The sequence below is a fragment of the Scyliorhinus torazame genome, chromosome 25 (assembly GCF_047496885.1).
Source record: "Scyliorhinus torazame isolate Kashiwa2021f chromosome 25, sScyTor2.1, whole genome shotgun sequence".
NCBI lineage: Eukaryota > Metazoa > Chordata > Chondrichthyes > Carcharhiniformes > Scyliorhinidae > Scyliorhinus > Scyliorhinus torazame.
This window is the reverse complement of record NC_092731.1, coordinates 11,553,000-11,619,703: the sequence shown is the minus strand read 5'-3', so window position 1 is coordinate 11,619,703 and position 66,704 is coordinate 11,553,000. Positions and strand designations below refer to the sequence as shown.

General features: G+C 48.6%; 1 protein-coding gene across 6 annotated transcripts; it reads right to left on the bottom strand.

Annotated features, from left to right (window-relative positions):
• Positions 1-7,539: 7,539 nt before the first annotated feature.
• Positions 7,540-50,791, bottom strand: c25h19orf47 (chromosome 25 C19orf47 homolog). 6 transcript variants are annotated; one of them, XM_072489996.1, is made up of 8 exons: positions 50,704-50,791; positions 35,489-35,576; positions 30,980-31,094; positions 25,428-25,509; positions 23,982-24,110; positions 21,608-21,754; positions 21,192-21,262; positions 7,540-11,155 (listed from the first exon to the last, which is right to left on the bottom strand). In XM_072489996.1, the coding sequence occupies exons 1-8, from the start codon at positions 50,720-50,722 to the stop codon at positions 10,610-10,612; spliced, it is 1,197 nt and encodes a 398-aa protein (XP_072346097.1). In that variant the 5' UTR covers positions 50,723-50,791; the 3' UTR covers positions 7,540-10,609. The 6 variants fall into 6 exon arrangements, with proteins under 6 accessions (XP_072346097.1, XP_072346100.1, XP_072346094.1 ...); XM_072489999.1 differs by having other exon boundaries at positions 21,683-21,754; positions 50,704-50,789; XM_072489993.1 differs by lacking the exon at positions 50,704-50,791 and adding an exon at positions 42,021-42,222.
• Between the last annotated feature and the right edge of the window lie 15,913 nt (positions 50,792-66,704).

Genomic DNA, 66,704 nt, shown 5'->3' with positions numbered 1-66,704 from the left:
CGTGCTCATATATGCCCCGGCATCGGGCCCCTCCACTCCTTCAGGGGGACCCAGAATCCGAAGATTCTTCCTCCTCGACCTATTCTCCAGGTCCTCAAATTTTTCCGCCCACCTCTTGTGCAGCGCCTCGTGCGCCTCCACCTTCACCGCCAGGCACAAGATTTTGTCCTCGTTCTCCAAGGCTTTTTGCCGCACCCCCTGGATCGCCGCCCCTTGGGCCTTCTGGGTCTCCACAAGCTTCTCAATCGCCGCCTTCATTGGCGCCAGCATTTCTGTCCTCAGCTCCGCAAAGCAGCGTTTAAGAAACTCCTGCTGCTCCTGCGCCCACTGCGCCCACGCTGCTTGGTCTCCACCCGCCGCCATCTTGCTTTTCCTCCCTCGCACTTTCCGCTGCACCAGGATCACTTTTTTAACCGCTCCACTCCTGGTCCAATCCATATAGTGTCGGGGGAACCTTGCTGTCACCTTCCCACACTGGGAGCCGTCGAACAATTGCTGTTGGGGCCCCTCTAAAGAGCCCAAAAGTCCGTTCCCGGCGGTTGCTGCCGAACATGCGACCTACCTAGGCATAGCCGCAACCGGAAGTCAAATTAAGAGTTAATTTCAATTGTGTTGCAACTGCAAGTGGGGCTGGAATTGACTGCGCACTAGCCCAGGGTGTCGTAACAGTAAATACAGTTCTTTGAACAGCAGTGATGCAGAATTATTCATCACCGGCAGGCAGCCTAATCGTTGAAGGCCTGGGATTTTCATATTTCTATATTTTTTCCACGTGATGTGGTATTCGCTGGTCAGGCCTGCATTTCCCACCCATCCCTAGTTGGTTGGTGAGCCACCTTCTTGAACAACTGAAGTCCATGTGGTGTAGGAACACCCACAGTGCTGTTAGGGAGTTTCAGGATTTTGACCCCGCGACAGTGAAGTACTGATGTTCATTTAGAATGGTCGAACTTGAATAATTATACATTCAATATTACTATACTTTACTGTTATCTTGTTTTTAATGGTATCTGTGGTTGCATTCATTTTCAAGTGTTAAAATTGGGTTATATAGGAAAGTGCTGTATCAAAGCTCTTGTATATTAGACTGCACAGCATTTTCAGAGTTTCTTCAATAATACAGAGGAAGCGGAGTGGTGGTTTGCACTTGACTTGCAATCCAGAGTCCCGGGGTTCAAATCCCACCATGGCAGATGGTGAAATTTGAAACCATTTTGTCCTAAAAACCTACCTTGTTCACAACTGTCTTTAAAGGAAGGAAATCTGCCATCCTTACCTGGTCTGGCCTACATGTGACTCCAGACCCACAGCAACCTGCCCTAGCAATCCACTAAGGTCAAGGTTAATTAGGTATGAGCACTAAATGCCCGCACCCCATGAAGAAAAAAAGAAATTCAAGAATGTGCCCCCACTATTTTGGCAGATTTACTCTGCAATCTATCTTCTTGCTGATGATTCATTTGTATTAAACTGTTTTAAAATCAATTTTGGAATCTGGGCAAAGCTGCCATTCATTGCCCATTCCCAAGTTTCCTTTTGGAACACTTACAAACAATTTATCATGGCCAATCCACCTAACCTGCACATCTTTGGATTGTGGGAGGAAACCGGAGCGCCCGGAGGAAACCCACGCAGACACAGGGAGAAAGTGCAAACTCCACACAGTCGCCCAAGGCTGGAATTGAACCTGGGGCCCTGGAGCTGTGAGGCAGCAGTGCTAACCAATGTGCCAACCCTTCCACCAATGGGATCAGTTACTCTCTTATCTACTTCATTTGGACCCCCTCATGGTTTTGAGCACCGCTCACAAAATTCCTCGTCATCTCCTCTGCTCGATGGAGAGAAACCCCAGTTTCTCCAACCTATCCAGGTAACTGAAGTTCTTCATCCTCGCAAATCTTTTACCCACCTTTTCCATTCTTGCTAACATGAATTGGACACATCACTCCAGTTGAGGCTCAATAACCTCCTGGCTTTTGTACTCTATGCCACTATAGATAACGCCCAGGATCTCAAATGCCTTTTTAACTGCTTTCTCAACCTGCCCTGGTGCTTTCAGTGATTTGTGCACCAGTGAAAAGCATCAAAGTATGTACAACTCAAAATGCTAGCTGGAGAAGGTTGCCAGAATCTGATGGGCTTTCAATGGAGAAATGAAAAGAGAGATCATGATCTAAAAGCCTGAAACACAACATGGACCAGGTCAGCTATAAACTGTGATTACAAATTATCTGCCCTAGCGAGAATCCTTGTTTGTTTGAAAGTGAATATTCAGTTACTCCAGTGGTCTTTGTGATATTGTTACACCTGATTTCCTGTGCCACTGATTACAGGGTTTAAGGAGGGAGGAATTAGAGGTCATGTAGACATAATTCAAGCTCATTTTAAACCTACATTCTGTCTGTGTCTCGAGTCCCATTATATAAATTTCAATGGTGACATTGGAGGTAAACTGCACACCATTCTGACAGTATTAGCACTGCAGCATCTCTGCTGGATTGGGACGGGGACTGATGGATGAATTTAGATGGGCAGTTTCCATAATAAATATGGAAACAAGAATTTACAGACTCAAGATTCAAACCTATAGTATACACTCATCGTATGACCAGTGGATGATTCCTCAATGCCGCATTGGTACACGAGTGTGGTCTTCACAGTACATATAAACCTTGCCGGTGAATCAAACAGGTTTTAATTAGGCAGGTTTTAATTGAAAAGTCTTTCCTTAACATTGATATTTCCAATATTATCCAAATAGAGTTTTTAGAAACTTCCTAGTCCCTTTTGAAAGCCACGATTGAGTCTCCTTGCTCCACATTCTCAGGCAGTGTATCCGAGATCTGATAACCACTGGTGATGTCGAATTTTGTTTGGGTGGATCACACGATGGCCTAGAGTATGGTCAGGTTACCTACTTTCCCAACTTCCTCAGCAGACAGCGGAGAGGGGAATTCGATTAAATATAGAATTCCCAAGCAGAATAAAACTGCTGCATCTTCCTGATCATTTACTCACAAATAGCAAAAATACTTTTTTAGCGAGTTAATAACAAAAGTGGCAACTATATATAAATAAATCTCAAGAGCCCATCTCCCTTACCATTGCTGGTATAGTCTGTTTAGCAGTAATGTTCAGCAACCAATCTGTGCCATCTCAAAAGCTTAGTTAGGTAATCCCTGTGGCAATGATGTTCACTTCTTTTCAAAATGAATTTATTTTCTTCAATGTGAGGATCGTAATGAGGTACGGCTGTCCAAACAGGAAAGCTAAACGCAGCCCGGTCTCAATGAGGAAATATTTGAATTGTTTCTGTGTGTCCCCTGGGTAATCTTGAGTCCGGAATGAAGGTGAGCAGTCTGCTCCCAGGCCACTAATCCCACACACCTTCCCACTGGAAATGCAATCGTCGAACGGAGAGGCCCGTTCTTCTCCACCACGAGGAGACACATTAGCCTCAAATTGACACCTTCGTAGAATTTACAGTGCAGAAGGAGGCCATTCGGCCCATTAAATCTGTTCCGGCCCTTGAAAAGAGCACCCACCTTAAGCCCACGCCTTCAACCTATCCCCGTAACCCCACCTAACCTTTTGGACACTAAGGGCAATTTAGCGTGGCCAATCCACCTAATGTGCACATCTTTGGACTGTAGGAGGAAACCGGAGCACCCGGAAGAAACCCACGCAGACAAGGGAAGTGCAAACTGCACACAGACAGTCACCCAAGGGCGGAATTGAACCTGGAACCCTGGAGCTGTGCTAACCACTGTGCTGCCTATGTCCCATCAGTGCAGATGTAGGGGATATTGACCTGGTATTCCCTCACATTGATTTAATAGAATCCCTACAGTGCAGAAGGCCATTTGGACTATCAAGTCTGCACCAACCCTCTAAAAAAGCACCCTAACATAAGACCACTCACCCAACTCTATCCCCGTAATCCCACCTAACCTGCACAGCTTTGGACTGTGGGAGGAAACCCACGCAGACATTGGGACAAGGTGCAAACTCCACACAGTCACCCAAGGCCGGAATTGAAATGCTACCCGGGTTCCTGGCACTGTGAGGCAGCCGTGCTAACCACTGTGATTGTTCCCTATTCTGGTCCAGTAACGGATTCATTAATCAATGGATGCTGGCAATCTATCCGAGGAACTGACTGTTCAGAATCACTGCGCCTAACAGCAAAGGAGGTGAACACAAGCATATGTAGCAAAACCATTTACATGACCCCATCTTGAGTTATAGGGTTTTATATCTGCCAGCATTCCACAATGTCAACAGCACCACAAAAATAACACTGAGGGGAGGCAAGGGAGTAAGAGAACAGTTACACAATGCATCGCTGCTTCTTGATGTACAATTTAAATCCATTTAGTCTGGCTTAAATGGGAGAGTTATAATTCAAAGCCATTAGATTCTAATGAAGGAAACCACCATTTTGTACTGGGTACAGACATCTATCCTTTCCGACTTAAACACAGAGTCTTCCTTTCACTCAAAATAATTTGAACTGGACAAGGTTTAACTTGTGACCAATACATGCTCCGTAGGCCCATCCAAATGAAAATGTTGTAAATGGTGGTCAAAGTTAGTTCAGATACTCTCCTATGGAACCCAGGGCCGATACGAAAGCTCCAATTTCTCTCTCTCCTGCCGGTTTTGCAAATTTCTTTCCCCTTTAACATATACGGGATGCCACAGCACTTCTTGGAATACAACAATGTGCACCAGGGATCGCTCAAGTCAAGGCCATCGTCTCCATCTCGCATTTCAATTAAGAATGGCACCTGCACCCAAATGGAATATAGTGGCCGTTTTGTCCAGTTGGCTAGATCGTGGTCCCGAATAATGACAACAGGGCAGATTTTGGTTCCCGTTCTGGCTGAGGTAGAGTTGGGACGTGCCTTCCAGGGCTTGACCCTGGGAGTGGAAGGCAGTGACAAACCACCACTGACCAAAAACAAAACAGCCAAGAAAACTGCTCAGGATGAAGCATCAGCAGACACGGAGCCCAGGACTTCCCTTTGGGCACAGCACACGTTACAAGTGTATTGTGTCTCGGGTTCACCAGCCTGGCTTTACTGGAGTCTATTACCATTTTATTAGCACAACTGGCCTCTCGCAGAATGTTGTATTTGGAACTCATACAACTTTCCATTGACAATGTCCCTCATGGCAGACTGGTACAAAAGGTGAAGTCACACAGGATCAGGGGTGAGCTGGCAAGAGATACAGAACTGGCTAGGTCATAGAAGGCAGAGAGTAACAATGGAAGGATGCTTTTCTGATTGGAGGGCTGTGACTAGTGGTGTTCTGCAGGGATCAGTGCTGGGATCTTTGCTGTTCGTAGTATATATAAATGATTTGGAGGAAAATGTAACTGGTCTGATTAGTAAGTTTGCAGACGACACAAAGGTTGGTGGAATTGCGGATAGCGATGAGGACTGTCAGAGGATACAGCGGGATTTAGATTGTTTGGAGACTTGGGCAGAGAAATGGCAGATGGAGTTTAATCCGGACAAATGTGAGGTAATGCATTTTGGAAGGTCTAATGCAGGTAGGGAATATACAGTGAATGGTAGAACCCTCAAGAGTATTGAGTCAGAGATCTAGGTGTACAGGTCCACAGGTCACTGAAAGGGGCAACACAGGTGGAGAAGGTAGTCAAGAAGGCATACGGCATGTTTGCCTTCATTGGCTGGGGCATTGAGTATAAGAATTGGCAAGTCATGTTGCAGCTGTATAGAACCTTAGTTAGGCCACACGTGAGAGTATAGTGTTCAATTCTGGTCGCCACACTACCAGAAGGAGGTGGAGGCTTTAGAGAGGGTGCAGAAGAGATTTACCAAGATGTTGCCTGGTATGGAGGGCATTAGCTATGAGGAGCGGTTGAATAAACTCGGTTTGTAATCACTGGAACGACGGAGGTTGAGGGACGACCTGATAGAGGTCTACAAAATTATGAGGGGCATAGAGTGGATAGTCAGAGGCATTTTCCCAGGGTAGAGGGGTCAATTACTAAGGGGCATAGGTTTAAGATGCGAGGGGCAAAGTTTAGAGATGTACGAGGCAAATATTTTACACAGAGGGTAGTGGGTGCCTGGAGGCTGCCGGAGGAGGTGGTGGAAGCAGGGACGATAGTGACATTTAAGGGGCATCTTGACAAATACATGAATAGGATGGGAATAGAGGGATATGGACCCTCAGTAAAGCGTTTGATAAGGTTCCCCACGGTAGGCTACTGCAGAAAATACAGAGGCATAGGATTCAGGGTGATTTAGCAGTTTGGATCAGAAAGTGGCTAGCTGGAAGAAGACAAAGGGTGGTGGTTGATGGGAAATGTTCAGACTGGAGTCCAGTTACTAGTGGTGTACCACAAGGATCTGTTTTGGGGCCACTGCTGTTTGTCATTTTTATAAATGACCTGGAGGACGGCGTGGAAGGATGGGTGAGTAAATTTGCAGATGACACTAAAGTCGGTGGAGTTGTGGACAGTGCGGAAGGATGTTACAAGTTACAGAGGGACATAGATAAGCTGCAGCGCTGGGCTGAGAGGTGGCAAATGGAGTTTAATGCAGAAAAGTGTGAGGTGATTCATTTTGGAAGGAATAACAGGAAGACTGGGCTAATGGTAAGATTCTTGGCAGTGTGGATGAGCAGAGAGATCTCGGTGTCCATGTACATAGATCCCAGAAAGTTGCCACCCAGGTTGAGAGGGTTGTTAAGAAGGTGTACGGTGTGTTAGCTTTTATTGGTAGAGGGATTGAGTTTCGGAGCCATGAGGTCATGTTGCAGCTGTACAAAACTCTGGTGCGGCCGCATTTGGAGTATTGCGTGCAATTCTGGTCGTCGCATTATAGGAAGGATGTGGAAGCATTGGAAAGGGTGCAGAGGAGATTTACCAGAATGTTGCCTGGTATGGAGGGAAGATCTTATGAGGAAAGGCTGAGGGGCTTGAGGCTGTTTTCGTTAGAGAGAAGGTTAAGAGGTGACTTAATTGAGATATACAAGATGATCAGATGATTGGATAGGGTGGACAGTGAGAGCCTTTTTCCTCGGATGGTGATGTCTAGCATGAGGGGACATAGCTTTAAATTGAGGGGAGATAGATATAAGACAGATGTCAGAGGTAGGTTCTTTATTCAGAGTAGTAAGGGCGTGGAATGCCCTGCCTGCAACAGTAGTGGACTCGCCAACACTAAGGGCATTCAAATGGTCATTGGATAGACATATGGACGATAAGGGAATAGTGTAGATGGACTTTGGAGTGGTTTTACAGGTCGGCGCAACATCGAGGGCCGAAGGGTCTGTACTGCGCTGTAATGTTCTATGACCCAGGAAGTGTAGAAGATTTTAGTTTAGACGGTCAGCACAGGCTTGGAGTTCCTGTGCTGTACTTTTCTTTGTTCTTTGAGCTGACTCCTTGCTCCAGTAAGAATTTCCTGCCTAAAACCCTTGGCTCACTTGACGTTCCAGCGACGAGCAGTGGACGCCACCCCACAAACACCATTCCAGGCTAATTCAACCCCGAAGGAATTAAAATTTCACACATCAGATTTTAATTTTCACTTAAAATTAAATCATGGACAATGCAACATTACACATTCAATAAAATAAAAACTTCAATCTGTAGTTTATGGTCATCCATCTGTCGGCCAAGGGCAGACACGCAATCTTTCACTGCCTTTCCCACTGATATCAAGTTTTCAAAAAGGGTGTCAAAGGTGGGAACAGGCTATGCTTAAGCGAGAGAAAAAAAATCAGCGCTCCGAAGCTTCTCTTCAATCACTAAGAGTTTGCCAACTTATATAGCTGCATGTTTAAGCAAAAGGGAAATTTGCAGCAAAGATGTAACTTGGTTGTCTTTAACTAAAATTGTGCGCAATTAACAAAATGAGTAATGCAACATGTTAACGAAAATTATTTGGCATCAGTGCCTGAGCCTTTGGTTGCTCCTACGCCTCACGCTCTGTGACTCCCTCCTCTCTTCCTTTAAGATTCTCTTTAGAGTCTGCCTGTTTGACACGCATTTTGTATCTGTTCTCAAAGCTAATGTGACTCACGGGCAGCACGGCGGCACAGTGGTTAGCACAGCTGCCTCGCGGCGCTGAGGACCCGGGTTCGATCACGGCTCTGGGTCACTGTCTGTGTGGAGTTTGCACATTCTCCCCGTGTCTGCGTGGGTCGCACCCCCACAACCCAAAGATGTGCAGGGTAGGTGGATTGGCCACGCTACAAATTGCCCCTTAATTGGAAAAAATGAGTTGGGCACTCTAAATTTGAAAAAGAATTAATGTCCTTGACCCGCAGACATGGGGCATCATTTCACAGTTTGCAGGTGACAAAGGTTTGAAAATGTGGTAAACAATAAGGGAAATAGTAACTGGGGGGGACGGCGGCTCATGGTATTACCACTATAATCTGGAGACCCAGACTGTTTGCTCTGGGGGACACGGGTTCAAATCCCACCTCGGCAGCTCGTGGAATTTAAACTTCACTGTGTGGAGTTTGCACATTCTCCCCGTGTCTGCGTGGGCTTCGCCCCCACAACCCCAAAGATGTGCAGGGTAGGTGGATTGGCCACGCAAAATTGACCCTTAATTGGAATAATTAATTGGGTATTCGAAATTTAAGAAAAAAAAAGCTGATGTGACTCGGTGTCAACCTTTTTCTGACAACACTCCTGTGAAGCTCAATGGGACACGTTACGATGTTACAAGTGCCATGCGAATGAACGTTGTTCAGTGGCTTCCATATAACCGGGAACAGAGTATTAATTTATTGGATATTTATAACAACCAAAGTTGGGTGAAATTAGCCGTCAAGCCTGCGTTCCTTTGGATAAAAATACCCAAGGCGCACTCGTCAATAATGCAAGCCGTGTTACACATTCTCCCCGTGTCTGCGTGGGTTTCACCCCCACAACCCAAAGGGGCAGCGTAGGTGGATTGGCCGCGCTAAATTGCCCCTAATTGGAAAACAAAAAATAACTGGGTACTCTAAATTTTTTTTTAAATAATGCAAGCCGTGGCCAATGTGACAGTGGGCAACAGGCAGCGTCAGCGGGCAAACAGGATGCTACACGCAGCAAGGTGGCAAACTGGAGGTCAGCTGGAGATTGAGCACAGTATAGATCGCGGGTGAAATGTCTGGGATCATTCCTAAATTCCGAGATTCTTTGTTTCCAGGTTTATTACTGCACGAGGAAAAAATGTTTACTTGGATCTCTGCACGAGAAAAGAGTGAGATTGTGGTCAGCTTCAGGAGGACGGACATAATAAACTCCACAAATGGTTCGGGAGCCAACCAGTAACTAAAATGCAGGAAAAGAAGTGATGAAGAAAATGATACAAATTAAGTGATAAAAGCAATTCTCTCACACACACACACACACACACACACACACACACACGCACACACACACACTGACACATGCACCCGTTCTATTGAAAAGCCTCATCAAACCTGCCAGGATAATTTCTCCAACAGCCAAAAAATACACAAATAGCCAATCTATGGCATTTTGGCAACTAATGGACAAACGTAGATTACAGCGAAACCTAAATGAACACGTTGTCAAAAGTAACATCTACGTTTGATGTACCTAAACTGTATAACATGCAGAATTGGCTCAAAATGGCCAACGCAAAATTACCTAAAGCTCGCTCATTCTTTTACCACCGCCACTACTGGTTCATCCTATTCTGCCTGGTCAACGTTCTTTGATCTTTGCTTCCATTTGCTGGAAGGTGCAGGGGCATTGGGCGACCCTGTTAGAAATTGGCCACTTCATTGGATCAACGTTGTTTTTTAAGAAAAGGAGCTACCTTGTTTACCCAGGAGACTAGGTTAATGGACAAACGGGCCACCAGGCCAAACCTCCACAATTCAAATTATGGCAACGAAAGCAGAATTAAGATTATTTTATATCTTCTAGGAATCATGGAAAACAAACTGTTGGAGGGAACTGCCCATACATACAGAGGGTTAGATTTTTTTTAAAACCACTCAATGCATAAAATAGTTTTGTGAAAGCAACGTGCTTTGAACAGTTTTGCGCCCATCAGTTCTTCAGTGCTGAGACATCCCTACACCACACAAGCCCATTATAGGCAACAGCTCCGCTGTAATCAGAGCAACTAAACATAACCGAGTCCCCGAGGGGTTCACTGAATTTGTGACTGCAATCGGATATATTGCACCCCCTGAAATAGCAGAAAACAGTGGCAATGGCATGGTACGACAGCGGGCACGAGGCGCGTGTCAATGCAAGGCAGTAACCTGGGGGCTAAATATCTGTACCAGATTTAGCACAACTTTAAACAACTTCAAACTCCTCATGTAAGATCTGGGGTTCCTAATATATTGCAACAAAATTGGTGAGCCAGTTAAAATCCTGTCCCCTGTCAACTATTGCCTCTCAATAGGATCCCCGTGTTGCGTTATCACTTAATCCTCAGTGGCTTTTCGCTGTAAAAGAGGTATTTGAGAATCACACAAACCACAGTGTTTCAGTCAATGATAAAAGTGGTATTTCTCCATGACTAAAGAGGCACCTTTTATACATACAAAAATAAAAGCATTGCGCATGCCCTTGGTGAAATCTCTACTTCAGTTTCTTCCCCAGCCTTTCAAACACACTGACAGTTCCGGTGGAATCCATCTGAGCGAGGCGGCCTTCGGTGCTGCTGGTCACTTTGGTACTGACCGCCGTCCGCGCGGTGTTCTTGATGGTCACAGTGAACTCGGGGCTGCCGCGACTTTTGGTGCTGGTGACTTTGTTGTCCTGCGTGTCTGCCTCGGTGGCAATGGGCTTCCCCAGTCTCTGCCGGACACTGACCTTGGCTTTAGTCGCTGGCTGCAATCGGAGTGTGGGGGCTGCCATCGAGGCCTGAACGCCAACACTTGGGACAGTCCTGCTGTTGGCCTTGGGGATGGACAGCCGCCTTATCGTGGTGACCGTGTTCTTGGCTTTGGCAGCCGAGACTCGCTCCTTGATCGCGAGAGTGATCTTGGCACTCTCCTTTCCGGTTGCATTTGGGGCTCTCTTCAAGACCCCAGCATATTGGAGCACAGACCCAGCATCGTCCTCATCACTGCTCTCCTTCTTCTGATTGACAACTTCACCCAGGCGGCTGAAGACTCCTGTCGGCTAAAAAAGATGCAGAATTTCAGCAAAGATACAGCAGTTACTTCATATCCGATCTAACTGTCCTGACAAAACTGCGGCGCATTTTCTAATTATGAGGTGAGGGTAGAGAATTTGAAGTTCTTCATTAGAGCAAAGAAGATTAAGAAGAGTTTTGATAGAATGGTTCAAAGTGATAAAAGGTTCAGATAAAGTAAAATAGAAACCAGTATTTCAGCCGAGAGTGGTGGCTGGCGTGTACAAAGCTATCATAAACAGGGGGTGAAGCAAAAGGCTCGGACGTCTTTTATTCAGAGGGTTCTTTCGACGAGAAAACATGGCCGGAGCAGAATTCATCTAAAATCAGAGAATTTTAAAGCGTAAGCGGTAGCTATTTGCCTCAAGTTGTCCATTTATCCCACTTCCTCCCCCTCTCTCATAGCCTTGAAAATGGATAAATGTTTGAGTAATAAATATTTAAGAGGATCTGGGGAAAGGGCGGGAGCAATTTTGGGCCCCACACCTCAGGAAGGACATACTGGCACTGGAGCGGGTCCAGCGGAGATTCACACGGATGATCCCAGGAATGGTAGGCCTAACATACGATAAACGTCTGAGGATCCTGGGATTATATTCATTGGAGTTTAGGAGGTTGAGGGGAGATCTAATAGAAACTTACAAGATAATGAATGGCTTAGATAGGGTGGATGTAGGGAAGTTGTTTCCATTAACAGGGGAGACTAGGACCCGGGGGCACTGCCTTAGAATAAAAGGGAGTCACTTTAGAACAGAGATGAGGAGAAATTTCTTCAGCCAGAGAGTGGTGGGTCTGTGGAATTCATTGCCACAGAGGGCGGTGGAGGCCGGGACGTTGAGCGTCTTTAAGACAGAAGTTGATAAATTCTTGATTTCTTGAAGAATTAAGGGCTATGGAGAGAGAGCGGGTAAATGGAGTTGAAATCAGCCATGATTGAATGGTGGAGTGGACTCGATGGGCCGAATGGCCTTATTTCCACTCCTATGTCTTATGGTCTAATGGGTCCAAATGATTAGCTCCGTCTGCAACCTGTCACAAGCATGATGGGGCTGAATGGCCTCCGTGGTGGTGTAACATTTTCTGGTGTATTTCCCAGTGAGTTCGACATGACTGCAAAACCCCAGTGAATACATTTTCAAAAATGTACCAATGCAGAGACACCACTTTTGCACAATGTGTTTTTTTAATATTAATTAGATCGCTTTGGAAGATTTATTCCAATTCGCCTGGAAAACAAGGGACCCACTGACATCTATATATGTTCAATACTTGACTCTAGTTGCAACTGCTGTCAATGTTTCACTTATAATTGATAAGTCTAGTGGTTAGCACTGGGACTGCGGCGCTGAGGACCCGGGTTCGATCCCAGCTCTGGGTCACTGCCCGTGTGGAGTTTGCACATTCTCTCCGTGTCTGTGTGGGTTTCATACCCACAGCCCAGAGATGTACAGATTAGGTGGATTGGCCACGCTAAATTGCCCCTTAATTGGAAAAAAAATAATAATTGATAAGTTTGCATTTATATTGGATCTGTCAATATAAACAAGGCCAAGCTGCAATTGCACTTCCTCCCCATTGGAGGCACTGCAGCCCCGCCACTTGTTGGAGGGTTGAGGTACATGACATGGGAGGGGGTGCAGGAACCGGCACGTAGGCAGGGAGGAAAACGCATGGCGGGTTTTGAAGGGGACATGGGAGAGGAGGTGCTGCAATGCGAATGACAAGAGAGGGATGAAAAGAATGGGCTGGGTAAGCATGAGGCGGGTGCATGGGGAAGGACAGAATGGTATTGGGTGGAGATTTGAAGAAGTATTTTTGCAACAAAGATTCCAATTTCAACACTAATATTTTGCAGGTCGCTGCCCGTTGTACACCGTGCCATTCCGATAATCATTGGATCATCTTTCATAATGGTTTGGGTTTAATGGTTTTGTGAGATCAATTAGCCAGTGACGTCCAGGGCCACAGTGCGCGTGCACAGGAGCAGCTATTCCAAGCCTGTGTTTTGTTGTTTTCTTCATCAGATGCATATTGCTTTGAATTTATGAGCAGCGAGCCATATTTTACTGCAACAGCAGGCAGACAATTGAAGGCTTGCCCTTAATGGCTTTATAAAGTGGTAATTCAATCAGGCAAAATCTGGCAATGTCAGCAGAACATGGGAGTTTGAATTACTGCTTCAAAATTCTCTATCATTTTGCTTTTATTACAGAGCATAATTTATTTAAACTAATGTCTTTTCTTTACTTACAAGTATAGTCGAGATTGTGTAAAGTGGGCAGTGCAGTAATAAAGAGAATGGTGACTCAGAAACTGAAGATATATAGCTTCTGGCGACACCAATTTCTATAAAATAGTCCACGTAATATTAATTTGGTGTGACACCAGTAGATATCTTGTAAGAAAATAAATCCTCTCCCAAAATCTGCGCAAAAAAATTTTCAAGGCTAAATAGCCAAACAACTAAACGCCGCATTTCGTGAGCAAGGTCCCAAAGAGCAGTGCTTATGAAAAATGTAATTGTGAACGCACTTCTCAATTCACATGAAAGGCACTGAATAGCTCATTTGAGGAATCGAAATTGATCGCCATAAATCTCTGGTCCTGTTTGTCCGACAAACACAAAACAAGATTCCGATTGGGCAGCTCCTGAATAGAAAACCGACAGTATAGGTTAACCCTCTAAGAATTATTACCATTTGTGGCAAAGGATTTCACTCAAAACATTGTCCCTTCAGAAATTGATTGACTACCTCTGGATTCTCAGCGTGATCTGGTTACCATTTGCGTTAAAAAAAAAATGTTTTTTAAATTTAGAGTACCCAATTTATTTTCCCCCCAATTTCGTTTTTTTTTTACTTAATCTTTATTATTGTCACAAGTAGGCTTACATTAACACTGCAATGAAGTTACTGTGAAAATCCCCTAGTTGCCACATTACGGCGCCTGTTCGGGTACACGGAGGGAGAATTCAGAATGTCCAATTCATCTAACAAGTACGCCTTTCAGGACTTGTGGGAGAAAACCGGAGCGCCCGGAGGAAATCCACGCAGACACGGGGAGAGCATGCAGACTCCGCACAGACTGCGACCCAAGCCGAGAATCCAACCTGGCACCCTGGCGCTATGAAGCAACAGTGCTAACCACTGTACAGCAGTGCCACCCAATGAAGGGGCAATTTAGCGTGGCCAATCCACCTACCTTGCACATCTTTGGGTTGTGGGGGTAAGACCCATGCAGAGATGGGGAGAATGTGCAAACTCCACACGGACAGTGACCCGGGGCGGGATCAACCTGGGTCCTCGGTGCCGTGAGGCAGCAGTGCTAACCACTACTTCACCATGCTGCCATCTGTTTACCATTTGCAAGTGCACTCAAATAGTAAAATATTTCTTTTGTATTCTGCGTGAGGAAAACGGTTCAATAAATGCACCACAGCAATCTGACACCAGCCTGCTTTAGCCCAAGTGATTCTTCAGCCAACTACCCATAAAATTAATGGGTCTGATGACCAAGAAATTAATCTATTCGCTTGGAAGAAAAGGAACATTACTGCCCAGTGGGAAACAACCAAAAGAAAGCGGTGAAGAATGCTTCAGAACCATTCACAAATGTGATTTATGACTTAATAACTACAATTAATTAGTGCAGGCTTTGAAGTTACTCCAGCTGTGAAATAAATCCTATCCTCCCACTCTTTCATCCCTTGTATTCAGAAGCTCCCTCCTTGCTCTTCAGACACAGCAACTCTGGTTACCTCCCCTAACCCTTGGGTGTCCTCCGCCTATGAAGGGCCGCAAGATGTTTAAAACCCTGGTCGCTGTGCCATGAACCATTCCTCGAGAGTGAGGATGACAGCTGATCTACCCCTCAAATATAGGGCGGCAGGGTAGCACAGTGGTTAGCACTGTTACTTCACAGCTCCAGGGTCCCAGGTTCGATTCCCGGCTTGGGTCGCTGTCTGTGTGGAGTCTGCACGTTCTCCCCGTGTGTGCGTGGGTTTCCTCCGGGCGCTCCGGTTTCTTCCCACAGTCTAAAGATGTGCAGGTTTGGTGGATTGGCCATGATAAATTGCCCATTAGTGTCCAAAAAGGTTGGGTGGTGTTACTGGGTTACGGGGATAGGGTGCTCTTTCCAAGGGCCGGTGCAGACTTGATGGGCCGAATCGTCTCCTTCGGCACTGGGAGAATGTACACTGTGGCATGGGCTAATCTGTGGCAGATTATTATCTGAATAGCTATAGATTGAAAGTGGGAAATGTGCAATGAGATCTGGGTGTCATCGTACACCAGCCACTGAAAGCAAGCAGGTGCAGCAGGCGGTAAAGAAGGCAAATGGTATGTTGGCCTTCATAGCGAGAGGATTCGAGTACAGGAGCAGGGATGTCTTGCTGCAATTATACAGGGTCTTGGCGAGGTCACACATACAGTTTTGGTCTCCTTATCGGAGGAAGGGTGTTCTTGCTACCGAGGGAGCGTAGCGAAGGTTTACCAGGCTGATTCCTGGGATGGCGGGACTGACGTACGAGGAGAGATTGAGAGATTGTATTCGCTGGAGGGGGGGGGGGGGGGGATCTCATAGAAACCTATAAAATTCTAACAGGACTGGACAGGGTAGATGCAGGAAGGATGTTCCTGATGGCGGGGGAGTCCAGAACTAGGGGTCACAGTCTAGGGATATGGGGTAAACCATCTAAGAGTGGTAAGCCTTTGGAATTTGCTACCACAGAAAGCAGTCGAGGTCAAAACATTGTATGTTTTCAAGGAGTTAGATACAGCTCTTGGGGCTAAAGTGATCAAATGGGGGTGGGGGGGGGGGGGGGGGGGGGGGGAAAGAGGAGAAAACAGGAACAGGTTACAGAGTTGGATGATCAGCCATGTTGATAATGAATGGCGGAGCAGGCTGGAAGGGCCGTATGGCCTCCTCTTGCTCCTACGTTCTATATTTAATTCACACTTCCTCTTCACACTCCCACAATCTTCTCCTTTGTTCTTTCCATCAAGTTTCCCAGCTCTCTAAGTGCTTAGAAACTCTAACTTCTACCAGTTCTGACGAAAGGCCTTTGGACCGGACATGTTAACTCGGTTTCTCGCTCCATAGATGTTGACCCACCTTGCTGAGTGTTTCCAGCGTTTTCGGTCTGTCCATATTTATACTGCATACCTTAACCAACATCATGACAGAGATTACCTGGTCATTATCACACCGCTGTCTGTGGGAGCTTGCTGTGCGGAAGGGGACTGCCACGCTTCCCACATCACAACAGGGACGACACTTCAAAAGTTGGATTGAAATCAATCTGGGATGTCCCAAGCAACTATAGAAATGCAAGTCTTTCTTTGATGTAGAAACGCATTGCCAGATACTTCAAATGGTCACCAGATACTAACCACACGCTGAGTACCAAGGGGTTTTTGCTCATGTCCTTTTGCCAGTCACGTTATATCGGCGCCCACTAGTTCTCTACCTCCTGTCAGCTTCTCCACATCTTCTCTATCCAGGCACCTCATGATTTTGACTCCCTCCATCAAATGACCTCTCAACCTTCACTTCACCAAGGTGAACTGTCCCAACTTCTCCAAACTATCTACGTAACTGAATTCTCTCTCGTCCCTGGAACCATTCCCTTATTCTGCACTCTCTCCGCTGCCTTTGTATTCTTCCTCAAGGGTGATGTCCAGAACTGGAGACAATACTCCAGTTGGCGTCGAACTAGTGTTTTACACAGGACAAAAAAGGGTGAGATGGTGCCCAGGATAAAGGTAAAGTCGCCACTGTCCTTAATCATAGAATTTACAGTGCAGAAGGAGGCCATTCGGCCCATCGAGTCTGCACCGGCTCTTGGAAAGAGCACCCTACCCAAGGTCAACACCTCCACCCTATCCCCATAACCCAGTAACCCCACCTAACACTAAGGGCAATTTTGGACACTAAGGGCAATTTATCATGGCCAATCCGCCTAACCTGCACATCTTTGGACTGTGGGAGGAAACCGGAGCACCCGGAGGAAACCCACGCACACACGGGGAGGATGTGCAGACTCCGCACAGACAGTGACCCAAGCTGGAATCGAACCTGGAACCCTGGAGCTGTGAAGCAATTGTGCTATCCACAATGCTACCATGCGTCCCAGAGGCTGCTCTCCTCTTTGAGGGGACTGGTGGTGGTTTAACTGGAGGACCACCACACCTCAGGTATAAAGAGAACAGCTGTGGCCCCAACACTGAACCCTGCGGGACACCACTCGTCACCGGTTGCCATTCCGAAAAAGAACCTTTTATCCCAACTCTCTGCCTTCTGCCTGACAGCCAGTCGTCAATCCATGTTAGTACCTTGCCTCGAATACCATGGGCCCTTATCTTACTCAGCAGTCTCCCGTGAGGCACCTTATCAAAGGCCTTTTGGAAGTCAAGATAGATAACATCCATTGGCTCTCCTTGGTCTAACCTATTTGTTATCTCTTCAAAGAACTCTAACAGGTTTGTCAGGCAAGACCTCCCCTTACTAAATCCATGCTGACTTGTCCTAATCCGACCCTGCACTTCCAAGAATTTAGAAATCTCATCCTTAACAATGGATTCTAGAATCTTGCCAACAACCGAGGTTAGGCTAATTGGCCTATAATTTTCCATCTTTTTCCTTGTTCCCTTCTTGAACAGGGGGGTTACAACAGCGATTTTCCAATCCTCTGGTACTTTCCCTGACTCCAGTGACTTTTGAAGCATCATCACCAACGCCTCCACTATTTCTTCAGCTATCTCCTTTAGAACTCTAGGATGTAGCCCATCTCGGTCCGGAGATTTATCAATTTTTAGACCTCTTAGTTTCTCTAGCACTTTCTCCTTTGTGATGGCTACCATATTCAACTCTGCCCCCTGACTCTCCGGAATTGTTGGGATATTACTCATGTCTTCTACTGTGAAGACTGACGCAAAGTACTTATTCAGTTCCTCGGCTATTTCCTTGTCTCCCATCACAAAATTACCAGCGTCATTTTGGAGCGGCCCAATGTCAACTTTTGCCTCCCGTTTGTTTTTAATGTATTTAAAGAAACTTTTACTATCATTCCTAATGTTACTGGCTAGCCTACCTTCAAATTTGATCCTCTCTTTCCTTATCTCTCTTTTCGTTATCCTCCGTTTGTTTTTGTAGCCTTCCCAAACTTCTGACTTCCCACTACTCTTTGCCACATTATAGGCTTTCTCTTTTGCTTTGATGCATTCCCTAACTTCCTTTGTCAGCCATGGCTGCCTAATCCCCCCTCTGATAACCTTTCTTTTCTTTGGGATGAACCTCTGTACTGTGTCCTCAATTACTCCCAGAAACTCCTGCCATTGCTGTTCTACTGTCTTTCCCACTAGGCTCTGCTCCCAGTCGATTTTCGTCAGTTCCTCCCTCATGCCCCTGTAGTTACCTTTATTTAACTGTAACACCTTTACATCTGATTCTACCTTCTTTCTTTCAAATTGGAGATTGAATTCGACCTTATTATGATCACTGCCTCCTAAGTGCTCCCTGACTTTAAGATCTTTAATCAAGTCTGGCTCATTACATAACACTAAGTCCAGAATGGCCTGTCCCCTCGTGGGCTCCATCACAAGCTGTTCCAAAAAGCCCTCCTGTAAACATTCAATGAATTCCCTTTCCTTGGGTCCACTGGCAGTATTATTTACCCAGTCCACCTGCATATTAAAGTCCCCCATGATCACTGTGACCTTGCCTTTCTGACATGCACTTTCTATTTTGTGGTGCATCTTGTGCCCCTGGTCCTGACCACTGTTAGGAGGCCTGTACATAACTCCCATTATGGTTTTTTTGCCTTTGTGGTTCCTCAACTCTACCCACACAGACTCCACATCATCCGACCCCATGTCGTTTAGTGCTATTGATTTAATTTCATTCCTAATTAACAAGGCAACCCCGCCCCCTCTCTGTCTTTTCGATAGGTTGTGAATCCCTGGATGTTTAAATGCCAGTCCTGAACCCCCTGCAACCATGTCTCTGTGATGCCTACCACATCATACCTGCCAGTCACAATCTGGGCCACAAGCTCATCTACCTTGTTCCGTACACTGCGCGCATTTAAATATAGCACCTTTAATTCTCTATTGACCGTCCCTTTTTGTTTTCTTAGTGTGGTGGACCTTGGTTTACTGAGCCTTTCCATACACTGTGTCATAGTTTGTGGGATGGGGACTATTGTAACCTCTCCTGAGTTCTGTCTTTTCGTGCTTTTTTGTATTCCTAAGCAGCTACGCTTCCCACTGATTACTTCACCTCTTGGTTCCCTGACTTTCCCTTCCCCCCCCAATCTTTAGTTTAAAGTCCTATTGACCACCCTATTTACTCTTTTCGCCAGAACACTGGTCCCAGCTCGGTTCAGGTGGAGACCATCCCAACGGTCCCCCCTGTCCCAAAACTGATGCCAGTGTCCCATGAAAAGGAACCCCTCATTCCCACACCACTCTTTCAGCCACGTGTTAACTTCCCTTATTCTTGCCTCCCTATGCCAATTTGCACGTGGCTCGGGCAGTAATCCGGAGATTATGACCCTTGAGGACCTGTTTTTTTAATTTGAATCCTAGCTCTTTATAATCTCTAAACAGGTCCTCTTTCCTAGACTTGCCTATGTTGTTGGTACCGACATGGACCACAACAACTGGATCCTCCCCCTCCCTTTCCAGTATCCTTTCAAGCCGGTCAGAGATGTCCCGCACCCTAGCACCGGGCAGGCAACATACCATGTGGGACTCTTTATCCTGCTCACAAAGGATACTATCTATCCCCCTGATAATAGAATCCCCTACAACTACAACTTGCCTATTTACTCCCTCCCCTTGAATGGCCTGCTGAACCATGGTGCCTTGGTCAGCTGACTCATCCTTCCTGCAACCCTGTTCGCCACCCACACAGGGAGCAAGTGCCTCATACCTGTTGGACAGAGTCAAGGGCTGAGGCTCCTGAGTTCCTGACTGCTGGTTCCCTTTACCTGCCTGACTTGCAGTCACACCCTGCTGTCCCTGGCCACTGGCAGGATTTAAACTACTTACTCTGACAGGTGTGACTGCCTCCTGAAACACAGTGTCCAGGTAAGTCTCCCCCTCCTGGATGTGCCTCAGTGTTTGAAGCTCAGACTCCAGCTCATCAACTCTGAGCCGGAGCTCTTCGAGCAGCCAACACTTACTGCAGATGTGGTCGCTGCAGCTCGCAATGGGATCTGCCAGCTCCCACATCAAGCAGCTCAAGCACATCACCTGACCAGCCATCACTAATTAATTAATTTAATTTAAGTTTATGGTGGGGGCAGCTTCAGCCAATCAGACACTACCCTGCACTTTTAACTGAAAAACAGCACAATTAGATTAATCACTTACCTTTCCTGGTTACCTCACTGCACCAAACTAGCAAATTCTCACTGTCTGTATCTCTCACTCCGGCTGTGTCTCCTTGACCTGCGCAATGCTAATAATATAATATAATAATGCCAATAATAATATAATATGGCACTTACCTCACACCAATGGATCTTATTATTAGGTTAGAGGAGGAGGGTGGGTGGGAGACACTACACGTGTAGTGTCTCGGGTTTCCTCTCCACCAGAATTTATTGGGGGGGGGGGGGGGGGGGGGGTCATTGTCTCATTGAACGGCGGAACAGAATCAAAGGCTGGGTGGCCTCATCCAGCTCCTACGCTCCTTGTTGTTCCCCAATCCCAACTGTTTCTGCAGCCAAGTGGCTGACTTCGGTGTTTATGAATTAAGTATGTAGTATGGAGGTGAAGTCATGCATGAATGGACTGAATAGAGTTGGCAGATTCCCTTCTCTGAAGGAGATTAATAAACCAGTTGGGTCATTTTACTTGGTGCCAGCAAATCGACTCCATTTTGCAACCAGCCATGGTGCAATTTGAACTCAGGAGTCTAGGTTTCGACGGTTCATCTGATTTTTCTCACTGAAAACAAAATCAAGCTGGATGCTTTTCTTTTTAGATAATAATATGTTCCAGCGCATTCAGGCCTCACCTTACTCCCGGTCGTGGTGTCTGCTTTCGCTTCTGCGCCAAGCCGATCAAAAACAGACATTCTCGGCAAGCCTGGAGCAAGAGGATGAAAGAACAAACATTTACAGCACTGGTACCCGCTCAGTCATTTCAAACATACAGGAGAGAGATTGAAACCTGTACGGTTAGGATTTCGTTTCAATTAGAAGTGTTAGCGTCTTGCGAATTCGAAGGTTTCTGGTGTCTAAAGTAGAGAGGCAGGAGCGGCAAGTCTTCAAATTGGCGAATCAGCGATACTAGATTCGCAGCAAAGAATTGGTAGCCCTGTTTATTAGTGCTAGGATATTTACAGGTTTAGTGCACACTACAACACAAGGAGTACTTGCTGTGTTAGCATGCTGCAATCACCCAACAGTAAGCACTGTGTGAGCACTTTACCTTTCCCGGCTTGCTGCTCCAGGATTTTCTTAGTTTTTGCGGTTGTCCCTTTTGGCATACTGATTATGTATTTACCTTCCATTTCCGCAGTCACACGGCGCCGCTTTGCTGAGGTTTCGGGACCTGGGTCAGCTGGTCTGGTGAGAACTGAACAACAAAACGCCGATGGTCAGTTTAAGGTGTGAAGAAAGGTCGATCGCAAAGGAACGGGAAACACATCTTCAAGTCAGATTCTAACGACCTCCACCACATCTTGTTGTCCAACTCTGAAGTGGTTTTAACGCAATTTATTTCACAATTCAAGATGTTTTATAATTTAGAGCATCCAATTCTTTCCCACCCCTCCCCCCCGATTAAGGGGCAATTTAGTTCGGCCAATCCACCCACCCAGCACATATTTGGGTTGTGGGGGTGTGACCCATGCAGACACGGGGAGAATGTGCAAACTCCACATGAACAGTGACCCGGGGCCGGGATCGAACCCGGGTCCTCGATGCCGTGAGGCAGCAGTGCTAGCCACCGCAACACCGTGCTGCCCTCATCACAAACAATTCAATTTTTAAGCACCAATTATCTTGCCGCACTAAAATTATCGAATAATTTGCATTATCATTGAAAAGACCGATTTGAATTAACAGTGAACCGCGGGTGATAACTCGTACTACATCAGCAATGACTGCTAAAAACCATCACCGTTTTTTGGGGGTCACAGTCACCCCTATCAGTCTGCAGCCACATGCAGAAGACGCACGCGGTCAAAACGGCCATTCTATTCTTCCCGAGAGCAGTAGAGAGAGAGAGAGAGCAAATGCATTCAGCTGGCAGGATTCATTAGCAGAAAGTCAGAAAACACCATTGAGAATTTATCCTGCGAGTCAAATTGGGAATTCTATCCCCACACTTCACTACATTCTGTCCACATAAGCAAAATATTACGCTATCAACTGGTCACAAGTAATATTTTGCAGGCCTGGCTATAAGATTGGCTAAAAATACATCATTAATTGAAGATCAAAGTACAATCTGCTCCTCTCAACTATTAACTCATTGAATTATGGGATGGGACAGGAGAGGACCAGGTCGCCTAAGGCACACAGAGCAGAAGAGCCGCAGGATCACTGGCTCCCAGTCAGCTATCGGGAACAGGAATGGTGGGCTGTCACCACAGTTATTCCTCAGCACTTCAGTTTGGAGAAAACAAGGAGCAACCAAGGTTCCTGATGTGGTGCATAATGGGATACTCAGGCTTGACAAATTGCTGGTATAAGATTTTATAAGTGCTTACAGTATAAAAGAGCTGACTGGAGTATGTGTCGTAAGAAATGTGACCTTTTGGTTACAGGCTGGGATACGTGAATGACTGGGCATTGTAGTAAATCGTCAAGTTAGATAAGGCAAGTGTGTGTTTTTTTTAATTTTAAAGTGCCCAATTCTTTTTTTCCCAATTAAGGGGCAATTTAGCGTGGCCAATCCACATCTTTGGGTTGTGGGGGTGGGACCCACACAGACACAGGGAGAATGTGCAAACTCCACACGGACGGTGACCTGGGGCCGGGATCGAACCCGGGTCCTCGGCGCCGTGAGGGAGCAGTGCTAACCACTACGCCACTGTGCCGTCCTCGGGTTTGTGTTTTTGAATAAAATGCTGCATTGTTTGTGTTAAAGAACAGGCCATTCCTTGACTTGTGTGAGATAAAGAACAAAGTGAGTCAATGATGAAGGATTGCGAGGATGGTATAAACATATGGAGGAAACTGTACAACTTTGAGAAGCCTCTTCGAGCAACCTAAGGGGTGCCGTCCCCTGTACGCACACTTGTATTAATAAACTGCTGCTTGATAAACCTACAGCTGATTCTGTGTCAAGAATCTTTAGATTCTCCACATCAGTTCCCAATCCTGTTTGCTATCCTGTGACACTTGCTGGAAAGCATAGGGGAAGTTAGGGTTGGGTTTAGCTATGATTTCCCACCCCTGTCGCACTCAGATAATATGCTGACAATCATGGTTTTGGGGTCGGGTAGGAAAATCTAACTGAGATACTAGAGAGCTGCCAGAACCTGGGGAACAAATGCCCCTCACATCCTGTATCCTCACATCCTCATCTTGTTACCGACAAGAGGCAAAAGGAGACAATGGTGCGGGAGCGGAGGATGATCAACAGTTGCACTGAAATCTATTTCCCTGTCAGATGTTATAACGTGTCTGTGGCCAGGAAAGGAGAGAGAGCTACCAAACCACGGGAACGGGTGAAAGGAAAGTAAAACAAAACAAAGTCTAAACATGCATCACACAGGGCTTACAGCCTCAAGCTTCATGCTTTAAGGTAACAGGAAAATGGTGACCAGCTTTCAGGTCTCCTTCCCTTTGCATACCTGCTTTCTTTGTGGCAAGTTTGTTGGCCACAGTGACGGATATCTTGGAAGTGTTGGTTTCAGATCTCCGGACAGGAGTAGAAGGTGGGGAATCTCTGCTCAAACTGTTAGCAATCATTCTAGAGGCGGCTAAAGGGGGGAAAAAATAGAGAGGACACATGCATATAGCACAGACCCAGACACTAATTAACTTAGTCACAGGAGTAGTAACAACCCTTTGGGCAGAATCAATCCCATTTCTTCAGTGTCATATAAACAGTCTAGTCGTTCCACAAAAAAAAAACCCTGAACTTCCTGCCTAAAAACCACTCTGATAATGTTGTTAAGAATAAACAAACTCTGTTTTTCATTGATGGAAGTGTTATGAAGTATTCCCCACCGAGCCTCTAAACTCAATCACTCGCTACGATTTTGCGGGGTGTCTGTTTCTCAACGTCAGTGCTACTGTGTGAGTAGAGATAATATAGGCACATCACCCACTTTGGGTCCACCACATACATGCTGTGTGTGTGACCCAAAGTGGTTCTACAGCAGCCACATTCGCACCCCAAGCCAACACGAGCTTTGCCACCCAGGGCGATTACGCAGTGAACCGCAGCAGTTGTTGTTTCATGTACCCCGAGAGCTACGGTAACCCAAATTACTGGCCGGAACTCACATTATCATTCAGCGTGGCGTGTTTGACCCCAGTTCGCCTGTTAATTCACACGTACCACAAGTTGATTCTGAACGTTACGAGTCTGAGAAATATCTTGTAAATAGTCTTATCTTTCAGAGGTTGTATAATAAATTTTATTTTTGTTTGTTCAAAACCCGTGGAATCTTGTGGCTTTATTCCAAAAGCAGCTGTCTTTAATCTCAACCATTATCTACTACAATCAAAACGTCACCAGTCCCTGACCAGACAGTCCCCTCACATCCCGGGTCTGGCCGAGGATCGGAAAGATCTTGATGTGCAGAAGAGATTCTGCAATCATTTACTGAAGAGCGACGACGCTTTGAAAAGTAATTAATTGGCTGCGAAGCACTTTGGAATGCAAGTGTGCAATGTCTCCTCTTTAACCGACTTCAGGAAGTTCTTGGACCGTTTGGACTCAACACTGACAGCGTAATTCCAGTGCGCTCTCAGAGCTCTTTCACTTTTCGGGGGGGTGAGTGTAACTTTGTGATGCGTGCTGAAACTCGCCTGCACAGCTCTCTCCTGACGTCCTGTTGGACTCTGCAGCTACAGACTAACTGCAGCATGGGGTACACAGCATAGGAACCATCTCAGTTTAAGGCTACAAGCTTATACAGATAAAGAGTTTGCAAAAACGCTTGAAGAAGTTGCAAAAAAAAAAAAAAAAAAAAAAAATGTGATTATGCAGTCGTGCAAAATAAAATTACAGTTTTAAAGGCCATCCAACATTTACAAAAAATAATCATCTGCAAACAGGGTTTACTTACGAGAGTTGCCCGTTCTTTTTAACTCGAATTGCACATTTCCGTGGCTGGTGCTTATAGATTCTGTGGCCACCTTAGCAAGTTCCTAGAAGAAGTAGGAGGTCCAGCTTAAGAAACTATGCAGTGTGGCTCAAAATGACCGGGGTTAGGGAACAAGTGCAGACAGAAGATAATCAAGAATGTTCTCAATAGGGCTTCAATAAAGTTTCAGGGACAAGAGGAAAGGGAGAGGTATGATAATATATCCAACATTTCTAAAATATATTATTGGGCTCAAAACACCCATTACTATAATTTTAATAGCAATTTCAAAAGAAATAATCAATAAAAAGGGTGTAATAGAGAAACTCAAACACCGAGGGTCGCTATTCTGTGATACAGAGAGCTGAGAAACAGAGAACAATGCAGGAGGTGGGAATTTGGTCCATCCACTGTGCGCCAATTCTTGCATAAAGCAATCCAGTTAATCCCATTCCCCAGCTCTTCCCCACATCCCTACAATTCTTTTTCCTTCAAGTATTTATCCAGTTCCATTCTGAAGGCTTTAATCGCATCTGTGACAACGACTGTAGCATGCAGTGTATTTAAAACTCTAATCACTGATCAAATAAAACAACTTTCCTTCATTTTCATAGAATCCCTACAGTGCAGAAGGAGGCCATTTGGCCCATTGAGTCTGCACCGACCCTTGGAAAGAGCTTGAGCCCAAGCCTCCACCCTATCCCCGTAACCCTACCTAACCTTTTGGATACTAAGGAGCAATTTAGCACGGCCAATCCACCCAAACTGCACATCTTTTGACTGTGGGAGGAAACCGGAGCGCCCGGAGGAAACCCACGCAGACACGGGGAGAAAGTGCAAACTCCACACAGACAGTGACCCGAAGCCGGAATCGAACCAGGGTCAATGGTGCTGTGAGGCAGCAGTGCTAACCACAGTGCCACCGTGCTGCCCAAAGTTACCTTTCTTGCCAATCACCCGAAATCTGTGGCGGGATAAAGGGAGCTAATGTTACAGGCTGCTGACCATTCACCATTCTGTTGAAAGTTCAGTGACCTGAAACGTTAACCCTGTTCTCTCACCAGAGATGCTGCCCGACTTGCTGAGCATTTCCAGCATCTCTTTTTATGCCAGATTTCCCGCATGTGCACTATTTTGCTTTCGCTGTGCTGTCTGATTAGTGGCGGAGCCTCTGCAGAGTATCTCTTTATTTATTCTACCTGAACAAAGAGTTAGGAGGAACATAGAACATAGAACATAGAACAATACAGCGCAGTACAGGCCCTTCGGCCCACGATGTTGCACCGAAACAAAAGCCATCCAACCTACACTATGCCATTATCATCCATATGTTTATCCAATAAACTTTTAAATGCCCTCAATGTTGGCGAGTTCACCACTGTAGCAGGTAGGGCATTCCACGGCCTCACTACTCTTTGCGTAAAGAACCTACCTCTGACCTCTGTCCTATATCTATTACCCCTCAGTTTAAAGTTATGTCCCCTCGTGCCAGCCATATCCATCCGTGGGAGAAGGCTCTCACTGTCCACCCTATCCAACCCCCTGATCATTTTGTATGCCTCTATTAAGTCTCCTCTTAACCTTCTTCTCTCCAACGAAAACAACCTCAAGTCCATCAGCCTTTCCTCATAAGATTTTCCCTCCATACCAGGCAACATCCTGGTAAATCTCCTCTGCACCCGCTCCAAAGCCTCCACGTCCTTCCTATAATGCGGTGACCAGAACTGTACGCAATACTCCAAATGCGGCCGTACCAGAGTTCTGTACAGCTGCAACATGACCTCCCGACTCCGGAACTCAATCCCTCTACCAATAAAGGCCAACACTCCATAGGCCTTCTTCACAACCCTATCAACCTGGGTGGCAACTTTCAGGAATCTATGTACATGGACACCTAGATCCCTCTGCTCATCCACACTTTCAAGAACTTTACCATTAGCCAAATATTCCGCATTCCTGTTATTCCTTCCAAAGTGAATCACCTCACACTTCTCTACATTAAACTCCATTTGCCACCTCTCGGCCCAGCTCTGCAGCTTATCTATATCCCTCTGTAATCTGCTACATCCTTCCACACTATCGACAACACCACCGACTTTAGTATCGTCTGCAAATTTACTCACCCACCCTTCTGCGCCTTCCTCTAGGTCATTGATAAAAATGACAAACAGCAACGGCCCCAGAACAGATCCTTGTGGTACTCCACTTGTGACTGTACTCCATTCTGAACATTTCCCATCAACCACCACCCTCTGTCTTCTTTCAGCTAGCCAATTTCTGATCCACATCTCTAAATCACCCTCAATCCCCAGCCTCCGTATTTTTTGCAATAGCCTACCGTGGGGAACCTTATCAAACGCTTTGCTGAAATCCATATACACCACATCAACTGCTCTACCCTCGTCTACCTGTTCAGTCACCTTATCAAAGAACTCAATAAGGTTTGTGAGGCATGACCTACCCTTCACAAAACCATGCTGACTATCCCTGATCATATTATTCCTATCTAGATGATTATAAATCTTGTCTCTTATAATCCCCTCCAAGACTTTACCCACTACAGACGTGAGGCTCACCGGCCTATAGTTGCCGGGGTTGTCTCTGCTCCCCTTTTTGAACAAAGGGACCACATTTGCTGTCCTCCAGTCCTCTGGCACTATTCCTGTAGCCAATGATGACATAAAAATCAAAGCCAAAGGTCCAGCAATCTCTTCCCTGGCCTCACATAGAATCCTAGGATAAATCCCATCAGGTCCCGGGGACTTATCTATTTTAGGCCAGGTGCTCCCTCACCCCGCGCAGACCGCACATTCATGAACTTCTACATCAGTTTCACTTTCCCACGCGATCCCCACACTCCTTGATCCCAGTCTGGAATGAACATGGCTCAGCAACCATACCCTTTGGCACAGAGAATTCCAAACGCTCGCAATACTGATTGAAGAAGTTTCACCTCTTCTCAGTTCTAAATGGTTGACCCCCTTATTCTGAGACTGTGACTGTCCTAGACTGCCTAGCCAGGAGAAATAACTCTGTCAAGCCCTCCAGAAGTTAATTAGTTTCAATGAGAACATCTTTCATTCTTCAAAACCTCAGGGAATGTAGGCTATTCTGCTCAATCTTTCCTCTTCGGGCGTTCAGCTCATTCTGTGAATCAATTTGCACTCCCTCTGAGGCAAGTATGCTGCTCCTCAGGTGGGGGGAATGTTTGTTTTCTCTCACTCTCCCACCCCTCTCCCTTGTCCCCTCTTGTCCCTTCTCGTTCCCTCCCTCTCTCAAAATTTACAGCACTGTAGCTACTTTGTGACAATACAGTGTACGTTGATTCGGTTAGCTGTGTGGTACATGTTGGCAGTGATTAACTTAAACTGCGAAATGCTGTGACCACTCCCCTGTAAGCAGTGTCAGGTTTCTTGTGCGACCGAGTGACGTGTGAAATGCATATGCAATTGGCCAGAGGTCAGAAATCAATCCTGAACCATGTACCTGCAGGACTTGACCCATTTCGTGTTCACACCTTGGATAAACTGAATTGCTTCATGTGAAAATTTGGTCCTGTCTAAATTTTGCCGTTTTTGAGAGCTTTTCATAAAAATCTTGCTTTACTCACCGAGGCTGATGACCGTCGTAACTTTTTCACCATCTGAGTGTACAGGGTTAATTAAACGCTTTAACATTGAACATATTTGTTAAACACTTTGTGTTTTTTCCATTTATGCCCATGGCCTCAATAAGGAACAAACTGGATACTACACTGACCCTACACAAAGACCCAACCAAACAACTCATCATAAATATCGTTTCCTCAATCAAGGAATCCCCAATCCCATGGTTGACAGAACTCTCGACCATGTCTGGTCCATTTCCCGCACATCTGTTCTCAGCCTCCTTCCCAGAACTATGACAGGGTCCCTTGCCCTCACCTCCGCCTCGCCAGCCTTCATATTCAATAGATCATCACCTCCAGCGTGATGACACCACCAAAGATAACTTCCCCTGCTCTCCCCTTTCAGTATTCCAACAGTACCGTCCCCTCTGCACACTATGGTTCATTCTTCAAGTCCCCCTCCTACTGCACGTTTCCTTGCTAGTGCAGCAGATGCAACGCACTTGACTTTTTACCTCCGCCCTGCTCATTGTCCAAGGCCCTGAACACTCCTTTCCAGGTGAAGCAGCAGTTTATGTGTACTTCTTTCAGTTTGGCACACTGTATTATTCACTGCGCGCAGTGCAGTCTGCTCAATGTCGGGAATACCAGCTGCAGGTTGGTTTGGCCGCATTGCAGAATGCCTCTGTTCAGTTCGCAAGCGTGACCCCCAGTTTCCAGTGGCCTGTCATTTTAACTCCCCACCTTGCTCTCATGCTGACCTCTCAGTCCTTGGCATCCTGTAGTGTTCCAATGAAGCTGAACGCAAGCTCGAAGAACATCACCTCATCTTTCAACAGCCATCCGCACTCAACTCTGGGTCAATAATATTAGAATGGAATCTCTGGCCCCATTGGGTTTCGTTTCTCGGAGTAAGTTTCGGTTTTACTCTCATTTTTGCTTTAGTGGTTCGTCATCCTGCCACTCACACTGTTAACGTTGCAATCCTGTGCATACTCTAGTTGTAAAAGTGTGACAACTTGGGGAAATGTTAGGACATTATTCTTAAGTACATATAAGAACAGGTTTCCCCCAATGTGTTTGCGACCCCTGGGTTTTGTGAACAAACCTCTGTTTAAGAAAGACTGGCTTCCTTTACTGAGAGAACACGCAGCCAAATGTAACACATCTGCTCTGGACACCGTTTGTTTCTTTGCTCGTTTCATTACCACTCCTTTCAGCCTCACGCCAGCCTTTTTGTCATTTAACCTCCCCTGTCCTCCAACCTATCACAGATCTTCACTTTATTGCTCGTCATCTTCCCCCGACCTTTCACTTGCTCAAAACCTTATTACATTTCTAACTTCTGCCACTTCTGAAGAAAGATCGTCGGCCTGAAACGTTAACTTTGTTTCTCTCTGCACAAGAGCGGAGTATTTCCAGCATTCTCCGTCTTTACTTCAGATTTCCCACATCTGCAATATTGCACCTTTGAACTAAATCTTCCACCTCTCCAGTTGTTCCAGGGAAGGCAACCTAGTTAGTATAAATTGCCCTGTTTCCCTTTACATTACAGACACAATCCCATATAAATAACCGTCTCGTGCATTGATTTTACGTCCTAGTGGTCACATTTAGAGGCTTTTTCCACATTCATTTCCTTCCTGAACCGCATCCATCCCCTCAATTCAGAGACAGATACAGTAGCAATGAAACCTGCCAAACAAGTAATTTGGAAAATATACTTCGGAGCAAAGCTATGTATAGATTAATGCCGCACCAATGGGAGTTAGTTCAAAACATTATTTGTTATTACCTAATGCAAGTTGAGTGGCAAATAACAGAATTGAGAGAAAGCAAATGGTTTTATATCACTATTGACACAAATACTGAAACAAGAGGCCCACGTACAGTGTTTAGTTGAAGGAATAACTTTACCAGTCCTCACCTGCTTGTACACCACTTTGGCATGTTTGAGAATGGCAATAATATCTCCAATGACAGAGATGCCCAGCTCGTTCATGATATCTTTGGTGAGGTCCATGAGCATATTCTTCTGTATCCTGGGAGAACAAAAACAGTTTAAACGTAGGTTTTTCACCGCTGGGATGTTGCATCAAATGTCGCCATGATTCCCGTGTGGGTTGCAAAGGTCATACAGGAGATGAGCCTGGGTATTCTCAATCCAGTCCCTCATCCATATTGGTCTGTCATACAACAGTCCCCAAATCCAGCACCAACTGTTGACCTTACTTTGAAAGAATCATCAAACAGCTATGAGAGGAATTGGGATGTTATTTTTCTCTCGCCAATATGGAACTTTGCATCTGCAAACTGAAAGCTCTTTCTGTACTCCGCTGTTGTAAACAACATGAATTCTGATCATTTGCTCTCCTTACCTTAGAAAGGATATGCTTAACTTAGAGAGGGGTCACAAGGGTTCACTGGAAAGCTCTCTGGGCCAAGCGGGCTGCCCATGGGGAGAGGTGAATAGAATAGGCCGATAAGCACTGGCGCTTAGAAGAATGAGAATTGATCGAAATGTGTAACATTCTAGGGCGGCAGAGTGGTGAGCACTGCTGCCTCACGGCGCCAAGGACCCGGGTTCGATCCCGGCCCCGGGTCACTGTCCGTGTGGAGTTTGCACATTCTCCCAGTGTCTGTGTGGGTCTCACCCCCACAACCCAAAGATGCGCAGGGTAGGTGGATTGGCCACGCTAAAATTGCCCCTTAAAAAAAAAGAAATGTGTAACATTCTTAAGAGAGCTTAACGAAGTATGCTGAGGGGGCTGTTAATTCTGGTCGGAAAGTCTAGAACATGGGATTTGAGTCACAGGATAAGAGGGCAGCCATTTTAAGATGAGGAGAACTGCTCTACAGATTTGTTCAAGGACTTTCCCAAAGAAAACTGCTTTTGTCTCCAGACTACTGGTATTCAAAAGCTTGGATCTCAAACGTATGGGCTCTCCGACGAGTCGATGCAGTTTAACAGAAAAGCCTGCTAGAATTATTGCTGAGAAAATCAAACCATACTCAGTGCATTTAAAGGTAGATTGTGATGTGTACTCCTGACCTAGTTAGAGGTATAAATTGCTTTCTTGTACAACTTTATTTGTTGATTGATTAGTTGAATGTCTTCATCATTGAACAAGACAGTTCTTTCAATCACAGGACACCCCCAGTAATTTAATACATGAAGCCATCTGTTACTTAACTCACAGGCACCGTTAGGTTACAAGAGAATGGGGACAGAACGGGAAAGATGACAGCAGAGAGAGGGTGTTGCAGGATGGAATGTTTGGTCACAGGGCAGAGCTGAAGCAGAGCTCAATGCATTTTTTGAAAAGGGAAAACTGGATAAAATATTTGAAGCAATAGAATTTTTTGGGCAACCGGAAGAAATCAGTTTTGAACTGCTCAAGAAAAGAACCCGTATAGACACGACAGCTAAATGCCTCCTTCTGTGTTAGAGACCTTTATAGTTCAATAGCGAAATCAACACAAAACCTGGTGGGAATGTAAGTGTCACACTGGTGTAGTAGGATGTGTTTGGGCTCGGCAAGGATAGGGAAGCTTTCCTACCACTGCTCTATCCAATTTAGGAAGGAGTTGGAGCACTAGTGTTACTGTCTGACATGGGAAATATGATATATTGGCCTTGGAAAGAGGGAAAGAGTGAAGGGTAGATTTACCCTAATGATATCTGGGCTCCAAGGATTAAATTATGAGGTGCGGTTACATTGGAGTTTAAAAGGTTCGGGGGTGATTTTTCAAGGTATTGAGAGTAGATAGAGAGAAATTACTTTCTCTGGCTGGGGAGTCTAGACTGAGGGGACAGAGTCTAAAATTTACAGCCAGACCTTTCAACAGTGAAATGGGAAACACTCCTACATACAAAAAGGTGGCAGAAGTTTGGAACTGTCTACCGGAAGCAGCAATTAATTCCAAATTGTTTGTGAATTTTAAAGCAGAGATTGATAGACATTTATTAACCAAAGGTATTAAGGGATATGGAACAAACACATGGAGTTAGGCTGCAGACCAGCCACAAACTCATTGAATGACTGACGGATGAATCTCGAGGGGCGAAACGGGTTCCTCCTGCTTCTGTCACCACTATTAACTGAGCAGCTTGTGGAACCCTTTAGAACTTCAACCACATCCCTGCCTCAGAGTAACTCGTTGGAATTTAGAAGGATTTGGCAGGGGGTGCCTCTTATAGAAACGTATAAATTTATGAAGGGAATAGATAGGATAGATGCGGAGAGGTTGTTTCCACTGGTGGGTGAAAGCATAACTAGGGGGCATAGCCTCAAAATAAGGGGAAGTAGATTTAGGACTGAGCTTAGGAGGAACTTCTTCACCCAAAGGGTTGTGAATCTATGGAATTCCCTGCCCAGTGAAGCAGTTGAGGCTCCTTCATTAAGTGTTTACAAGATAAAGATAGATAGTTTTTTGAAGAATAAAGGGATTAAGAGTTATGGTGTTCGGGCGGGAAAGTGGAGCTGAGTCCACAAAAGATCAGCCGTGATCTCATTGAATGGCGGAGCAGGCTCGAAGGGCCAGGTGGCCTACTCCTAGTTCTTACATTATGTTCTTATGTTAACTTGTTCTGTTCAAACAGGGAATAAATTCTAAGCCCTTCTCCCTATTATGGTTTAGCAATTAACTTGTCAGGGCCTCAAGTTTACAAACTGACTGGGTCCCTGGGTCGCATGAGGGGATCATGGTGGGGAGTTGGGGGGGGGGATTGATGATGCAAGCAGCCTTCTTTCTGTCATTTGATTTAATGTAGAAACAAAGGAATTTTACAGCCACATTTGAAGTATATCTAATTAGAATGCGCAAAGTGCACCTTCTCCTCTTCAATACAAAACATGAGTGATATTGCAGGAAATCTCAATGAGATTCTGTTTCACAGAGATCTAGGATACAGATTCACGACCATAGCACATGCAGGTTCCCACCCTGATTCATCACCAAAATAAATGATTTGCTCCTATCTCTGGATTATATTAATGAGATAACAGTCAGGGCTCAAACATGGAAATCTTTTAGACGCTGGCAATGCATACCTTTAGGGTTCTTTAGTAAGGAATCATTGGCAGAAGCTCACAGCAGGAATACTATTAGATCATCTGCCAGCAGCAACACATTTTTTAAGTGCAAGCTAAATTTAGCTTTATGAAGGAGGCAATTATGGGAACTCATGCTTGTGAGGTGAAAGCAATTATCTGTAACTCGTAAATGTTTCATCCCCACCCTGTGTCGGTACATTACCATAGTTAGCATCGGAAATGTGCAGGCACAGTCTTTCCCAGATGCCACATGCCTGTAATTCGAAGAGATTGGTGCTTCAATGAACTGCACCAGATTTTTAAATTTATTTTTTTAAATTTAGAGTAGCCAATTCATTTTTTCCAATTAAGGGCCAATTTAGCGTGGCCAATCCACCTAACCCTGCACATCTTTGGATTGTGGGAGTGAAACCCACGTAAACACTGGGAGGATGTGCGAACTCCTTGTGGACAGTGACCCGGAGATAGGGATCGAACCCGGGACCGTGGCGCCGTGAGGCCACCGTACTGCCGGACTGCACCCGGGCTTCTCATGAACATATTCAGATTTTGTTTAAATCGCAGGAAGCACAGACTAATACTTTGCCAGGTTCTTTTTCTTCCTGCCTCTGCAGCAAAACATAAGTGCTCTCCACTGGTAGCGTTCGGCATGGGGGCTGCCATTTTGTTCTACCTGACCTGACCCCCTCACACTGACCAGCCCAGTGGCTTTTTTAAACTTGCTGTCCCGCGCTTGCTACTCTATGGACTCATTCATCTGTGGTGAAATTTAAAAACACCAGCAGCCGTAACATACCGACGTGGGTGAACGAGGGGCAAGTGGGTTTAAGCAGCTTCATACAGAGAGGAAGAAAGTTGGCCTCAGTCTCTCATATACCTCCCATCAGATGCTTATATCTGAATAGGGTGGGGGCAGTTTGTCAAAATCACAAATAAAATCAAAACCACCAAGTTCTTGTTATGGGCAGCACAGTGGTTAACACTGTGGATTCACAGCGCCAGGGTCCCAGGTTCAATTCCCCGCTGGGTCACTGTCTGTGCGGCGTCTGCAAGTTCTCCCCGTGTCTGCGTGGGTTTCCTCCGAGTGCTCCGGTTTCCTCCCACAGTCCAAAGACGTGTAGGTTAGGTAGATTGGCCGCGATAAATTACCCTTAGTGACCAAAAAGGTTAGGAGGGGTTATTGTGTTACGGGGATAGGGTGGAAGTGAGGGCTTAAGTGGGTTGGTGCAGACTCGATGGGCCGAATGGCCTCCTTCTGCACTGTGTGTTCTATGTTTGTTCTAAGTTCATACATCTAATGTTTATAGTAGAATAGAGAAAACTGTCCAGGAAGGCCTCAAGTTCTTTTCAGCTAATTGAGCAAGGGTTAAGAAACATACCTGTTGTCCACAAAGCTGACAGCATAGTTGACAGCAGGTCCTGCAGGAATCCCAGCATCTTTGAAAAACTGAATCCACTCCGATGTTGCTGCAGAACAGAAAAACACTTCAGTCTCAAAATTGCATCAACACATTTAATTTCTCTTAAAGCAGGGCAGTTATCCTGAAGCACAATCAGGCTGAGACACCGTTCAAACTGGCTGCGGCGTCCGTTCTTTCGGCAGTGTGAGAAAGAGCTAAAATTAAATTGTATTCTTACTACTTAGGCACCAAATTATTTGTAACATTTCAACACATTTTTTCACACCAGGTGGAATCTTCCTGTCACCAAATATTGGTACCCTGCATCCGGATCGTTCCTCTAAACGCCAGAGAATACGGACACAATTTACTCATCCCCTCATCAGAGATCAACTCTCTCATCCCAGAGACACTCCTGTGAACCTTCGCTGCACTGCCTCCAATTTTCAGATTAACATGAAGGCATTTTAACCAAGATAGTGTCTCTTAAATGGTTCAGTGTCAAGTTTGTCTTTTAATGCTCTCATGAAGCACATTGAGGCACTCTGTTACGTTAAAGATGCTGTATAAATGTAAATTGTTGTAACCAGTGGATTTTTAAGATTCCCTTAGTAAAGTTGATAAATAACTAAGTCATACCAACCAAGCACATTCAGATTCAGATAACACAGAGGAAGCAGTGTGGGATCTGATCAAGCATCTGTGGATTGAGATGGAAGCTGACAGCATTTAGAGGTGGGCAGATCTTTGGCTGGTGAAGCTGAATACAGGTGGATAGATGGCCATATACATTGGAAGAAATTAATGGGGCATCGAGCTGATAATGAACCAGTTAGGGCAGGGGCTGGAGAGAGACCTGGGAATAATAATGGACTCAGCGCTGACCATATCCAGTCAATACAGAGTGACAATTAACAAAGCAAGCAAGAGTTAAAATGAAATGAAATGAAAATCGCTTGTCACAAGTAGGCTTCAATGAAGTTACTGTGAAAAACCCCTAGTCGCCACATTCCGGCGCCTGTTCGGGGAGGCTGGCAAGGCATTGATCAGTGACAGTAAAGGGTGGAACCTCTGTCCATCCCTCCAAAGCAAATATCACTGTTGATTCAGAGTCAGGGTGGGGAGCTCCCCTGTCAAGCAAGAATTCCAGTTCCAATAACTCAGTCAGGGTTCAGCATGTTTCTGGAACTCCAGCACCATGTGATTGAGGTGTTTCAGCCACGAGGTGGGTGAAAGTAACCCCCCCCCCCCTACTGACAAGGGTGCTGAAGGAGATGGCCAGTGCATGTCTGAACAATCCAAGCAACGGAGGGTGCAAAGCGGATCATCAATACATTGTAAATGTGTAGACCGCACAACAATTATGAATAGAAACTGTGGAAAAACAGTTACAATAGTGAAGCAAAAGTAGATCTGATTGAGCTCACGAACATATGAATTAGGAGGCCATCGGTCCCTCGAGTCTGCTCCGCCATTCAATACACTCATTGCTGATCTGATTGTAACCTCGACCCCACATTCCTGCTCACTCCCGATAACCGTTCGTCCCCTTGTTCATCAAGAATCTATCCAGCACTGCCGTCAAAATATTCAAAGACTCTCAACCCTTGGGAAAAGAAATGTCTGTTTTAAATGGGCTCCCCCATATTTTTAAAGTGGCCCCTCAGTTCTAGATTCTCCGACAAGAAGAAATCCATTCCATGAAGATCCCACAGGACCTTATGTTTCAATCGAGTTGCCCCTGATTCTTTGAAACTCCAGCGGATACAAGCTTTGCCTGTCCAGGGTTTCCTCGTAAGAATTTATTATTTAGCAGGGGAATCTTAAGTTATGCAACAGAACAACTTGGCAACATGACAGGGGAAGACTATAGCGCACACAACCTGTTCCTATCTGAGCTAACACCATTGCCATGTGCTTTTGAGAAGGTGGTTTCTCAATTTCAGGAACAGTTGCAATTCTGCTGCGATGTAATCAACAGCCTGATCTTCGACATCTGGAAATCTGAAAGTCAAAGGGACAACTGGGACTCAAAGACAAGCAATGAGACAGAAATAGTACCATTTGCATAACTGTGAGAGCAGACGACAAAATAGGACAGCCTGCTGTTCGAGATGGATTCTTTTTCAACATTAACACATCATTGCAAATCACAGTGGTCATCATTGCTGCCTCATAGTGCCAGGGACCCGCTTTGGGCAACTGTGGGAAGTTTGCACGTTCTCCCAGTGTCTGCATGGGTTTCCTCTGGGTGCTCCGGTTTCCTCCCACAGTCCAAAGATGTGCCGGTTAGGTGGGGTTACAGGGTGGGGGAGTGGGCTTGGGTAGGGTGCTGTTCCGGAGGGTCGGTGCAGACTTGATGGGCTGAAAGGCCTCCTTCTGCACTGTAGGGATTCTAACAATCCATCACCTTCAAAATGAGCTGTGCATACCATCCACAGGCTGCACTGCTACAACTCACCATGGCCATAAATATAAGGTAGGCACAAATAAATCCAACAGGAAATTCGGAAGTAATCTTTTACTCAAGAGTGTGGTCAGAATGTGGACCTCACCACCACATGGGATGGAGGAGAATAGCATTAATGTCAGGACAAGTTCGCTACGTATATGAGGGAAAAGAGAAGAGCCTGTGTCAGTGAGATGAAGTAGGGGTGGGAGAAGGTTTGTGTGATGCAGGAACACCAGCTTGTACCAGTTGGATTAAATGGCCATTTCTGTGCTGTGAATATCATTTCTCTCTGCTCGTAGCGACTCCCCCCAGGGCTCTGCCAAACGTGGTATTATATCACTCTCATCTGCCTTGCACCAACTGCACACACCAATCTAACCCATCTGCACCTGATCTGCCAGTCCGTCATATGCCGAGGTTGACCCCTTTCTGCTGCCCTTCACTCTTCCCCTAGGAGAGATCTCTGTAGCTGCAAATGTTACGTTCAAAGTAGAATGACTTCCCTCTGCATTATTTACCCTTTCTACGTCAGGTAAGCGGAACTGTTTTCCCATTCAAAAACCCGTTAAGCTTCTGCTGTACACACATGCTGTCAGTTTGGCAACTGCTAACAGACTAACAATCTCGCCATTAGTAACCAATCTCTGTTGCCAATCAGTTAACATATTTACACTGAAATGAGTGCAAGGAACTAGAGGAATTTCTTTTCACAACTCTGGTTACAGTCGGGCAAAAATGTAAAATTCACCTGCCGATGACGCCTGATAAAACTGATGTCTTTTTTTGAATTACCCAAGAGCTCAGGGAGCCAATTGTTCCCCATTACTTTCTCCATCTCTGGGGTAGAGTCAACCAATCAGCACCTGTTTCTGGTATAGAGAGATTATTGTGGTTGTTTGAAATTTTGTATTCTTGAATATGTCCTGATGAGTGCAACATCGAAAGCTTCAGCAACTTGGAGGGGAACTTGCCGACGGTGATCCCCATGCACTTGCTGCTCTCATCTTTCTAGGTGGTAGAGGTCAGGGGTTTGGAAAGTGCTGTCAAAGGAAACTTGTTGAGTTGCTGCGGTGCATCTTTTAGATGGCGCACACTTCTGCTGCTATGTATTAATGGTGGAGGGAGTGAATCTTGAAGGTGGTGGATGATGTGCCAATCGAGCGGGGCTGCTTTGTCCTGGATGGTGTCGAGCTTCTCGAGTGTTGTAGGAGCTGCACGCATCCAGGCAATTGGAGAGTATTCCATCACAGATCTGACTTGTGCCTTGTAGGTGGTGGACAGGCTTTGGGGAGTCAAGAGGCGAGTTACTCGCTGCAGAATCCCCAGCTTCTGACTTGCTCATATCTAAAATGCTGTAGACGGCTGCATGGAGATGCAGTGGTTAGCACTGCTGCCTCACGGCGCCACACTCTCCTGGCCACACTGTCCGTGTGGAGTTTGCACATTCTCCCCATGTTTGCATGGGTCTCACCCCCAGAACCAAAGCTGTGTGGATAGGTGTATTGGCCACGCTAAATTGTCCCTGAATTGGAAAAATTAAAATCAAATGCTGTAAAGTCTGGTTTATCACAAGTAAAAAATGGCGGATGATCAGAGGTGGTGGTCGCTGGTTAAAGATGTGAATGAGCTAGCTTTGTTCTCGTTTCTAATGTACACAAATTGTAAAAGGATTTTGATCTCTTTCTGGGTGGGAACAGCCAGAAAATAAAGCAGATACACAACCAGCTGGCTTTTCAGGCAGGATGAATACTCCAGGGAGGAATCAGAAAAATTAGTCAAGTCAAGCATATTTGTTATTTTTATCTGGTACAGCTATCGTGAATAGAAACTCAACAACTCATGGTAGACTGGTACAAAAGGTGAAGTCACACGGGATCAGGGGTGAGCTGGAAAGGTGGATACAGAACTGGCTAGGTCATAGAAGGCAGAGAGTAGCAATGGAAGGATGCTTTTCTAATTGGAGGGCTCTGACTAGTGGTGTTCCGCAGGGATCAGTGCTGGGACCGTTGCTGTTTGTAGTACATATAAATGATTTGGAGGAAAACGTAACTGGTTTGATTAGTAAGTTTGCAGACGACACAAAGGTTGGTGGAATTGCGGATAGCGATGAGGACTGTCAGAGGATACAGCAGGATTTAGATTGTTTGGAGACTTGGGCGGAGAGATGGCAGATGGAGTTTAATCCGGACAAATGTGAGGTAATGCATTTTGGAAGGTCTAATGCAGGTAGGGAATATACAGTGAATGGTAGAACCCTCAAGAGTATTGAAAGTCAGAGAGATCTAGCTGTACAGGTCCACAGGTCACTGAAAGGAGCAACACAGGTGGAGAAGGTAGTCAAGAAGGCGTACGGCATGCTTGCCTTCATTGGCCGGGGCATTGAGTATAAGAATTGGCAAGTCATGTTGCAGCTGTAGAACCTTAGTTAGGCCACACTTGGAGTATAGTGTTCAATTCTGGTCGCCACACTACCAGGATGTGGAGGTTTTAGAGAGGGTGCAGAAGAGATTTACCAGAATGTTGCCTGGTATGGAGGGCATTAGCTATGAGGAGCGGTTGAATAAACTCGGTTTGTTCTCATTGGAACGACGGATGTTGAGGGGCGACCTGATAGAGGTCTACAAAATTATGAGGGGCATAGACAGAGTGGATAGTCAGAGGCTTTTCCCCAGGGTAGAGGGGTCAATTACTAGGGGACATAGGTTTAAGGTGCGAGGGGCAAGGTTTAGAGTAGATGTACGAGGCAAGTTTTTTTACACAGAGGGTAGTGGGTGCCGGAGGAGGTGGTGGAAGCAGGGACGATAGTGACGTTTAAGGGGCATCTTGACAAATACATGAATAGGATGTGAAGAGGGGGATACGGACCCAGGAAGTGCAGAAGATTGTAGTTTAGTCGGGCAGCATGGTCGGCACGGGCTTGGAGGGCCGAAGGGCCTGTTCCTGTGCTGTACTGTTCTTTGTTTGTTCTTTGTTCTAACTGTCATCTTCACTGTTTGCCCTGTCGTCTCAAAGCTAATACCAACCCGCAATGACACCCGATAACCACTTCACACAGAGGCAGAACCTGCCTCTCATGGGCTGATCTCGTCAGTCATCAGAAGGGCACCACATGAAGGTGCCTCATCCCTGACAGATTAAATTTGGCGCATGTCCATCATCTCGGATAGATGGATGGATGTCGACAGCCTCCCAGGAAAGCTGTACTGATGGGAAATAAGTGAATGAAATCATAAACTTTTGCTGAATACGTCCAGTCATTGGAAATAAAAACAGCTTGCTGATTCATGGAAAGACCTCGCTCACAAAAGGCAATTTGGTACAGAGAGAAGTTGAAGAAATTCATGCGCAAAAAGGCACAAATCTCCAGTAACAAGGGACACATCTGTTAAATCCCTGTGTTCCCACGAAAGTCAATACAGGGCAGCGCGGGTCAACTCCCTTCAATGATGTTCAAATGGCTTCAACTTGTGTAACTGAACCCAAGAAGGTACACATGGATGACTAGAATTTGCAATTCTCAGTATAACACTTGCTTTGGAATTAAGAGGCCCTCAAGCTTAATGTCGAAAATCACTAAGTACTTGAGTTTGGCTTTCTCAATGAGATCAAATATAGCCAGGGCCTTTTGCATCCAAGGCTAACTTGGGACTTAGCTTCAAAGGCAACAATGCCCTTTAAAATGCAAACTTTATCTTGCCATTTACTCTTCCGCCACTGTGTTCAACTTAAAAATTAACCGCAGAATTATTTCCTTTTTCGAATATTGCCACCTACCAGAGGAGACCGAGAAACAGGAGGCCATTCATTAATTCCATCTATCTACTGCCTCAGTTCCTTAATCTTAATGTCCTTGCCTGACAAAAATCAATACCAATTTTGAAATATAGGAATGATCTTCAAAATACAGGCTTTCATCAAAATGTTACCAAGGCATCTCGAGCGATGCAAAAGTTGGGAAACATTTGTAAAAACCTGAAAAGTTGCCAGGAAAGACAATATTACACCCCATTAACAGGTTACATTCTAGAAGAAAGAAAAATGTGTCAGTGTCTCACGTACAATGAGCTGCCTTTGATGTGGCGGCTGTTTTCCATATAGCAAAATGACACACACAGCAATAAGACAGATGATCAGTGAATCTATTTTTGGTGGGGTTGGTTCTCCAGGCCAGTAGAACGTTTTGCTCCTTTTCAAATATTGCCGCAGGATCATTTACATGCACCCGATGAGGAATAGGACAGGCCATTCAGCCCCTTGAACCTGTTCCATCATTTACCATCTTAACACCGTCTTTCTACCTGCCTTAGTTCCTTAACTCTTTATACATTTGCCTGACAAAAATCAATATAAGTCTTAAATTGTTGCCGCTGATTGCTCGTAGGCAGGTGCTGTTGGGGTGAGAGGTCAGCTTGCTCCATCCAGTGCCTCAGTACAGCCGGGGGATCCCTTGCAGGGCTTTTATACCTCGAGAAAGTTAAGTACATCGTGAGGGGGGCAATTGAGGGGTTCCTGTCACGGACTTTGACCTCGCCTTTCTTTCGCATCCACATCTGGGAAGCGATCCATGAGACAGGTCTTTGGCTCCAGCCCCAAGAGAAGCACAGAGGAGGGAATTCACGGACCCCAATAGAGAAGAACGCTCACCCATACCCTCCACCAGTGCAGAGGCACACATCTGGTTTGACCTAGTTCTAGAATAGCCATAATCTGGTGAGCACCTCACACTGTCTGATCCACAGCAGGTGGAGGCAGGGGCATCCCAGGTATTCAGAGGGTTGCTGTGGGCCGGGATCAGTGAGCCTGAGACAGATGATGAGCTTCTGGACTCAGTCATAACTCAGTTACTGGAGCTCCAAAGACAAGGTAGCCATGTTAAATTGGCCCTTAGTGTCCAGGAATACACAGGTTAGGTTATGGGGTGGCTTGGAGTGTGGACTTAGGTAGAGCCCTCTTTTGGAGGGTCAGCGCAGACTCGATGGGCCAAATGGCCTCCTTTTGCACTGTTGGGATTCTATAATTCTATTAATTAAGCTTTTCAATAGAATGGAAATAGGGGGTCCATGAAGAGGAAAGACCATTGATATTAACCTGACGTCCCATAGCAGAATTCTGCACTTTCTGTTAAAATTGAAGCTTCTGTCCTCGTTCCATGATATTATAAAATTTCATCCACGCCACTGCATTCATAGCCTGACTAACCGTAAAATACTGTCTGCCAAGGTGTTGGGGGAAGAATCTTCCCTTTGTCATGGAAGAATTGAAAGCATCTCCAGGGGGTTCCCTCTCTGCCACCAAGTTATTTCCGAACTTCCATTGATTCTATGGGCTGGATTTTCACTGACATTGGAATCAGCTGCCCATCAACCCAACTGGAGCACAGCTCAATCCAGGATTACGGAGCTCCCTATCCGGGAATACAGCGCTCCCCATTCGGGAATACAGCACTCCCTATCCGGGAATACAGAGCTCCCCAGCTGGGAATACAGCAGTCCCCGGCCGGGAATACAGAGCTCCCTATCCGGGAATACAGAGCTCCCTATCCGGGGATACAGAGCTCCCCGGCCGGGAATACAGAGCTCACTATCCGGGAATACAGAGATCCCCGGCCGGGAATACAGAGCTCCCTATCCGGGAATACAGAGCTCCCTATCTGGGAATACAGAGCTCCCCAGCTGGGAATACAGAGCTCCATATCCGGGAATACAGAGCTCCCTCTCCGGGAATACAGAGCTCCCCAGCCGGGAATACAGAGCTCCCTATCCGGGAATACAGAGCTCCCTATCCGGGAATACAGAGCTCCCCAGCCGGAAATAAGGAGCTCCCTATCCGGGAATACAGAGCTCCCTATCCGGGAATACAGAGTTCCCCAGCTGGGAATACAGAGCGCCCCAGCTGGGAATACAGAGCGCCCCAGCTGGGAATACAGAGCTCCCTATCCGGGAATACAGCGCTTCCTATCCGGGAATACAGCGCTCCCTAACCGGGAATACAGAGTTCCCCTGGCCGGGAATACAGAGCTCCCCTGGCCGGGAATACAGAGCTCCCTATCCGGGAATACATAGCTCCCATATCCGGGAATACAGAGCTCCCTATCCGGGAATAGAGAGTTCCCCAGCTGGGAATACAGAGCTCCCTATCCGGGAATACAGCGCTTCCTATCCGGGAATACAGCGCTCCCTAACCGGGAATACAGAGTTCCCCTGGCCGGGAATACAGAGCTCCCCTGGCCGGGAATACAGAGCTCCCTATCCGGGAATACATAGCTCCCCAGCTGGGAATACAGAGCTCCCTATCCGGGAATACAGAGCTCCCCAGCTGGGAATACAGAGCTCCATATCCAGGAATACAGAGCTCCCTATCCGGGAATACAGAGTTCCCCAGCTGGGAATACAGCGCTCCCTATCTGGGAATACAGCGCTCCCCGGCCAGCAACACAGAGCTCCCTATCCGGGAATACAGAGTTCCCCAGCTGGGAATACAGAGCTCCCTATCCGGGAATACAGCGCTTCCTATCTGGGAATACATCGCCCCCTATCCGGGAATACAGCACTCCCCGGCCGGGAATACAGAGCTCCCTATCCGGGAATACAGAGCTCCCTATCCGGGAATACAGAGCTCCCCGGCTGGGAATACAGAGCTCACTATCCGGGAATACAGAGCTCCCTATCCGGGAATACAGAGCTCCCCAGCTGGGAATACAGAGCTCCATATCCGGGAATACAGAGCTCCCTCTCCAGGAATACAGAGCTACCCAGCCGGGAATACAGAGCTCCCTATCCGGGAATACAGAGCTCCCTATCCGGTAATAAAGAGCTCCCCAGCCGGAAATAAGGAGCTCCCTATCCAGGAATACAGAGCTCCCTATCCGGGAATACAGAGCTCCCTATCCGGGAATACAGATCTCCCCAGCTGGGAATACAGAGCTCCCTATCCGGGAATACAGAGCTCCCTATCCAGGAATAGAGAGCTCCATATCCAGGAATACAGAGCTGCCTATCCGGGAATACAGAGTTCCCCAGCTGGGAATACAGAGCTCCCTATCCGGGAATACAGAGCTCCCCTGGCCGGGAATACAGAGCTCCCTATCCGGGAATACATAGATCCCCAGCTGGGAATACAGAGCTCCCTATCCGGGAATACAGAGCTCCCCAGCTGGGAATACAGAGCTCCATATCCAGGAATACAGAGCTCCCTATCCGGGAATACAGAGTTCCCCAGCTGGGAATACAGAGCTCGCTATCCGGGAATACAGCGCTCCCTATCCGGGAATACAGCGCTCCCCGGCCGGCAACTCAGTGCTCCCTATCCGGGAATACAGAGTTCCCCAGCTGGGAATACAGAGCTCCCTATCCGGGAATACAGCGCTTCCTATCCGGGAATACAGCGCTCCCTATCCGGGAATACAGAGTTCCCCAGCTGGGAATACAGCGCTCCCGATCCGGGAATACAGAGCTCCCTATCCGGGAATACAGAGTTCCCCAGCTGGGAATACAGCGCTCCCGATCCGGGAATAGAGCTCCCTATCCGGGAATACAGAGTTCCCCAGCTGGGAATACAGCGCTTCCTATCCGGGAATACAGCGCTCCTTATCCGGGAATACAGAGCTCCCTATCCGGGATTACAGAGCTCCCCGGCCGGGAATACAGGGCTCCCTATCCGGGAATACAGAGCTCCCTGGCCGGGAATACAGAGCTCCCCATCCGAGAATACAGAGCTCCCCAGCCGGGAATACAGAGCTCCCTATCCGGGAATACAGAGCTCGCTATCCGGGAATACAGAGCTCCCCGGCCGGCAAAACAGAGCTCCCTATCCGGGAATACAGAGCTTCCTATCCGGGAATACAGAGCTCCCGTGGCCGGGAATACAGAGCTCCCCTGGCCGGGAATACAGAGCTCCCCAGCTCGGAATACAGAGCTCCCTATCCAGGAATACAGAGCTCCCCTGGCCGGGAATACAGAGCTCCCTATCCGGGAATACAGAGCTCCCCAGCTGGAAATACAGAGCGCCATATCCAGGAATACAGCGCTCCCTATCCGGGAATACAGAGCTCCCCAGCTGGGAATACAGAGCTCCCTATCCGGGAATACAGCGCTCCCTATCCGGGAATACAGAGCTCCCCGGCCGGGAATACAGAGCTCCCTATCCGGGAATACAGAGCTCCCTGGCCGGGAATACAGAGCTCCCCGGCTGGGAATACAGAGCTCCCTATCCGGGAATAGAGCTCCCTATCCGGGAATACAGAGCTCCCCAGCTCGGAATACAGAGCTCCCTATCCGGGAATACAGAGCTCCCTATCCGGGAATACGGAGCTCCCTATCCGGGAATACAGAGCTCCCAGGCCGGGAATACAGAGCTCCCTATCCGGGAATACAGAGCTCCCCAGCTGGGAATACAGAGCTCCCTATCCGGGAATACAGAGCTCCCCGGCTGGGAATACAGAGCTCCCTATCCGGGAATACAGAGCTCCCTATCCAGGAATACAGCGCTCCCTATTCGGGAATACAGAGCTCCCCGGCCGGGAATACAGCGCTCCCTATCCGGGAATACAGAGCTCACCGGCCGGGAATACAGAGCTCCCTATCCGGGAATACAGAGCTCCTTATCCGGGAATACAACGCTCTCTATCCGGGAATACAACGCTCTCTATCCGGGAATACAGAGCTCCCTATCCGGGAATACAGCGCTCTCTATCCGGGAATACAGCGCTCTCTATCCGGGAATACAGCGCTCTCTATCCGGGAATACAGAACTCCCTATCTGGGAATACAGTGCTCTCTATCCGGGAATACAGAGCTCCCTATCCGGGAATAGAGCTCCCTATCCGGGGATACAGTGCTCCCTATACGGGAATACAGAGCTCCCTATCTGGGAATACAGAGCTCCCCGGCCGGGAATACAAAGCTCCCTATCCGGGAATACAGAGCTCCCTATCCGGGAATACAGAGCTCCCCGGCCGGGAATACAGAGCTCCCTTGCCGGGAATACAGAGCTCCCTATCCGGGAATACAGAGCTCCCCGGCCGGGAATACAGAGCTCCCTATCCGGGAATACAGAGCGCCCTATCCGGGAATACAGCGTTCTCTATCCGGGAATACAGCACTCTCTATCCGGGAATACAGCGCTCCCTATCCGGGAATACAGAGCTCCCTATCCGGGAATAGAGCTCCCTATCCGGGAATACAGAGCTCCCTATCTGGGAATACAGAGCTCCCCGGCCGGGAATACAAAGCTCCCTATCCGGGAATACAGAGCTCCCTATCCGGGAATACAGAGCTCCCCGGCCGGGAAAACAGAGCTCCATATCCGGCAATACAGAGCTCCCTTGCTGGGAATACAGAGCTCCCTATCCGGGAATACAGAGCTCCCCGGCCGGGAATACAGAGCTCCCTATCCGGGAATACAGAGCTCCCTATCCGGGAATACAGCGTTCTCTATCCGGGAATACAGCACTCTCTATCCGGGAATACAGCGCTCCCTATCCGGGAATACAGAGCTCCCTATCCGCGAATACAGCGCTCTCTATCTGGGAATACAGCGCTCTCTATCCGGGAATACAGAGCTCCCTATCCGGGAATACAGAGCTCCCTATCCGGGAATACAGCGCTCTCTATCCGGGAATACAGCGTCTCTATTCTGGAATAAAGAGCTCCCTATCCGGGAATACAGCGCTGTCTATCCGGGAATACAGCGCTCCCTATCCGGGAATACAGAGCTCCCTATCCGTGAATACAGCGCTCTCTATCTGGGAATACAGCGCTCTCTATCCGGGAATACAGAGCTCCCTATCCGGGAATACAGCGCTCTCTATCTGGGAATACAGAGCTCCCTATCCGGGAATACAGCGCTCTCTATCCGGGAATACAGCGCTCTCTATTCGGGAATACAGAGCTCCCTATCCGGGAATACAGCGCTCTCTATCCGGGAATACAGAGCTCCCTATACGGGAATAGAGCTCCCTATCCGGGAATACAGCGCTCTCTATCCGGGAATACAGAGCTCCCTATACGGGAATAGAGCTCCCTATCCGGGAATACAGCGCTCCCTATCTGGGAATACAGCGCTCTCTATCCGGGAATACAGAGCTCCCTATCCGGGAATACAGAGCTCCCTATCCGGGAATGCAGCGCTCTCTATCCGGGAATACAGAGCTCCCTATCCGGGAATACAGAGCTCCCCTGGCCGGGAATACAGAGCTCCCTATCTGGAAATACAGAGCTCCCTATCCGGTAATACAGGGCTCCCCAGCTGGGAATACAGAGCTCCCCGGCCGGGAATACAGCGCTCCCTATCCGGGAATACAGAGCTCCCCATCCGAGAATACAGCGCTCCCCAGCTGGGAATACAGAGCTCCCTATCCGGGAATACAGAGCTCCCCGGCCGGGAATACAGCGCTCCCTATCATAGATTATCATAGAATTTACAGTGCAGAAGGAGGCCATTCGGCCCATCGAGTCTGCACCGGCCCTTGGAAAGAGCACCCTACCCAAGGTCAACACCTCCACCCTATCCCCATAACCCAGTAATCCCACCCAACACCAAGGGCAATTTCTGACACTAAGGGCAATTTGGCATGGCCAATCCACCTAACCTGCACATTTTTGGACTGTGGGAGGAAACCAGAGCACCCGGAGGAAACCCACACAGACACTGGGAGAACGTGCAGACTCCGCAGACAGTGACCCAAGCCGGAATCGAACCTGGGACCCTGGAGCTGTGAAGCAATTGTGCTATCCACAATGCTACCGTGCTTCCCTATCCGGGAATACAGCTCCCTCTCCGGGAATACAGAGCTCCCGATCCGGGAATACAGAGCTCCCTATCCGGGAATACAGAACTCCACAGCTGGGAATACAGAGCTCCCTGGCCGGGAATAGAGAGCTCCCCGGCTGGGAATACAGAGCTCCCTATCCGGGAATACAGAGCTCCCCAGTCAGGAATACAGAGCTCCCTATCCGGGAATACAGAGCTCCCCATCCGGGAATACAGAGCTCCCCATCCGGGAATACAGAGCTCCCCGGCCGGGAATACAGAGCTCCCCGGCCGGGAATACAGAGCTCCCTATCCGGGAATACAGAGCTCCCTATCCGGGAATACAGAGCTCCCCGGCCGGGAATACAGAGCTCCCTATCCGGGAATACAGAGCTCCTTATCCGGGAATACAACGCTCTCTATCCGGGAATACAACGCTCTCTATCCGGGAATACAGAGCTCCCTATCCGGGAATACAGCGCTCTCTATCCGGGAATACAGCGCTCTCTATCCGGGAATACAGAATCCCTATCCGGGAATACAGCGCTCTCTATCCAGGAATACAGAGCTCCCTATCCGGGAATACAGAGCTCCCTATACGGGAATACAGAGCTCCCTATCTGGGAATACAGAGCTCCCCGGCCGGAAATACAAAGCTCCCTATCCGGGAATACAGAGCTCCCTATCCGGGAATACAGAGCTCCCAGGCCGGGAATACAGAGCTCCATATCCGGCAATACAGAACTCCCTTGCCGGGAATACAGAGCTCCCTATCCGGGAATACAGAGCTCCCCGGCCGGGAATACAGAGCTCCATATCCGGGTATACAGCGTTCTCTATCCGGGAATACAGCACTCTCTATCCGGGAATACAGCGCTCCCTATCCGGGAATACAGAGCTCCCTATCCGTGAATACAGCGCTCTCTATCTGGGAATACAGCGCTCGCTATCCGGGAATACAGAGCTCCCTATCCGGGAATACAGCGCTCTCTATCTGGGAATACAGAGCTCCCTATCCGGGAATACAGCGCTCTCTATCCGGGAATACAGCGCTCTCTATCCGGGAATACAGCGCTCTCTATTCGGGAATACAGAGCTCCCTATCCGGGAATACAGCGCTCTCTATCCGGGAATACAGAGCTCCCTATACGGGAATAGAGCTCCCTATCTGGGAATACAGCGCTCTCTATCCGGGAATACAGAGCTCCCTATCCGGGAATAGAGCTCCCTATCCGGGAATACAGAGCTCCCTATCCGTGAATACAGCGCTCGCTATCCGGGAATACAGAGCTCCCTATCCGGGAATACAGCGCTCTCTATCTGGGAATACAGAGCTCCCTATCCGGGAATACAGCGCTCTCTATCCGGGAATACAGCACTCTCTATCCGGGAATACAGCGCTCTCTATTCGGGAATACAGAGCTCCCTATCCGGGAATACAGCGCTCTCTATCCGGGAATACAGAGCTCCCTATACGGGAATAGAGCTCCCTATCTGGGAATACAGCGCTCTCTATCCGGGAATACAGAGCTCCCTATCCGGGAATAGAGCTCCCTATCCGGGAATACAGAGCTCCCTATCCGGGAATACAGAGCTCCCTATCCGGGAATAGAGAGTGCCCTATCCGGGAATACAGAGCTCCCTACCCGGGATAACCGAGCTCGCTCCACCCTCCTCCCTGCAGTGAAGCAGAGACCCCGGGGGGGAGCTGGCTCCCTGATGACGGGGGTTACAGATGTTAAAATACAAATTTACACAACAGCTGCCGCTGGGCCCAGACACCAGGCTGCTGGGGATCAGTCCAGCCCGCGTCTCGGGGACCGGGCCTCCCTCCGCCGGGGACCGGGCCTCCCTCCGCCGGCGGCCGGCCTCCCCCGCAGGACGGGCACCCGGGCCTCTCTCCCCCCCCCCGGACCGGGACCCAGCACGGACCCTCCCCGGGACCCAGCACGGGCCCTCCCTGAGACCGCGGCCGAGTTTTCCACAAACTCACCCAGAGTCACCGACACCATTTTCGCAGCGGCTCCGCGGAGCGCCCGACGTCACATCCGGGAACCCAACCGGAAAGGAGTCAGTGACCCCATGGCAACTAGACCAGGTCCTCGCAACCAGACTAGGCCCTGCCAACTGGATTAGGCCCTGGCAAACAGACTAGGCCCTGACAACCAGACTAGGCCCTGGCAACCGGACTAGGCCCTGGCAAACAGATTAGGCCCTGACAACTGATTATGCTCTGACAACCAAACTATGCCTTGACAACCGGATTAGGCCCTGGCAACCAGACTAGGCAGGCCCTGACAACTGGACTAGGCCCTGACAATCAGACTAGGCCCTGGCAAACAAACTAAGTCCTGGCAACCAGACTAGGCCCTGACAAATGGATTAGTCCCTGACAACAAGACTATGCCCTGACAACCGGATTAGGCCCTGGCAACCAGACTAGACAGGCCCTGACAACTGGAGTAGGCCCTGACAACCGGACTAGGCCCTGAAAACCGGACTAGGCACTGACAACCGGACTGGGCCCTGACAACTGGACTAGGCACTGACAACTGGACTAGGCCATGACAACCGGACTGGGCCCTGACAACTGGACTAGGCCCTGACAACCGGACTAGGCCCTGACAACCGGACTAGGCCCTGACAACCGGACTAGGCCCTGACAACCGGACTAGGCACTGACAACTTGACTAGGCCCTGACAACCGGACTAGGCCCTGACAACCGGACTAGGCCCTGACAACCAGACTAGGCCCTGACAACTGGACTATGCCCTGCCAACCAGACTAGCCCTAACAACTGGACTAGGCCCTGGAAACCAGACTAGGCCCTAGCAATCAGACTAGCCCCTAACAACTGGAGTAGGTCCTGGCAACCAGATTAGGCCCTGGCAACCAGACTAGGCCCTGGCAACCAGACTATGCCCTGCCAAACAGACTAGACCCTGGCAACCAGACTAGGCCCTAACACCTGGACTAGGCACCGACAATTGGACTGGACCACAGCAACCGGACTAGGCCCTGGCAACCGGACTAGGCCATGGCAAATGGACTAGTCCCTGGCAACCAGACTAGTCCCTGGCAACCAGATTAGGACCTATCAATTGGGACTAGGACCTGACAACCAGACTAGGCCCTGCCAACTGGACTATGCCCTGTCAACCATACTAGGCCCTGGCAACCAGATTAGGCCCTAACAACCGGATTAGGCCCTGACAATTGGACTAGGCCACAGCAACCGGAAAGGCCCTGGCAACCGGACTAGGGCATGGCAACTGGACTAGTCCCTAGCAACCAGACTCGGCCCTGGCAACCGGACTAGGCCCCGACAATTGGACTAGGCCACAGCAACCGGAAAGGCCCTGGCAACCGGACTAGGGCATGGCAACTGGACTAGTCCCTAGCAACCAGACTCGGCCCTGGCAACCAGACTAGGCCCTGACAAACAGACTAGGCCCTGGCAATCAGACTAGGCCCTGACAACCGGACTAGGCCCTGGCAACCGGACTAGCCCGTAACAACTAGACTAGGCCCTGGCAACCAGACTAGGCCCTGACAACTGGACTATGCCCTGCCAACCAGACTAGACCCTAACAACTGGACTAGGCCCCGACAATTGGACTATGCCACGGCAACCGAACTAGGCCCTGGCAACCGGACTAGGCCATGGCAACTGGACTCGTCCTTGGAAACCAGACCAAACCCTGACAACCGGACTAGGCCCTGGCAACCCGACTAGGCCCTGAAAACTGGACTAGGTCCCGGCAACTGCACTAGGCTCCGGTAACCAGACAAGCCCTGACAACCATACTAGGGCCTGGCAACCAGACTATGTCCTGGCAACCAGACTAAGCCCTAACAATTGGACTAATCCCTGGCAACCAGACTAGACCCTAACAACTGGACTAGGCCCCGACAATTGGACTATGCCACGGCAACCGAACTAGGCCCTGGCAACCGGACTAGGCCATGGCAACTGGACTCGTCCTTGGAAACCAGACCAAACCCTGACAACCGGACTAGGCCCTGGCAACCCGACTAGGCCCTGAAAACTGGACTAGGTCCCGGCAACTGCACTAGGCTCCGGTAACCAGACAAGCCCTGACAACCATACTAGGGCCTGGCAACCAGACTATGTCCTGGCAACCAGACTAAGCCCTAACAATTGGACTAATCCCTGGCAACCAGACTAGGCCCTGACAACTGGACTATGCCCTGCCAACCAGACTAGGCCCTAACAACTGGACTAGGCCCCGACAATTGGACTATGCCACGGCAACCGAACTAGGCCCTGGCAACCGGACTAGGCCATGGCAACTGGACTCGTCCTTGGAAACCAGACCAAACCCTGACAACCGGACTAGGCCCTGGCAACCCGACTAGGCACTGAAAACTGGACTAGGTCCCGGCAACTGCACTAGGCTCCGGTAACCAGACAAGCCCTGACAACCATACTAGGCCCTGGCAACCAGACTAGGCCCTGGCAACCAGACTAAGGCCTAACAATTGGACTAATCCCTGGCAACCAGACTAGGCCCTGGCAACCAGACTAGGCCCTGACAACTGGACTATGCCCTGCCAACCAGACTAGGCCCTAACAACTGGACTAGGCCCCGACAATTGGACTATGCCACGGCAACCGAACTAGGCCCTGGCAACCGGACTAGGCCATGGCAACTGGACTCGTCCTTGGAAACCAGACCAAACCCTGACAACCGGACTAGGCCCTGGCAACCCGACTAGGCCCTGAAAACTGGACTAGGTCCCGGCAACTGCACTAGGCTCCGGTAACCAGACAAGCCCTGACAACCATACTAGGCCCTGGCAACCAGACTAGGCCCTGGCAACCAGACTAAGCCCTAACAATTGGACTAATCCCTGGCAACCAGACTAGGCCCTGGCAACCAGACTAGGCCCTGACAACTGGACTATGCCCTGCCAACCAGACTAGGCCCTAACAACTGGACTAGGCCCCGACAATTGGACTATGCAGTGTTTGTGCAGTGTGTCCAGGAAGCTTTTCTAACACAGTATGTAGATTGTCCAACCAGAGGAGGGGCAATATTGGATTTAGTACTGGGTAATGAACCAGGACAAGTGATAGATTTGTTAGTGGGGGAGCATTTTGGAGATAGTGACCACAATTCTGTGACTTTCACTTTAGTAATGGAGAGGGATAGGTACGTGCAACAGGGCAAGGTTTACAATTGGGGGAAGGGTAAATACGATGTTGTCAGACAAGAATTGAAGTGCATAAGTTGGGAACATAGGCTGGCAGGGAAGGACACAAGTGAAATGTGGAACTTGTTCAAGGAACAGGTGCTACGTGTCCTTGATATGTATGTCCCTGTCAGGCAGGGAAGAGATGGTCGAGTGAGGGAACCATGGTTGACAAGAGAGGTTGAATGTCTTGTTAAGAGGAAAAAGGTGACTTATGTAAGGCTGAGGAAACAAGGTTCAGACAGGGCATTGGAGGGATACAAGATAGCCAGGAGGGAACTGAAGAAAGGGATTAGGAGAGCTAAGAGAGGGCATGAACAATCTTTGGCGGGTAGGATCAAGGAAAACCCCAAGGCCTTTTACACATATGTGAGAAATATGAGAATGACTAGAGCGAGGGTAGGTCCGATCAAGGACGGTAGCGGGAGATTGTGTATTGAGTCTGAAGAGATAGGAGAGGTCTTGAATGAGTACTTTTCTTCTGTATTTACAAATGAGAGGGGCGATATTGTTGGAGAGGACAGTGTGAAACAGATTGGTAAGCTCGAGGAAATACTTGTTAGGAAGGAAGATGTGTTGGGCATTTTGAAAAACTTGAGGATAGACAAGTCCCCCGGGCCTGACGGGATATATCCAAGGATTCTATGGGAAGCAAGAGATGAAATTGCAGAGCCGTTGGCAATTATCTTTTCGTCCTCACTGTCAACAGGGGTGGTACCAGGGGATTGGAGAGTGGCGAATGTCGTGCCCCTGTTCAAAAAAGGAACTAGGGATAACCCTGGGAATTACAGGCCAGTTAGTCTTACTTCGGTGGTAGGCAAGGTAATGGAAAGGGTACTGAAGGATAGGATTTCTGAGCATCTGGAAAGACACTGCTTGATTAGGGATAGTCAGCACGGATTTGTGAGGGGTAGGTCTTGCCTTACAAATCTTATTGAATTCTTTGAGGAGGTGACCAAGCATGTGGATGAAGGTAAAGCAGTGGATGTAGTGTACATGGATTTTAGTAAGGCATTTGATAAAGTTCCCCATGGTAGGCTTCTGCACAAAGTAAGGAGGCATGGGATAGTGGGAAATTTGGCCAGTTGGATAACGAACTGGCTAACCGATAGAAGTCAGAGAGTGGTGGTGGATGGCAAATATTCAGCCTGGATCCCAGTTACCAGTGGTGTACCGCAGGGATCAGTTCTGGGTCCTCTGCTGTTTGTGATTTTCATTAATGACTTGGATGAGGGAGTTGAAGGGTGGGTCAGTAAATTTGCAGACGATACGAAGATTGGTGGAGTTGTGGATAGTAAGGAGGGCTGTTGTCGGCTGCAAAGAGACATAGATAGGATGCAGAGCTGGGCTGAGAAGTGGCAGATGGAGTTTAACCCTGAAAAGTGTGAGGTTGTCCATTTTGGAAGGACAAATATGAATGCGGAATACAGGGTTAACGGTAGAGTTCTTGGCATTGCGGAGGAGCAGAGAGACCTTGGGGTCTATGTTCATACATCTTTGAAAGTTGCCACTCAAGTGGATAGAGCTGTGAAGAAGGCCTATGGTGTGCTCGCGTTCATTAACAGAGGGATTGAATTTAAGAGCCATGAGGTAATGATGCAGCTGTACAAAACCTTGGTAAGGCCACATTTGGAGTACTGTGTACAGTTCTGGTCGCCTCATTTTAGGAAGGATGTGGAAGCTCTGGAAAAGGTGCAAAGAAGATTTACCAGGATGTTGCCTGGAATGGAGAGTAGGTCTTACGAGGAAAGGTTGAGGGTGCTAGGCCTTTTCTCATTAGAGCGGAGAAGGATGAGGGGCGACTTGATAGAGGTTTATAAGATGATCAGGGGAATAGATAGAGTAGACAGTCAGAGACTTTTTCCCCAGGTGGAACACACCATTACAAGGGGACATAAATTTAAGGTGAAAGGTGGAAGATATAGGAGGGATATCAGAGGTAGGTTCTTTACCCAGAGAGTAGTGGGGGCATGGAATGCACTGCCTGTGGAAGTAGTTGAGTCGGAAACATTAGGGACCTTCAAGCAGCTGTTGGATAGGTACATGGATTAAGGGAAAATGATATAGTGTAGATTTATTTGTTCTTAAGGGCAGCACGGTAGCATTGTGGATAGCACAATTGCTTCACAGATCCATGGTCCCAGGTTCGATTCCAGCTTGGGTCATTGTCTGTGCGGAGTCTGCACGTCCTCCCCGTGTCTGCGTGGGTTTCCTCCGGGTGCTCCGGTTTCCTCCCACAGTCCAAAGATGTGCGGGTTAGGTGAATTGGCCAATGATAAATTGCCCTTAATGTCCAAATTGCCCTTGGTATTGGGTGGAGGTGTTGAGTTTGGGTAGGGTGCTCTTTCCAAGAGCTGGTGCAGACTCAAGGGGCCGAATGGCCTCCTTCTGCACTGTAAATTCAATGATAATCTATTATTAATCTAGGACAAAGGTTCGGCACAACATCGTGGGCCGAAGGGCCTGTTCTGTGCTGTATTTTCTATGTTCTATGTTCTATGCCACGGCAACCGAACTAGGCCCTGGCAACCGGACTAGGCCATGGCAACTGGACTCGTCCTTGGAAACCAGACCAAACCCTGACAACCGGACTAGGCCCTGGCAACCCGACTAGGCCCTGAAAACTGGACTAGGTCCCGGCAACTGCACTAGGCTCTGGTAACCAGACAAGCCCTGACAACCATACTAGGCCCTGGCAACCAGACTAGGCCCTGGCAACCAGACTAGGCCCTCACAACTAGACTAGGCCTTGACAATTGGACTAGGCCCTGGCAAACGGCCTAGGCCCTGACAACTTGACTTGGCCCTAGCAACAATACTAGGCCTTAGCAACCAGACTAGGTCCCAGAGAACAGACCCTAGCAACCAAGGCAGGCCTTAGCAATCAGACCACGCCCTAGAGAACACACCAGTGATGCTTGCAACCTGACCAAAGATTCTAGTAATCATGCCAGTGAGCCCAGAAACACAGCCAGGTCCCAGCAAAGGGAAACCAGGGATAAGAATTTGGAAGAGGGGATCATTCGAACCTGTTTGCCATTCAATTAGATAGTGGCTGATTATGCATCTTTGTTATAACCTGCCTGCTTACCATTGGCTGGGGACTAATGGCAATCCCACAATCCTGTGGGAGTATGTGTTTCCCCAATGAGGGGGGCGGAGAAACCATTAGTAAACTCCAAGTATAAATAAAGCTGGCCAGTTTGGAACCAGGAGGAAGGAGTGTGCAGCTTTGTATCCTTAACACTCGAGCTGGATTCTTCGTGGCCCTTACAAAACTGGCGACGAGGGTTAAAGTGAATAGCTGTCTACACTGCTGAAGCCACCTCCCTGGATTTTTGTTGGATACAGGTTGGAAGTTGTTTTCTATTATACCATGCCTCTGTACGGACGTTTGGATGTTTTTGATGCTGCGCTGGAAAGCTGGAACCAGTACGCACAACGGATGCGTTACTATTTCCGGGCAAACAATATCACCAAAAACGAACGCCAGGTGGTCATATTGCTCACCGCCTGCGGCCCGCATACGTTTGGGGTGATTAGGAGCCTTACGTACCCAGCTGCGCCGGACACCAAAACGTTTGATGAACTTGTGAATATAGTGGGGCAACATTTTAACCCAAGCCTGTCCACGATAGTCCAGCGTTACCGGTTTAATACCGCTGAGAGGACCCCTGGAGAATCCCTTGCCGATTTTATATCCAGGCTACGCAGGATTGCGGAGTACTGTGACTATGGTGAGACCTTGTCAGAAATGTTACGCGACCGTTTGGTTTGCGGTATTAACAATGCGGCCACCGACTTCCGGGTGCAGCTATGCAGAGCTAGGTTGCATATTCGGTAGTTCCTGCTTGGAACGGACTTTTGGGCTCGTTACAGGGCCCCCACGGCATTTGTTTGCCATTTCCCGGTGTGGGAAGAAGGCTGCAATATTCCCCCGACAGTGTCCCCCAGGAAGGGTGCGTGAGAAGGGAGTCCCCCCCCAAACGAAGGAGGAAAAAACCGGCGGCGGCGGCTGCAGCGCGAGGAATCGTCGACCAAAGGGTCAGAAAGAGAGAAGTACAAGATGGCGGCGGCGAAAGCGCAGGCGACATGGGGGCCTGAGCAGGATGAAATTGTGAGACGGTGCGTGGAGCTGCTGAAGAGGGAGGTGCTGACCCCGTTGCTACAGCCAATTGAGGGGCTCAAGGAGACACTAAAGACCCAGGAGACAGAGCTCCGCGTGGTGGAGCAGAAGGTGACAGATATTGAGGACGAGATCCTGGGCCTGGCGGTTAAGACACAGACGCACGAGGCACTTCATAAAAAGTGTACTGAAAGGATCGAGGTCCTAGAAAATGGAGCGCGAAGGAAGAACCTTCGGATACTGGGTCTCCCTGAGGGTGTGGAAGGAGTGGACTGTTGCCAGACACGGCAGAAACAGTAAAAGATTTGGCTGCAACTGCAGGATAAACAGGGCCTCTTCCAGCATGCAGGCGGGGGAAGGGCAAGCTTAAAGCTGCAAGCTGACCTGAGGGCCTGTATCAAAGGTGAATTCTAGCAGCAGAGGGAACAACTGTGAAAAGATCTCATCAAGGCCACTGAAGGGACTTCCGGTTGCGGTGAGGCCTAGCTAGCCGCACGTTTCGGCGGCTCCAGCTCCGACGGACCTTCGGGCTCTTTTAAGAGCCCCAACGGGGAATTTTTCGACGACGCAACCTGGTGTGGGGTGCGTGAGAAGGGAGTCCCCCCCAAACGAAGGAGGAAAAAAACGGCGGCGGCGGCTGCAGCGCGAGGAATCGTCGACCAAAGGGTCAGAAAGAGAGAAGTACAAGATGGCGGCGGAGAAAGCGCAGGCGACATGGGGGCCTGAGCAGGATGAAATTGTGAGACGGTGCGTGGAGCTGCTGAAGAGGGAGGTGCTGACCCCGTTGCTACAGCCAATTGAGGGGCTCAAGGAGACACTAAAGACCCAGGAGACAGAGCTCCATGTGGTGGAGCAGAAGGTGACAGATATTGAGGACGAGATCCTGGGCCTGGCGGTTAAGGCACAGACGCACGAGGCACTTCATAAAAAGTGTACTGAAAGGATCGAGGTCCTAGAAAATGGAGCGCGAAGGAAGAACCTTCGGATACTGGGTCTCCCTGAGGGTGTGGAAGGAGTGGACTGTGGAGCGTACGCAAGTACGATGCTGAGCTCACTGATGGGTGCTGAGGCCCCTACGGGCCCCTTGGAGGTGGAGTGGGCAAATCGGATTCCGGCGAGAAGACCAAAAGCGGGAGAACCACCCAGGGCGATAATCGTGCGATTTTACCGCCTTAAGGATAGAGAAGAGGTCCTGAGATGGGCTAAAAAGGTGCGGAGTAGCAGATGGGAGAATGCAGTGGTACGGGTATACCAGGATTGGAGTGTGGAGGTGGCGAGAAGGAGGGCGAGCTTCAACCGAGCCAAAGAGGTGTTGCATAAAAGGAAGGTGAAGTTCGGGACGCTGCAGCCGGCAAGACTATGGGTCACGTATCAGGAGAGACACCATTATTTCGAGACGGCGGAGGAAGCATGGACCTTCATCAAAGAAGAGAAATTGGATCGGAACTGAGGGACTGATGCTGCAGGAAATGTTATTGTTAATGTTATGGTTGAAGTTAATTGAGAAGTAAATTAGGAAGGGGGGAGACATTGGGGAAATGTGGGCGCCGGTGAGGGGGGAAAGACGGGACATAGTTGGAGAATGGGGAAGGGGAGGGGGAGGGGAAAGGGAGCTGCGCCATAAGAGGCGGGTCAGGTAAAGGGATGTTCCCGCCCCAGAAAGAATAAGGCGGGAAGACAGGCGCAAGGCAGATGGGAGTTCCCCACACGGGGGGGGTCGAGGAGTGAGCAGGAGTAGCCGGGGTCAGTTGAAGTCAGCTGACTTACGGAAGTAATATGGGGGGAGCAATCATGCTAGAAAGAGATCTAGCGGGGAGGGGGGGAGGGAGGGGGGGGGACAACTGGGTTGCTGCTGCGGAAATCCAAAAGGAAATGGCTAAAGAGTGGGTGGGCGGGGATGGTGTGCGACGCTGGGGGAGCGAGCGGGAGCGCGGAGGCGGGATATGGGACTGGCCTAGAGAAGGTAATGGCTAGTCGACACGGGAGGGGGGCAGGTAGCCCCCTAGTGAGGCTGATCACGTGGAACGTGAGAGGCCTGAACGGACCGATAAAAAGGGCCCGAGTGCTCGCGCATTTGAAAGGACTAAGGGCAGACGTGGTTATGCTCCAAGAGACGCACCTAAAGGTGGCGGACCAAGTTAGGTTAAGGAAAGGATGGGTGGGACAGGTGTTCCACTCAGGACTGGACGCAAAGAATAGAGGGGTGGCCATTTTGGTGGGGAAACGGGTAGCATTTGAAGCAAAGAACATCGTAGCAGATAGCGGAGGTAGATATGTAATGGTGAGTGGCAGGCTGGAGGGAATAGAGGTCGTGTTGATTAATGTGTATGCCCCAAACTGGGACGATGCGGGATTTATGAGACGGATGCTGGGGCGTATACCGGACCTGGAGGCAGGAAACTTGATTTTAGGAGGGGACTTTAATACGGTGCTGGACCCGGGGCTAGATAGATCCAGCTCAAGGACCGGAAGAAGGCCGGCAGCGGCCAAGGTACTTAAGGGGTTTATGGACCAAATGGGGGGAGTGGATCCATGGCGATTTCTTAGACCTAGGGCTAGGGAGTTTTCCTTCTTCTCCCATGTCCATAAAGTGTACTCCTGGATAGATTTTTTTGTTTTGGGAAGGTCGTTGATCTCTAGGGTGGAAGAAGCTGAGTACTCAGCCATAGCGGTTTCGGATCATGCCCCACATTGGGTGGACCTGGAATTAGGAGAGGAAAGGGAGCAGAGAACACTCTGGCGATTAGATGTGGGACTGATGGCGGATGAGGGAGTGTGTGCAAGAGTGCGGGGGTGTATTGAGAGATACCTGGAGGTCAATGATGACGGCGAGGTCCCTGTGGGAGTGGTATGGGAAGCACTAAAAGCGGTGGTCAGAGGAGAGCTGATCTCCATTGGGGCCCACAAGAGGAAAACAGAGGCCAAGGAAAGGGAACGATTACTGGGGGAGATTTTAAGGGTGGATTGGGAATTTGCAGAGACCCCGGAGGAGGAATTGTACAGAGAGAGGAGACGACTCCAGACGGAATTTGACCTTCTGACCACCAGAAAGGCGGAGGTACTGTGGAGGAAGGCACAGGGGAGGAGGTATGAATATGGGGAAAAGGCTAGTCGCCTGTTGGCTCATCAATTGCGAAAGAGGGCAGCAGCGAGGGAGATAGGAGGAATTAGAGACGAAAGGGGAGACACGGTGCGAAGGGCAGGAAAGATAAATGAGGTGTTCAAGACTTTCTATGAGGAACTGTATAGGTCTCAACCCCCAGAGGGAGAGAAGGGGATGCGGCAGTTCCTGGACCAATTGAGGTTCCCGAAAGTGGAGGAGCGGGGGGTGGTAGGCCTGGGGGCACCGATTGGGGTGGACGAGGTTATTAAGGGACTGGGAAGCATGCAAGCAGGGAAGGCCCCGGGACCAGACGGGTTCCCGGTGGAATATTACAGAAGATATGTGGACTTGTTGGCCCCGTTGATGGTGAGGACGTTCAATGAGGCCAGGAAAGGGGGGACTCTACCCCCGACGATGTCGGAGGCGACGATATCGTTAATTTTGAAGAGGGATAAAGATCCGTTGCAGTGCGGGTCCTATAGACCCATTTCATTATTGAACGTGGACGCCAAATTGTTGGCAAAGGTACTGGCATCGAGGATAGAGGACTGTGTCCCGGGGGTGGTGCACGAAGACCAGACAGGGTTCGTAAAAGGGAGACAACTGAATGTTAACGTGCGACGACTATTAGGGGTGATAATGATGCCCCCAGTGGAGGGGGAGGCAGAGATAGTGGCGGCAATGGACGCAGAGAAGGCATTTGATAGGGTGGAGTGGGAGTATTTATGGGAAGTGTTAAGGAGGTTTGGGTTTGGGAACGGGTTTATTAGCTGGGTTAGACTTCTTTATGGGGCTCCAACGGCAAGCGTAGTTACAGGTCGACATAGATCGGAGTATTTCCGACTATATAGGGGAACAAGACAGGGATGCCCGCTGTCTCCATTGTTGTTCGCGTTGGCAATTGAACCTCTGGCCATGGCGTTGAGAGACTCCAGGAAATGGAGAGGGGTGATTAGAAGGGGAGAAGAACACCGAGTCTCGTTATACGCGGATGAACTATTGTTATACGTGTCGGACCCAGCGGGGGGGATGATAGAGGTTATGCGAATTTTGAGGGGGTTCGGGGATTTCTCGGGGTATAGGCTAAACATGGGGAAGAGTGAATTATTTGTGATACATCCAGGGGACCAGAGTAGAGAGATAGAAGGCTTGCCTCTAAGGAAAGTGGAAAGAAACTTCCGATACCTGGGGATTCAGATAGCTAGGAGCTGGGGAACCTTGCACAGACTTAATCTGACACGGTTGGTAGAACAAATGGAGGAGGACTTCAAGAGGTGGGACATGCAGCCTCTATCGCTGGCGGGCAGGGTGCAAGCAATTAAGATGATGGTCCTCCCGAGGTTCTTATTTGTATTTCAATGTCTCCCTATACTAATCACCAAGACCTTTTTTAATAAAATAGACAGGAGCATCATGAGCTTCGTGTGGGCAGGGAAAGTTCTGAGAGTAAGGAGGGGGTTCCTTCAGCGTAGCAGGGACAGAGGAGGATTGGCACTACCGAACTTGGGCGATTACTATTGGGCCGCCAATGTGGCAATGATACGTAAATGGATGATGGAGGGTGAGGGAGCGGCGTGGGAAAGACTGGAGAGAAAGTCCTGTAAAGGGACGAGTTTAGAGGCGCTGGTGACGGCGCCGCTACCGATCTCACCTAAAGTTTACCACGAACCCGGTGGTGGCGGCAACATTGAATATCTGGGGACAGTGGAGGCGACAGAGAGGGGTGCGGGGAACCCTGGTGGGGTCCCCAATCAGGAACAACCATAGGTTCGCCCCAGGAAGAATGGATGGAGGATTTCAGAGCTGGTACCAGTTGGGAATTAGGAGGGTGGGAGATTTATTTATAGATGGGACTTTTGCGAGCTTGGGAGCATTGGAGGAAAAGTATAAGTTGCCCCGGGGAAATTTCTTGAGATATATGCAGGTGAGGGCGTTTACTAGACAACAGGTGAGGGGATTTCTGTTGCTCCCGACACAGGGGATACAGGACAGGGTGCTTTCAGGGGTGTGGGTCGGAGAGGGCAAGGTGTCAGAGATTTACCAAGAGATGAGGGAAGAGGGGGAGGAGTCGATGGGCGAACTAAAAGGAAAGTGGGAAGAAGAACTAGGGGAGGAGATAGAGGAGGGTATGTAGGCTGATGCCCTAAGCAGGGTAAATTCCTCTTCCTCATGCGCCAGGCTTAGCCTGATTCAATTTAAGGTACTACATAGAGCACACATAACGGGAGCAAGATTGAGCAGGTTGTTTGGAGTGGAGGACAAATGTGGGAGGTGTGGCGGGAGCCCGGCAAACCACGCACATATGTTTTGGGCGTGCCCGGCACTGGAAGGGTATTGGAAGGGAGTGACGGGAGTGATTTCGCGGGTGGTGAAGGCCCGGGTCAAACCAGGCTGAGGGTTAGCTCTATTTGGAGTTGCGGAAGAGCCGGGAGTGCAGGAGGCGAAAGAGGCCGATGTCGTGGCCTTTGCGTCCCTAGTAGCCCGGCGCAGGATCCTACTCATGTGGAAGGAGGCGAATCCCCCCGGACTGGAGGCCTGGGTAAATGATATGGCGGGGTTCATTAAACTGGAGCAGATAAAGTTTGCCCTGAGAGGATCGGCTCAAGGGTTCACCAGGCGGTGGCAGCCATTTCTCGACTACCTAGGGGAACGTTAGAGGGAAGACAGATGACCAGCAGCAGCAACCCAGGGGGAAGGGGAGGGGGGGGGGTTTAGTTTAGTTTAGGTCAAAAGGGGTTTGGTTACTTGTGTATTGTTAAACATTTCTGTATTATTGTTGCATTTGCTTTGTAAGAGGGGAAAAATTGTTGTTTGGGAAAAAAATTTCAATAAAACATATTTTTAAAAAAACAATGCGGCCACCCAGAGAAAGTTGTTAGCTGAGCCAACATTGACTTTTCAACAGGCCTTTCAAATAGTATTGTCCTGAGAGAGCGCAGAACGAGGAGTGCAGGAGGTACAGGGAATGGAAGTGCATGCCTTGGGGCGCAACCCCTTCCGTCCGAAAACGTCCCCCCGCACTCCTGCGGTACCTGGGGCGAGGCGACGTCCGGACCGACGCCAGTGGCCGTCGGACATTCCTCCCCGAAGGGAGCCTTCTCCAGAACCAATGGATGAGGAGCCATGTCCGTGTCAGACTTGTAGGCGCCGACCCCGTCGCGGACGCTGGTCCTGGGGGCGCCAGAGGCCCCGTCGTTCCGACCGAAACTGTGACCAGCCCAGGGGCCGTACCTTCCATGTGGATGAACCTGCGGCAACTACTCCTGAGGACGAGGAGACGGAGGACAACTGCCTGCAGCTGCATTGTGTGGCAGCTCCCCGTGTGGCCCCCAGTAAGGTGACAGTACGGGTCAATGGCCACCCGCTTGAGATGGAGTTGGACACTGGCGCAGCGGTCTCCGTGATCGCCCAGAGGACATTCGACCGCATCAAGCAGGGTATACAGACCCTTACATTAACCGACTCACAGGCCAGGTTGGCCACCTACACGGGGGAGCCACTGGACATTGCAGGAACTACAATGACCCCTGTTGTTTATGGACGCCAGGAGGGGCGTTTCCCACTTATCATGGTGCGTGGCCATGGGCCCAGCCTGTTGGGTCGGGACTGGTTGCGCCATTTGCGGTTGCAATGGCAGCACATCCTCCAAACAGTTTCTGAAGGGTTGACTGAGGTGCTAGGACGATACCCAGATGTATTCCAACCTGGTTTGGGGAAAATAAAAGGGGCCGTAGCCCTTTTCCAAGTCGAACCAGGAGCCACGCCGTGCTATTTCCGGGCGCGCCCAGTGCCTTACGCCTTGCTCGAGAAGGTAGAAGGGGAGCTCACTCGTTTGGAGAGTTTGGGTATTATCAGGCCCGTCCGTTTTGCTGACTGGGCAGCACCAATTGTACCTGTAATGAAGCCAGATGCCACAGTTCGCTTGTGTGGCGACTATAAACTTAGTGAATACGGCTTCCCGACTCGACCGATATCCAATGCCTCGCATCGAGGATCTCTACGCGAAGCTTGCAGGCGGACTCTCCGTTCACAAAATTAGATATGAGTCACGCCTACCTACAGTTGGAGCTGGACCTTGCCTCCCGACCATATGTAACGATTAATACACACCGGGGCCTGTATGAATATACACGGTTGCCCTTTGGAGTATCCTCTGCCTGTGCTATTTTTCAACGTGTTATGGAGGGCATTTTGAGAGGTTTACCACGTGTTGCTGTCTACTTAGATGACGTTTTGATTACAGGGACGTCGGAGCAGGAACATTTGGAAAATCTGGAGGCTGTCCTTAGACGCTTTTCGGAGGCTGGAGTCCGTTTACGTCGCAAAAAGTGCGTATTTCAGGCAAAGGAAGTAGTCTACCTAGGTTATCGGGTGGACCGCGAAGGTTTGCACCCCGTCGCAGAGAAGGTGCGTGAGATTCAACAGGCCCCCGCCCCGACTGACACTTCGCATCTTTGTTCTTTTCTCGGTCTCGTAAACTATTACGGGAAGTTCATCCCCAATCTGGCAACTACGTTGGCCCCGTTGCACCTCCTGCTAAAGAAAAATCATGCCTGGGTTTGGGGTCAGCCACAAGAAACCGCTTTCCGGCGGGTAAAGCAATAATTGTCGTCGTCTGGGTTACTAACCCACTATGATCCTGGAAAGCCTTTGCTCGTCACATGTGATGCATCCCCGTATGGTATTGGGGCCGTCCTGTCCCACAAGATGGAGAACGGGGCCGAGCGACTAATAGCTTTTGCCTCCCGCACATAGACTGCAGCGGAGAAAAAGTACGCGCAGATCGAGAAGGAGGGCCTGGCAGTGGTTTTTGCGGTGAAACGCTTCCACCAGTACGTGTATGGCCGCCATTTCACTATCGTGACTGATCATAAGCCTCTGCTGGGACTTTTCAGAGAGGATAAGCCAATACCGCCCATTGCGGCCGCACGGATCCAGCGCTGGGCTTTGTTGCTTGCTGCATATGAGTATTCTCTGGAGCACAAACCAGGAACGCAGATAGCAAATGCCGACGCACTGAGCCGATTGCCTTTATCGACCGGCCTCATGTCGACCCCCACGACCGGTAAGGTGGTTGCAACACTAAATTTTATGGACACCTTGCCTGTCACGGCATCACAGATCCGTGAGTGGACCCAGACGGAGCCAGTCCTGTCAAAGGTTCGGCACATAGTACTGTATGGTGGGCAGCATAGATAGCTCCCAGGCGAGTTGCGGGCATTTTCCTCCAAGCTGTCAGAATTCAGCGTGGAAGACGGCATCCTCTTGTGGGGGACGCGTGTGATTGTCCCGGAAAAAGGCCAGGAGTTGATACTAACAGACTTGCACAATGGGCATCCAGGTGTGACCAAAATGAAAATGTTGGCCCGGAGTTATGTCTGGTGGCCAGGCCTCGACACCGACATTGAGAAGGTGGCCCAAAACTGCTCCATTTGCCAGGAGCATCAGAAGCTTCCGCCGGCCACGCCCCTACATCACTGGGAATGGCCAGGGCGGCCTTGGGCACGCTTGCATGCAGATTTCGCAGGCCCTTTTCAAGGATCCATG

Coding starts and splice junctions, on each gene's coding strand:
- c25h19orf47 (XM_072489993.1), bottom strand. CDS start 42,207: ATGGCCTGTCCTATTCCTCATCGGGTGCATGTAAATGATCCTGCGGCA. Junction 25,510..30,979: donor CCAAAGTGGTGTACAAGCAG/GTGAGGACTGGT, acceptor TACTTCTTCTAG/GAACTTGCTAAGGTGGCCAC. Junction 21,755..23,981: donor ACTTGCCACAAAGAAAGCAG/GTATGCAAAGGG, acceptor TTTGTTGTTCAG/TTCTCACCAGACCAGCTGAC.